We start from the raw sequence: 72,089 nt of genomic DNA on the forward strand, positions 1-72,089 counted from the left end.
GTTCTAAATTATTTGTTCTTCTCAGGTTATTTCATCCACGTGAGAGTGTTCTGGCCACCAGGTAATTGCCCTGGGAAGTTTACTAGAGAGATAATTGTGTATAGCTCTACTTTCTGTTCTTCCTCCTATTTTGATAATAGGTAACAATTCACCACTGGATATCATGTAACCTCTTTCTTTGACTTTGTCCTGTGCTCTCTCTCCTAACTATCCAAGATGAACTAATTCCATACAGAGAAGGTCTTAACTGGAAATATGCTATTTTTTAGACTGGGTATGATTTTTTAGGTAAGACAAATGTTTGTGCAAGACATTTTCATTGATGATCACAAAAGTTACACTTTCATCTTGAATATTCATGGTATTCAAGCAAACTGGGACTGGAAAAATTCCTAAAAGGGCTACTGATATTAATACATGTCATTGCTATCACAATGGCTGGAATTTTTTGGCAGGAGTCGGGGTAAGGGGGATGTTGTGTGGTTCAGCAACCACTTACCTTCCTATTTGGAAGTCATTCCCCAGGTGTGAGATCTTGGTGGAAAGAAATGCTTTTCCTCCAACTATGGAAGCCAGAGATCTAAAGCCTGCCTATCCCAGAATCTTAACCTTTAGGACTTGGGCATCGTGAACAAATGTATGACCTTCCTAGGATATGGAATGTCGACTGAGGGCTATGAAGAGTAATGATGGCGGTCTCCCACAAATGATAGTCGTTGCGTTTCCTGTTTCTTGACCCTTTGGAGGCACTTGGTCCCATCAATTCTATTTTTCAAACTTAGTCTTCCAGATTTGCCTTGATTAAGTGAATCTCATATATATATATATATATATATATATATATATATATATATATATATATATAACTCCCATTTTGTTCAAAGAGTCAGAACTCAGTTTCCATTGTTTACAACCACAAGTATTTTAATTATCTGCTCCTCCTCATCGCCACAGTGTTTTCAAAGGCCCACTCCCAAAACACAGCCCCACATTTTCATGGGTCCTCAGGGTGAATGGCTCCAAGAAGGATGCACCCTCTACAAAGAGGGATAGACTGTGCATTTCTCCTTGTGTACCATCCCAAAAGCCCGCTCCTCCTCTCGCTCTGCCTGGGACTCTGCCTCGCTTGCAGGGACACAGTAGCATGGGGACCCAGGCAGGCCCTGGATTCCCATCTCTTCTTTTTTGGTTTCTACTGAGAAACGACTTCATAATCCCAAGTCATTAGGTGGCCTCCCCTGGACGGAAGGCTTCAGGCTATAATGTAAGGGATGAGGCTAAGATTTGACCTGGGCATGTTGGGAGAGGAAAGGGAGACTGGTGTTTGAGGGAACTCTTTTCCAGGGAAGCTTATAAGAAGAACTGGGGAGACTCTACTAGTCTCTCCCATTTTAAGGTCAAAGGAGAACTCCCTCCTCCTCCTGCACAGTGATCCGTTTTGTTTTGTGTTTTGAATTCTGGTTAATATTGCTCCAAACATGTCACACTCTTGGTAGCAAAGCAGCATGGTGGTATAATATGGTTATTTTGGAATTATTTGTAGAGAGTGTTATGAACTGAATGCATCCCCTCCAAATTCATATGTTGAAAGCCTACCCCACAATGTGACGGTATTAGGAGTGGAACTTTTGGGTGGTAATTAGTTCATGAGGGTAGAGCCCTCATGATGGGATTAGTGCCCTTAGAAGAAGAGAAAGGAGAGGGCTTGCTTTTCTCTCTCTCTGCCACATGAAGATACAAGAAGATGGCTATCTGCAAAACAGGAAGTGGGTCTTCTCCAGACACCATATCTGCTGGCACATTGATCTTGGACTTGCCACACTCCAGAACTGTGAGAAATAAATGTTTGTTGTTGAAGCCATTTCACGTGTGGTGATTTGTTGTAACAGTCAGAACTGAGAGGCATAGACCTGGTTTCAAATCTTGGGTCTGTTGTTCAGCAGCTGGATGACCTTAAGCAAGCTGTTTAACTTCTCTGCATCTTAGGGATTTTCTTCTTTTTCCTCTAATGCAGGTGATAATGCTGATTTCATACAGTTACCATGATAATAGGATGATAATGCAAAGGGTTTAGCTGGTGCCTAGCAGTTAATAAGGGCCCCCAAACGTAGGATAATAGTAGTTGGTTTTTTCTTCTTTGTATCTGAGCACAATTTGCTGTGGAGATGAGGTTACCTTGGTGTGTCCTTTCTCGGTTGAGGCTGGATGGTGGGACGCCTGATGATTGGCTGATGCTTCTTCCTCCCACAAGAGTACAAGGTAGTCTTTCATGGACAAACAATGAAGTTCACACCTCCTATTCTTCCTGATAAGAATCTTTACTGCCTTTATTTATTTATTTATTAAGCTAACAGGCATTTCTGTCTTCCTATGTGCCAGGAACTCTGCTGAGCAATTTACTTGAATTAACCAATTCGATCCTTACAGCAACCCCATGACGCGTGTACTGTTATCATCTCCCTTTTTAGATAAGAAATCAGGCTTAGAAGGTTAATTTGCCCAAAGTCACACAGCTAGTATGTAGCAGAACTGAGTTCTTTAAAAATTGTGGTAAAATATACATACCATACGAATTTATCCTTTTAACCACTTTTAAGTATGTAATGCAGTGGCGTAAAAAATACATTCACAATGCTATGCAACTTATAACCACTATCCATCTCTGGGACTTTTTCATCATCCCAAGAGTTGAGCTTTTTGGGCTTCCCTGGTGGCGCAGTGGTTGGGGGTCCGCCTGCCGATGCAGGGGACGCGGGTTCGTGCCCCGGTCCGGGAGGATCCCACGTGCCGCGGAGCGGCTGGGCCCGTGGGCCATGGCCGCTGAGCCTGCGCGTCCGGAGCCTGTGCTCCGCAGGGGGAGAGGCCGCAACAGTGAGAGGCCCGCATACCGCAAAAAAAAAAAAAAGAGTTGAGCTTTTTAAGTTGAATTTGTGCAACTTCTAATTTGTGAAAGGAGCCTATTGTGAAGTGGTTATAGCATAAATTCTTCCAGGGTTCAAATCTCAGTTCTGCCACTGATGAGCTATGAGATTTGGGGGGAAGTTACTTGATTTTTCTAGTACTCCAGTACCTTCATCTGTAAATGGAGAGGATGATAATTAATGGTGCCTATCTTATAGAATGGTTATAATATTAAATGACTTAATTTGTATTAAGTACTTAGAATTTACCTGGTAAATATTATGCACACAATAAGCATTAGTTACTATTAATCCATACTGCTAATTATAGGGTGCTGTGGTACTGATGGGAGGGAAGCTGGAACACGAGAGCATTAGGAAAGATGTTGTGATGTGGAGAAGGCTTTGGACCAAAGGAAGTTTTATTCAAGCTCACTTCTTTGAGCTGGGCTTGAGGTGACACATCATTTCCTTGCATAAGGTTGATGGCGTTTCATTAGGTCTCCAAAGTCTCCTCTAATATTGAAAGGCAACATGATCTCTCTCATCACTAGATAACTGGGTGACCCAAGCAGGCAACTGAATACACATATGTGTGTCTCTACCTACAGAGCTGGGTCCCTGGCAGATGGAGAGCCTGGGATGAACTGCAGAACAGAAGCCCGTGTAGGCAACATCCTCAAAGCCCTCTCTTCCTCTGGACTCCAGGCCACAAACAGAAAGCTCACAACTTCCATGCCACCTCCCTCCTCCTTCCATACTGTCAAGGAATAAGTTTCAGAAAATGTTAAAATCTCAAACAAATGCAGAGTGAGCATGCACCAAAATTTTATTTAACTCATAATGGGAGAACCAGTGGGATGGCAGAGCTGGCTGCAGAGAGGATATGAGAACTGATATATAAAATATAGCGCTCTTAAAATAATAGAAGGATGCTAGAATTAGATTGCTAAATGCAATACTGAACTGCAAGACTGGTTAAGGTTCTACAAACAATATGTTCATACTGTTTGGGTCCGTATTCTCTGCTGATCAGAAATCATGTGCATCTCTACTGCATAAAAATATTGTAATTTGCACCCTCCAAGTTTTTTCCAAGTTACTATCTACCCTTGCAGAGCTGGGTCCCTGGTCAATATGTAAGTTCACATTTCCTTGGAGGGTCAGGCGGTTCTTAAGAGGGCTTTTAGACAACGCTCTGGCCTGATACTAGAAAGATCACAGATATCGTTGTGCCTTATTTCCAAGTTTTGGGTGACTTTTTCATAATAATAACCAAGGTAGGGATTGATGAGCACTCAGAAATTCTTTTCCACCAAGCCTTAGATAAAGCCTCAGATGCTGCTCCAGAACTGTGCTCCATGCGGCCACTACCAGCTGATGGGAACTAGTGCAAGGGATGAAACTGATTTGCCAACCAGCTTGATGACGACAGTGGCTTGGTTTAGAAGTTCCAGATAGCTTCTCCCACAGCTGGCTGAGGCTACTCCAGTGACTCAGTCAAAGCTCTGGCTTAGCCACGAGGAAAGACCTAAACAAGCATCATCTCTCATTGAAAGAAGGTGAGGGGCCAAAGGAAGTGGGAGGTCAAAGGAAACTATTTTTTTTCATCCTAGATGAATGTTCACTTGCTCTTCCTAAAGTCAGGATTTCATAGATGAGCTACATGGGTTCAGAGCCATTTATGTCAGGCTGATGGGATGTTTTGATTGTTCCTAGTGCAGAGAGTTGTGCGTTAATGGGTGAGGAGCTTGGAACGGGATGGGAGATTTGCTCTTAGTTACACTGGGTGCTGCTAATGACCTTACGGAGCGTATGGTCCATCTATCCAGTCAACGGACCTGTTGTAATCAAGAGAAATGGGAAGATTAGGCCCCTGAGGAGAAGCAATCATCCTTCATTCATTCAAAGGCATCCCCTGGCACCTACTATGTGCCAAGCTTTATTGAAGTCCATTGGAAGCTGTCAATGAGTCTCTCCCCTAGAAAGACCATGAGATGCTACCATATAACAAGTTTCCTTTGTGAGCTACACCAAGGCCCACGTGCTTCTGGTCTATTTACAGCTAGAGGGAAGACTTAAGTACTGCGTCAGTGTCCTTCGTTGAAGTGTTCTTTCTTATAATTACACAGTGTTTAAATTGTCAACAAAAACTCCTGCTTGAAAATTATACTTGACATTTATATTTCTGTGCAAAATTGGGAAGAAGGTGGTTCAGCAATGTTTCAAATAAGGTAAGAGAACACTAATTCAGTGTCATCATAGGTCTCTCACTTCTGTCCTGAGTGAAATGATAAAAAGGGATAGGAAATTTCCCCTCTCAGGACAGCTGTGAATGGTCAGGTGAAGAAAAGCACAAGGAGGCAGAGGCTGGAAGCTGAGCAGGTGATACCTGGCATTGTGATTTTTACACAGTAAAGGGGAAGTAGAAGATGTGGCCCATCTCTGTGTCTTGGTGTCCTGTGACTTCTGCTTCACTGTTCATTAAGAGTGAAATTCCTACCTTGTTGGGAGATGGCAGACAACCCCACTTTGGTAGACCATGAAGCAACTGCACTGGGTGAGAAACTATGGGAGGGTGGGGTGGGTCCAAAGCAAAGAAGACAGCCCCTGCCCTCCCAGAACTCACCATGTAGGAGACAGGAACATACCAAGACTATCAGTCTTCTGAGGGACAACGTCCGCAAGGACATTGAAACTAGAGGGTGTCAACAGGAGAAACATCCTAAGAGTGTAGGTAAGAAGATTAATTATACCATACAAATACTAATCAAAAAAAAGTTGGCATAGCTATACCCATGCCAGACAAAGTAGACTCTGAGGGAAAGAGTGTTTCATACATTTTATATCCTGCACATCCCAACTGGAGCCGAAATGTTTCTGCTCTGTGACTCCTGGCCACTCTGCCTTCTCTGATCTGCCCTGGGGTGTGAATGTCAAGCCAGATTGTGGCTGTCCGCTTTGTCCATCTGTCCTACACCATTAGAAGGAGGGAGTTCTGCCTCAACCCTAAACCTTAGGTTTTCACTTTCATCTCTCACCCACTGCATTACCAACTCCTTCCCCAGCTCAACAAGTTTGTCTTGAGTTCCCACGCTGCTCCAGGTACACCTGGGAACAAGATAGATGGATCCCTGCTCTCCTGGGAATTGACAGTATAATGAAGAACACAAACATGCAGCGACTAAAGAGTCTGAAGTAAACGTGTGGTCATTGCTATTACTTTTGAGTGCACAGGGAGCTCTACTGACCTATGACAAGGGGTTCCTGATTTTAGCTGTTTCCCACCAGGGCTCCAACCACCAAGTCAATTAGTACACAATTTTACTAATTGTCCACTAGACAGACACAGTCCCAAGGATGTATGGCTTGCTAAGGGGAGTGAAGGCTAGGTTTCGGGTCTCTCTTACTGCCTTAGCAGGATGTGTTGTGAAATGCACAACCTGTGCAACCGTGCATGTCAGCCTTGCTGAGGTTTATGATCTCCAAGGACAGTTTCTATCATCCCTCCTTAAAATATGCACCTTGCAAGGACAGAGTTAGCATCAGACCCAAGGGGATGAGCAAGTAGCAATCAGAGAACAAAAGGTAGTAATCCAGCTTCAATTCCATTTCCCTGGCGAAGCCTTCGGTTTTAGGGGCACCAGAAATGATTCTGGATCCAGAACAGGTACCGAAAAACCACAGAGACTCTGATAGGACTCCCAGAAGGCAGGGCAAGTTTGGGGTTTCAAAGTCCAAACCAACAAGCAGGTGTGTTGTTATTACCTCTTACTTTGTGATCCTTGACATCTTGGAGGAGGCAGCCTGGAAAGCATTTCTAGGGGAAGAATATGAGGAGACTGGGATGGGAAAGCAAGGAGATGATGGGTGGAGCAGAGGCTGGAGGTGGTGGGAGGGAATGGGGCAAACTATATAGGGGAAGGGGCGCAACAAAAAAAAGAAGAGAGTGTAAGCGGGGGGGGGGGGATGGAGGTCGGTTGTAGAGCAGGGGGATGAGGAATCTTGGCTGGATAACATTCTATCTTTTTCAGGTTGAAGTCAGTACAATCCAGAATGCTGAAGGGGCTGAAGTTCTAGAGTGGTAATGGAGGACCTCTCTGAGGAGGTAACATTTAGGCTAAGAGCAAAGGTTGAGAGGAATTAGTGGACATAATAATTTCGAATAGAGGTTTTTTAAACTGAGTATTATTTCATGTATGAGAAACATACACACATACACACACACACACACACACACACACCTTAAGCACATGGCTCAAAGAGTTCTGAGAAATGAATAGAGCTGTGTAGCCCACGCTGGTGGGAGTAGAGATCAAGTTTCACTTTTTCCATATAGACATCCAAGTGTTCCTGAACCATTTGTTGAAAAGACTTTACCTTCCCCACTGAGTTGCTGTCATACTTTGTAAAAAATTTACTGGTCACACAGATATGGGTCTATTTCTGGATTCTCCTCTATTCCATTGATATATTTGTCTATCTTATGCCAATACCATGTGCTTTTTCTTTTTTCCCCCTCTTTTTCTGTCTTTTATTTTTGACCTCCTTTTTTCAACTTGACCATATTCTACTTCAATTCCTTTGGTGGTTACTCAAAATTTTAACAGGTACATTTAAGGGTTGTTTTTTTTTTTTTTTAAGTTTACTTATTTATTTTTGGCTGCATTGGGTCTTTGTTGCTGTGTGCAGTCTTTCTCTAGTTGTGGTGAGTGGGGGCTACTCTTCGTTGTGGTGTGTGGGCTTCTCACTGCCGTGGCTTCTCTTGTTGCGGAGCACAGGCTCTAGGTGTGTGGGCTTCAGCAGTTGTGGCACGTGGGCTTAGTAGTTGTCGCTTGCAGGCTCTAGAGCACATGCTCAGCAGTTGTGGCACACGGGCTTAGTTGCTCCACAGCATGTGGAATCTTCCTGGACCAGGGATTGAACCCGTGTTCCCTGCATTGGCAGGCGGATTGTTAACCACTGTACCACCAGGGAAACCCCTGGTGTTATTTTTTAAACCAGATAATCAGACTATAATCAATGCATATTTAAAATTTTTAAATAATTACACAACTTACAATCAACGTACACGTAGACTGTCCAATCAATTTTTGCTGATTTCTGTCCTCACTAATTCTTCTTACATGACACAACCTTTGTCTTTATTTTCCTAGTTCCATTCTTTAATACTTTTTTCAGGGAGGGTCTGTGAAGAATAATAGCTCTTGATCTCTGGGTTTCTGAAAATGAATTTCAATCCAGAGTTCTATGCTCAAATGAGCTATCATCACGAGTGATTCCATTTCTAAGCATGAGTTCAAGGTTTAGTTCCCAAAACATTTATCTTATAGACAGCCTCACATGAGTCACACAGCTGTTTTATTTTTATTTTTTTAAGACGATTTTTTAGAAAGAAGTTTTAGGTTCACAGCAAAGTTCAGGGGAGAGTACAGAGATTGGTAATATAACCACTGTCCCCACACATACATAGCCTCCCCCACTATCCATATCCCCCACCACAGTGGTACATCTGTCACAAATGATGGACCTATATTGACACGTCATAATCACCCGAAGTACAAAATTTGCCTCAGGTTTTACTGACGTCATACATTCTACGGGTTTGGATAAATGTGTAATGACATGTATCCACCACTGTAGTATCGTACAGATAGTTTCACAGCCCTAAAAATCCTCTGTGCCCTGCCTATTCATCCACCCTTCCTCCCTCCCCTGGCAACCACTGATCTTTTGACTGTCTCGATAGTTTTGCCTTTCCCAGAATGTCACAGAATTGGAATCATCCAGTATGTAGCCTTTTCAGATTGATTTCTTTCACACAGTAACGTACATTTATGTTTCCTCCCTATCTTTTCATGACCTGATAGCTCATTTCTTCTTAGCACTGAATAACATTCCATTGCCTGGATGGACCAGTTTATTTATCCCTTCACCTACTGAAGGACATGTTGGTTGCTGCCAACTTTGGGGAATTATGAATAAAGCTGCTGTAAACATCTGTGTGCAGGTTTTTGTGTGGACATATTTTCAACACCCTTGGGTAAACATCAAGGAGTGTGATTGCTGGATCAGATGATAAGGATGTATTTTAGTTTTTAAGAAACTGCCAAATTGTTTTCCAAAGTGGCTGTACCATTTTGCATTCCCAGGCCACATGGTTTTGATTTCTGCTTGTTACTGGGTCTAAGTTCCCCTGGTGGCCATGGGAACATTTTGTCTTTTGTTTCCAGGTTTGGCTATGTGTTTTTAAACTTGGGGCATAGTCTGCATCTGTTTAGTCCTCCATCTTGGGCCAACTTGTTTACACTCAGGAACAAGCACGACCGAGACAGAGGACAAAGCAAGTGTACCAACCCTACTGAGGAGAGAGATTTGGAGAGAAGGCCGTCTGATTGTATGGTCATAAGAGACTGAGAGCTAACAAGGTGAGATTACAAAGGCAGGTCTGAACCACACAGGGCCAGGGTAAGGAGTTTTGAATTTATTCCCAGTGTGGTGGAAAACCATAGAAACATTTTAAGTAGAGAAAGTGACATGATTGATTTCGAGATTTAAAAAGTAAATTGGCATTTATTGCTGGCTTTCTCATTCTTTACTTATCTAGCTTCTGAGAGCTCCTGATTTTACTTTCATATACATATGGCTGTTTCCACAGCCTCCAAGCATTTACATTTTGAGAATGCTTTCCAAAATATAAATAAAAGTTTCCAACATTAGTCTGCAGAAAAGAAGAAATCATGGTAAAGAACTGGACTAACACTGGGTTATAAATTGCATGACTCAAAGGAAGCAAAAATGTAATTTGCATTAGTTTTAGCCAAATCTTAGTAAATTAAAATATATCAAGTAATTATTTAATAAATGCACTGTAAGAAAAAGAGTGAGATGGAGTAGGGAAACTATAGATTAAAAGACACTTAAATATCAATGAGTGATTATGTGGAGAACTTATCTGGATCTTGATTTAAGCAAACTGTAAAAAAAAAATATGACATTTGTTAGATAGTTGAATTGGATATTTTATGATATTAAGAAAATGTTACTTTACATGTGATAATAGTTATTTTAAAAGCCCTTATCTTTTAGACATATGTACTAAAATATTTTCAGATGAAATGGTATGATGTGATATTTCATTCAAAATAATATAGAGTGGGGTAAGTGGAAGTATAAATGTAACAAGATGGCTGTGAGTAAGTTGTTGAAGCTGGAAAATGGGTACATGGAAACTTATGATACTATTCAGTCTACTTTTGTATAGATTTGAAATTCCACAATAAAAATCTTTGATAGAAATTTGCCATTTTTAAACATTCAGTAAGAAATATGAATGTAATCAATACAGATTTTCTAGATAAAAATCTGTGATCCTTCTCCTTTCCAATCATTCTTTTCTTGATTTTATGTATTATCTATCTATCTATCTATCTATCTACCTGTCTATCTATCATCTATCTGTTTGCCTGCCAACGTACCCTTACGTTGTCAATAACAATTGTTCCAAAGTCTGACTCAGAGTTGCCGTCTCAATTTGGGTTCCCTCAGAAGCAGACCCTGAGATGAGCGTTCAAGAGCAAGCAGTTTATTTTGGAAATGCAGGAAATGTGCAAACAACATGGATAAGTCTCAAAACATTATGCTGAGCAAAAGAACCTGGGCACAAAAAAATATGTACTATAAGATTCCATTTATATGAAATTTCAGAACCGGCAAAACTACCATAATGTGGCAGAAACAGATCAGTGGTTGCCCAAGACAGGAGACCAGGAATTGACCAGGGAGGAATGAGGGAATTTCTAGGGTGGATGGAAGCAGTCTGCATCTCCATTGTGGTGATGGTTACCCAGGTGAATACTTTTGTCAAAAGTCATCAAACCATAGATTTAAAATGGGTGCATCTTATCACATACACAGTATACCTCAATGTTGACGAAAAACAGAAATTCCTCTTACCAGTTGACAGAGTGTCAAAATAAAAGAGACATATAAAATGACCTGACCTTTTAAAAGAGTTACTTTTAAAATCTTCAGCTTGAAGCCAATCTCTTCCTCGACCCCTTCTCAGGGGAGTTCAGTGAAGAAAGAGCTTTCCATCCTTCCTCCACCTCTTCATTTTCTTCCTAAGGAAGAAAGTATTTATTCCTCATCAAGGAAATGAAGAGTGAATTTATATTCGATTTTTTACATTCAGAGTTGATTGAATACGAATTAGAATTTTTGGAATAAGACAGTACTAATTCTAACACTTTTAAGTATTAAAGTCAATAAGCTTCCAACACGCATAATTCACACTCACAAGATGGCTTTTCTTAGCTTCATAATTATTACTTCCTCACACCTTTGGAATCACTGGCATCTATTTCGTGTCTTTCTCCTTTTTTGTAATCTCTTCATCTGGGAGAAGTAAGCTCAGGGAGACTTCAGGCATTTCTTAGTTTTGCTCTTCTGCTCCCAGGTATAAACACTTGGAAACATACAGTTTCTGATTTGAAAATTACTGACTGCCAATCCATGGATGCTGGAGGGTGTTTTGAAACCCTCCGCTGCCACCCAGTTGTCTCTGCCTCATCATGAGGACAGATGTTTCAGCCTCACTTTCTTTCACCAGCAAGCCTTCTGGCCCAGTGGTTTCCTACTTGATTCCTGCTGGAAGCTCTAGGGCTTCTGCTACTTTTGCTACAGAGGATAGAAGCCACCTCAGAATTGTACATTTGGCCATATGGATTGTAATGTCTAAAAATCCAGATGCCAGCTTTCCCAGAATCAAGGGCATAGAGGCCATAATCTGTTGAACAGTTCTGAAATCAGCTACAGTCTTACCACCATCTTGTGCAATAACTACCATCCTGAGTAATAACTGGCCAGCCAGCAACCTAACATTCTGGGATTATTTGCTTCCCTTCAAATTTCTCTCCAGCAATATCGGCACTGCAGTTTATCCCACAGAGTTGATTTCTCCTGGCTAATTCGGAGAAACATGTTTTTTTCCCTTTCCAAAGCTTATTATCCAATTTATAGCGGTAGGAGGTATTCACAGGGATTCAAGAAAAGATTCCCAACCCTCTCACACTGTTGGTGGGAATGTAAATTGATACAGCCACTATTGAGAACAGTGTGGAGGCTCCTTAAAAAACTACGAATAGAATTACCATATGACCCAGCAATCCCACTCCTGGGCATATATCCAGAAAACATGAAAACTCTAATTTGAAAAGATACATGCACCCCAATGCATGTATGGCAGTGCTATTTACAATAGCCAAGATAGAGAAGCAACCTAAATGTCCATCGACAAATGAATGGATAAAGAAGATGTGGTACATGTATACAACGGAATACTACCCAGCCATAAAAAAGAATGAGCTAATGCCATTTGCAGCAACATGGATGGACCTAGAGCAGGGGTCCCCAACCCCTAGGCCGAGGACCGGTACTGGTCCGCGGCCTGTTAGGAACAGGGCTGCACAGCAGGAGGTGAGCGGCAGGCGAGCGAGCGAAGCTTCATCTGCTCCCCATCTTTCCCGATCACTCACATTACTGCCTGAACCATCCCGCCCCCATCCCTGGAAAAACTGTCTTCCACGAAACCAGTCCCTGGTACCAAAAAGGTTTGGGACCGCTGGCCTAGATATTATCATACTAAGTGGAGTAAGTCAGACAGAGAAAGACAAATAACATACGATAACACTTACATGTGGAATCTAAAAAAACGATACAAATGAACTTACTTACAAAACAGAAATAGACTCACAGACATAGGAAAAATACTTATGGCTACCAAAGGGGAAAGGGGTGGGGGAAGGATAAATTAGGAGTTAGGGATTAGCAGATGCATACTACTATACGTAAAACAGATAACCAACAAGAACCTACTGTATAGCACAGGGAACTACATTCAGTATCTTGTAATAACCTATAATGAAAAAGAATAGAAAAAAGAATATATGTATTGATATATATAAAATATATATAATTGAATCACTTTTCTCTACTCCTGAAACTAACACAACGTTGTAGATCAACTATACTTCAATTAAAAAAAAAAAAAAAAAAGATTCCTGGGACTTCTCTGGTGGTCCAGTGGGTAAGACTCCACGCTCCCAATGCAGGGGGCCTGGGTTCGATCCCTGGTCGGGGAACTAGATCCTGCATGCATGCCGCAACTAAGAGTCTGCATGATGCAATTAAAGATCCTGCGTGCCACAACTAAAACCCGGAGCAGCCTAAATAAAAAGTAAAAAAGATTCCCGAACTCACTAGCAGCGGGGGCGGGGGCGGAATGCAGATGAAAGAAACAAAGTGCCACACCTCGATACAGATAAGATTGGTAAACGTTTTAAAGTTGGTATTTTCATTAGGTATTGCTGCATAACAAAGTGCCTCCCTTAAGATTCTTGGAATCTCTCTTACGTAACAAAGATCTAGGAGACATACCTTTAAATCTGACATCTCAAAATCAGAAAATGGTCTACAGCTGCATCCTTGACTTTGACGACTTACCTGAAAATTATTCTAAGACCAAATTTTGGCAACACTCCAGATTTGATCTTTGTGTTTTCTTACTTTGAGGACCTTTTGCTTGCTAGAAAGACCACCCTTGTCCCTCACATTTCCTCTAAATTCTGCTACAAAACTAAACAGTTCCTTCTGTAGTTCATCTGGCTTTTTAAAACCATTTTTACCTATTTTACCATAGGCAGCCAGAAACCATTTGTTGCTTTTAACTTTCTACCTGGGAATTTCCCCAGCCAGATCTTACCAGATGGCGTGGGCCCTGGAGTTAATTTCTGGGAAGAATCAGCCTCAGATGCTTTGTATCTTCTGTTTGACAGAGAGAGTAGAATCTGGTGCCTGGAATAAATCAGAAGGGAGAAGTAAATCCCAAACTAAAAATTTTATAATTCTAACCTCCTGGGGAAGGTACTGAAATTCTACTCCATTACTCTTGAAACTTCAACTCAAGACTTTGAGTTTGTGAATATATGCCTGCAGATAGAATTATCTTGCAAAACAGTGAAGTATGCAAAATCTTTGAGGAGCCAATATTTATTAAATAAATTCACAGAGAGTCACTAAAAACATTTATGTGAGGCTAGGTAAACAGAAAAAAAATTTGTTTTCCATTCAATTCACTATTATCTTTAGGTACCTACTTCTTTACAAAGCCCTACATGAGGAACTTGGTTTGGAACCAAAGAACAGTGAGGCATAATCCCTGCTTTGAAATTAAGTAATATATCACAGAATGTGATCTAAATGAATATGTGATAACACAGGTATACTCCAAGTGAGCACTCATCAAATAACTGCTTTTCCAGTTTTTGTTACCATAGGTAGACATTGAAATCTTTCTTAATACGGGATCACTAACATAGAGAATACCCTATTTATGAAATTAATCGTTTATGTTGAAAACAGATTATTAATGTGAATTTAACCCGCACCATCTGGAAAAAGTAAATTTAGAAAAAAGGAAGTATTAAAAAAATATCAGGTAGTACAATATAATTCTGAGATTCTGTTTGGGAAAAATTAGGGTCTTATGGGGCTAGGTTATTTTATGCGTTTCCCAATTCTAGTCTTTTGCTTTCCCCTGTAGTGTGACATGAGAGAAAGATTGTGGGCTTTGAGTTCAGTAAATCTGGGTTCATATACTGCTCTATCACTTAAAAGCTGTGTGACATCAGGTGAGTTACAGAATGTCTTTGTACCTCAGTTTCTTCATGGATAAAATGGAGGCAATAAATTATATCTCCAGCCCACGAGTCAGTGCCTGGCTGAGTGTCAGAACTCAACATTCAACAAACAAACAATCGAATAATATCAGAAATATTCCTGGCACTTGGCTGACATTTAATGACAAATCTTTGCATGGCTATTGCAGTGGTATGAGTAACTGCTTCTACCTTGCTTCATTTTCCTCCAGGTAACATCTGGGTCCTCCATTATCAGCTCCCTTCTTGGTTAAATACCTGCTAGGGTTTCTGATGATCAAGTGTGTGTTTGTGCTTTATACTCCTGAGGTAGCTCAGGTTTTCTGCTACCGTGGACTCCAGAATCTGGTCTTTGGCTCAAACAGCACACTTGTTATTCTCCATTTTTAAGTTGTTGCCATTCCAATGAGGTTAAATGAGAATCTGAGGTGGGAGCAGCGAAGGTTCAAGGACCGATCCACTTGACATGGGTGTCATATGTGGTAAAGTGACATCAGGGACAATGATCAGAGCAGAGGTCGGAGGCGGGGACATGGGTGTGAGAGCCTGCCATGAGTGGGAGAGGAGGAAGACAAGTCGCTGGGAATCACAGTCTGCCAGTATTTGTCAGGTTGTCATTTTCATCACCTGGATGGTCTTGTTTGATGCTGCTGCAATTTTGCAAGAACACACGATTACCCCTGCTACTCACGGGCACACAGGCTTTTCTCCCATCCAGACAATGCGGATGGAAGAGAAATTAGCAAGGGATACCATCCAGATTAAATACGCCTTAAGGAGAACAGCGTGATTTTGTACAAGCATGTCCACGGACTCCTACTTTACAATGAATGTCTGAAACCAGTGCACCTTTTTTCCTGGGGCAAGTGAAAACACAGGGCCACATGGAAAGCAAGCTAAATACGTTGCAAGGAAACTCCAGGATATAAAATTGAGCTGCTGGCTTGGAAAGTAGTATCCTCTCTGTGTAAATAGTTTCTTTGTCCAAAGAGGGCTAAACAGGGCCCATTTGTGGGTTAATGACTTTCACAATGATTAAAATTAGAACTTACTGTGTAGTGAGAAGCTTATAGCTCTATAAAAACTTACAGAGACACCAAATAATTTTAGTAAACTGCTTATGGAAGGCTGTGCCTACAGGGAGAGAGGAGGTCAGACCACAGACTCTCTGTTAAGAAGCTGCCAACACACCTTGGACTCAAATGATAAGGCACCTGTGTGTTCTCTGAAGCCAGGAATGGGAAAATGTAAGAGTGTTTCAGTAAGCAAGTGGAGAAACTGGTATCTTCATAAAAGACATTAAACACTGGAAGTTCTCTGGAGATTTTCTTGCAATTACTATTATAGCTATATCTTCTCTCCCTCCCCAAATAGCCCACTTTGATAAAGTTCGTCAACCAACTTGAATGTCAGCGAATGGCTGGTTGTATATGAGTGAAATGATGATTATGTTTTAAATTGAATTTTGTATCCATTAGCCAGTGGTATTCAGTTTTCTTCCCCAAGATCTGGGAGGGCAAGAAGTTTTCGTCGCCTGGTTTGGTGGCTTTGTCTCTGTGGCATTAACTGCTGAAGGGTCTGCTTCTAGCACAGACAGCTCCCTTAATGGCTGGAGCACAAACATCCCCGATCCCACTGGTGGCATCCTCTTCTTAAATTGGGTGCATGCTTCCTCAGAGACATGATCAAATGGTTGTATTTTATAGTACGATTAGAAATAAACCTGAGCATTGTTGAGACTGAATACACAAATGGACAATGGCCAGACCCCATATAAAAACAGAATTTTGATTCATAACCTGCAGCAACGGCCCAAGAAATCAAACCTTTATAATAAACAACTCAGGAAGCCAGCCTGCTACAAGCCAGACTTGGCAGGAAGTCAGATGGTTATCTCCAGGGACAATCCAGGAAGCTAAAAGGTAACTTTGTAACAATCAGCCCCAAGTGGTCAGGACTTGGTTAATAGCTGACAACTTCCTTAATTTTTCTCCCTATTTCCAATTTGGGACCAACTAGAGAAAGTAAAATACAAGACCCTAACCAATGACTTAGGATACTCTGCTGCAACTTGGCCGCCTATAACTTTCCCATGCCAACAGCCTCCAATCCAGGCACGCCTAACCCTTCCCTTTTTCCCACTGTAAAGCTTTCCCATTCTCTGCCTGCCCGAGTCTCTGCTAAGGCACAAGTGATGGTGGCTGACTCCCTAGCTATACAGCAAACTCAGAATAAAGTCTTTGTTTTTTCTCATTTGGTTGGTCATTACTTCCATAGCAGTGTGGTTTAAACATGCTCTGTAGGCCAACTGGTTCCCAAATCCATTCACTTAAGAAACATTTATCAAAGCCTTTAATATCAGCCATATCCCTTGCTAGATGCAGGAGCAAATAAAAAACGGTAAGATATAGTTCCTGCCCTAGAGGATAGTTAGTAGCTTGACAACTAAGGGATGAACATCAAAGACTCAGCAACCAAGCCGATGGGCATTGCTGTGCTGGGCAGTGTTCTCCAAAAAGTGGTCTGCTAACTTCTGGTTACATGAGATAACTTCCAGGAAGTGGAAAGGGGTGAACGTCTTGAATAGTTGCAAACTCGAATGCAGATTAGAAAAAGCAGGGTTTCAAGCCGTACCAAGCCCATGTTTTCAGATATTACTGCTTTAGGATGAGTCTGTATCTGTCAAAATCTAGTCAGGAGATACAAGCCACCCTTATTTTAACAGGGGAAATCTAATATAAATAATTGTTAATGGGGTGTTAAAAAGCTACAAAGGCAAAAAGAGAACGCTTAAGGTTATCATGCAGGAAGCTGCCACTCTTAGGGAAGAGGCTGAAATTGTTCAGTGTTAGAAGCTTGGAGGGCCCTGGAGAGCTGAAATTCAAGACCTCTGACAAGAAGTTGCTGCTCAGGGTCTTGCCTGGCGGTCCGGTGGTTAAGACTTCGCCTTCCAGTTCATGGGGTGTGGGTTTGATCCCTAGTGGGGAGCTGAGATCCCACATGCCTCGGGGCCAAAAGCCAAAACATAAAACAAAAGCAATATTGTAATAAATTCAATAAAGACTTCAAAAATGGTCCCCATTAAAAAAAAAAAAACCTTAAAAACGCTGCTGCTCAGTTAAAGCCAGTGTCTCTGAGCTGAGTGGGGCTCCCCGTGGGCCAGGGTACCAGGCAGACATCTGAGGAGCACCAAGTGTTACCAGCAGCTGTGACTGGAATGCCAGCCTTTGCTGGGGTGAAGAGGTATTGTTTGGGGGGGGGGGGCAAAGGAAGAGGAAGCAGACAGGAAGGGCCAAGAAATGGGGTTTGCCTAGTGCCAGCCCAGCATCAGAAGCTGAGTATAGAAGAGTCTTTGAATCTGAGAAACAACAGGTTAGTATCTGCAACAGTCTGTCCCTTGGGCCATTCAGCATACACCTGCACGTGAACACATGCACGTACACGCACGCTTCTAAACGTGATTAAACTTCCCAGCAGAAAAACTCCATTTCTACCTAACAAATCGCAAACATCCTTTGTACAAAAGATGTTCTCACTCGTTCTCCAAAATCCCAGCAGACGCTGTATCTGTTTCTGGGAAACAGTCACACTCTTCATCTTATCTCCTGTCAGTTACACCTGGACTTTAGTCATAGACCCATCTGAATAGTCTATTATCTCAAGGCTAGGAGCAAAGTTAACCCTCTTTAAAAAAGTGTACACAATAATAAGAGGAAGGAGGAGAGAGAAGTTAGTACACACACACACACCAAGGAAGAAAAGATGTGAAGCTGCTCCGTAATTTGTTCCTGTAATTGGTCGCAAGGCTGTAAGGGTGGCAAGTTAATAAACTTCATTCTTTCCCTACACACTCCATGCTTCCTCTTTCCTCAGCCAGCATCTCAACTGCTCAGGGCTGACACCTGCTAGGGTGATCCAAGACTTCATAGCCTAAAGGGCTGAAATCCTTCCCACCTCTGAGGCTGTAGCTTTCCATTAAAATCTGTCATTGGACATGGAAGTGCTAAAAAGATGCCCTGGAGAATGCTCTGGGTTTGACATCCTTCTTCATCACCCATTGTGTAGGAACAACACAAATGTCCCTTTGTTCCCAAGATCACATGCACCAGCCAGGGGAGTAAACTTCTTTGCCCACTGATTTACTGGTAAAATGACCAGATTGTTTCTATTTCTGTCTTAATGGGACCACTGCTATCCACCCTGGGGGGAGCACACCTTCCTTGGGAACCCAGATCTCCAAACAATGGAGGTCAAGATTGAGGGACAGGAGGCAAAATGCCTAAGTGGGCTACTGTGTGTAACAGTGAGAGGAGCCATTCCCTCTGCCTCTGTTGATTCCAGACCATACATTCTGACCATGATGAGAGCAACAGCCCCATCTGAGTGGCCAGTGGTTCAAAACATAAATTACATTTTGTAAGACGGAGTGTTGTACCCCACCTAGGGCCATGACTGAATCTTCAGTAGACCATTCCACCATCCTATTACACCCACTGCTCCTGGGTATTGGGGTATGTGCTAAGACCAGTGAATTCTAGAGGCACAAGCCCACTGCTCCACTTCTTCTATTGGGAAATGGGTTCAGCTATTGGAAGCAAGGCTGTGCAGAGTATCACGAGGGATTCCATAAATCCATGGATTGTGGTGCCGGCAAAGCACTGTGAAACACTGCGAGCTTCTGCCCCACGATGTAGGGAGCCAGAAGGTGCACTGTCCTCACCTTCACAATGAATTAGAGTCAGATTAACTTCAAAGTCACAACCTTTTCACAACTCACCAGAGAATTGAGGTCACAGAGCAATCTGAATCTAAGGAGATTCAGAAAGAGGGGAGAAATGCACCTCATTTAATTGCTGGAAACATAATTAGATGAAATCAGTATTTCTTAGATGTCCTAGGTACATATCTCCAGACGGATAGACACACCTACACACTTAATTCCATGGGCTTCTGTATTTACTACTTAGAATAAGGTTCAGATTATGAGATGGTCTGCTTGGTGGTAAATTTACTGGGCTGAACTATCAAAAATTGATAATTGTTTTTGACCCATAAAAGGCAATTTCTTATGGTTCAACCTAATACATCACCATATTCTAAATTAATGGCTGTTTTTTAAAAGTTACTAATTGAACAAAAGCTCCAATACTGAATTAGACTAAAATTATTATTTAAAAGTATAAGAGAATGAAAAAGTATATGAAAACAGGTATTTATTACAGAACAATTTTTTTTCTTAATTAATTAAAGGCTTTAAACAAAAAAACAGAATTCCACACACTGACATTGACTTGGTAGCATGGAAATATTTCAGCCTGGAGAGACATGTTTGTTCTTGATGAATTTACATATAATAATTTCTCATGACATTTGATTCCGAAATATATGTATGAACTGACTTGACATGATTATAAACATAAGGGCAATTTAAACACTGGTATTAGTTTACATGAGTCAATTCAAGGTCAGTGACTGGAGAAGTATATTTTAAAAAAATCTGAGATAAAAAATTCTTTAGGAAGCAACCACGTACCTATGTACAGTTGAAGATCAAGGGTTAAAAATCCACTCTTGATGAATACCATTAAGCAAAGGATGTATAACATCCATCACACACCTGTTCCAAAAACAGCATGTTTCCAAAATTATACATTTCTTTACAAATAAACATTACAGCATTACTAACTATAGAGGAACCAAAAGAGTGAGTTCCAAAACGTGCTAATTCTCACAAGGCATCCCTGAGCCATATCTTAAGGCATCCATTTTAATCTTGGGGCTTTAAGAACATCTTCTTTGTTTTAATTGGTTTTATGTCTCCATTTTCATCTTCTTCATAATTGGCACGGTCTCTTTTTTTGGCAAACTTTTTCCCAATTGTCCCCACCAAGGTCTCGTATCTGTTAAGATGATATACAGAACAAGTTTAGTTTCAAATAAAAAAGGTAGGAATCAAGACTTGTCAAGAATATCAAACCAAGTACGTAACAAAGAATAAGAAAAATCAAAACTTTGATTAAAAGAAACCATCTGATTTAAAATTTATGAACTTCTCTATGAATGATTAAATTCTTCACTGTTTTTGTTTTTGCATTATCCTAAATAAATTGAGATGTATATTTAAAAATACGTATTAGAAGCAACACTAGAAATAAGCCCTCAATTTGCCAGCCTGTGACAGGTATAAATCCACCCCAGGCCATGTTAGAAGACGACTAAGCCAAGATGACTTCCTGCTGGGGTACTCCCTTCAAAGGTACGGTAGACTGGTCACCATGCGGAAAGAGTGCACATGTGAGAGCCAGTGAATGCTGGGCTCAGATTATAAAGCTGGTCCAAGGTAACAGTTACCTTCTAGCCATTTCTTCATCTGACACATCGAGCTCCACTGTTTCCTCTTCAACTTCTTCTGCTTTGTTCTTAGCATTCATCTGAAGCATTAATTTCTGAAAAATACAACCAAGGGGACTAGCAGGGCTGGAAAATGCTTGTTAAAGGAACTGGTGTCAAACGTCTTTGAAGGTGGAGACACAGAAGCCACAGAATCTACAGGACTAATCAAAATTGATAAAGGATCCTCTATAATACTTTATTCTACAAGATGCTAATAGAAGCCAGCTCTGAATTAAAAAAATAATAAGACAAAGCTCCACTAGATTAGACTTACCATTAATGAGTTTAAATGTATTTTAGATCATAAATTTATTAGTTACTTGTATCTAAAGCAGGCACACGGCTGACACACTCTAGTGACTGTGGGAAAGAAGAAGTAAACTTTCAGATACCCTTTGAACTTCCCAACTTTGAGCCAAATGGGAGAAACACTACAGTCAAGAGTAATTTTAAATGCAGTTTTTGGTGGTGGCTGGGGAAGGGGAGCAGCAAACTGCTGGAAGAACTGGAAGGCTGGCTCTGGTATAATTGGGAGACCTTCCTCACCCCTGAACATGCGGGTGGATAATGCACTGATTTCCACATGATGTCCACGCTCCTTCATTTCTTTTTCTCACATTAACCTTTTCTTGATAGTTATCCTCTGACAGACTTAAAAAAAAAAGTACACTACCTTCTTTATCACTAGAAACACATAGATCTTAAAAAATGTGTTCTAAGTTCATCCTGCTTATAATAAAGTAAGTACTCTCAAGTTGGTATCATTCTTTTTATAACCAGGTACATTGAACTTTTCTCACAATTTATGACAGCTCAGATCTGCAAGCCAAACAGTTCAAAACCTTTTCCCAGAGAGAATATATTCAGTGTTACAGCGTGCCAGTAATTAAAGTCATTTTCTAATAACTTCCCACATCAAATTTGGAGGGCCAGATCAACTCCTTTTCCCACTGTATCAGACATACTTTGGAGTCCCTGCCCGCCCAGTACCCTAGTCTCTGGGCATTATCCACTCATAACCTTTGCTGTCTTTTTTTCCCTTTTACCCCATTGTCCTCTTTGTCTACCTAATCTAAAGCTTTAAGCAGGCCAAAACAAGGAAATATATTAAAAACAAACACTTTGTGTTGATTCTGTGTAAAGTAAATTTAACACCTTAATTATCATATCCTCTCAAAAAGGAAAAGAAAGAAAATCAACCTACAATCTTTAAATAAACTCTGGCATTTAGTTTGGTTAACTGTGGTTCCTATAAGCATCCTGAGAGAACTGGTTTTCAACCAGTATGATTTTGCTTGCCAAGGGACCTATGGCAATGTCTGGACACATTTTTGGGGGCCACAACTGGGGTGTATATATGTATCTAGTGGGTAGAGGGTAGACACTAGGGATGCTGCTCGACATCCTACAGTGCACAGGAAAGCCCCCACCATAAAGAATAATCTGGCCTCAAATGTCAATAGTGCCAGGGCTAAGAAACCATGGCTTCAAGTGATAGTTACAAAACTAAAGCTTTATACCACAAACCTCCATTTGGTTGGTCAAGTACCTGACAGGATGGCTTTCAATATATAAGCCAGAGTTCTAGTAATTATTTGTTAAACGAAGGTCTGTGCTTCTCTACAAACCCGAGGCAGGAAAATTAAAATGAATGTCTCAGTTATAAGCTGGATATTTCGTTTTCAGACAAACTTTCCAAAGATTCATTTAAAAATCTATTTACAAGCTTGGATTAAAACCTGTCCATTAAAAAGTCAAATTACTCAAATTTTAAACAACATTTTTTTCCAGTAGAAAAGATACATTTATAGATGCCAGAAAATAATTTTTTGTAATAGCATCATATGAATAAAATCCTGACATTCCTACAAAAGAACTGAGGTAAAATTCTAACATTTAACAGTGGCACTGTCTGGGACTGTATACTGCTATATTAAATTATCTACTCAATTCTATCATAAAACTAGACTGCAAGGCCTATAATTTCTTTAAATAGCTATGGCAGTATTTCAAGACTTGTTATTTTCTACATAATGAGGAGAAATGGTATCTGGTGGGGGAAAAACCTAAACCCAATTATAAGCAGAAAGAATTCAATTGGAAAAATCTTAAATGTGAAGCAATTATATTTAATACCTCAACCTCAGGATTAAATCCTCTGAATGACATTCTTCCGTAGAGAAGATCTTCACATAACAAGAAACTCTGCTCTTCTATTATGAAACTCCTAGATGAGAAAATAAACCTGTATTAATACCATGATTACTTGTAACAAAGCACAGCAAATAAAAGTCAAAATTTCAAATGAAAAATAGATCTTATGGTTCTCAGCGGAATCAAGTAAAAATACAGTAATATTTCTGACCTAGGATTAGAAATAAAAACTGATTAATGTGGTCAACAAAAGCATTAGGAGGCAAGAGCGGCAGGGCACGTGAATTTTCCAAAAGCGAAGCAAAGGTTCCTTGACGTTTATACCCCCCACCAAGTTTTTATTAAATCTGCAGAAATTAGTGTCCTAGGTAGCTTTGAAAGAGTGTTTTAATTGGAGCTCTTAGCTATAAATAACGACTGGCCCTGGATGACTTAAGCAGAGAAGTAATTTATTATAAGGATATTGGTATCTCACAGAATCAATGGGAGAGCTGGATGAGCAGAACTGGAAAATGGGCAGAAACAGGGTAGCTAGGTGGTTGACTCCAAACCAAACTCACGCTACAAAACCACCCTGGTAAAAATGACACTGCTGCTGAGAGGGCATCCAGGAGGCACTGTTGCCCTGGAAATGTGATGCAAGTGTGAATGTTTCAGTCTCCAAAAGGGATTCTCCCGTGAGTCACCAGTTTATGAACCCAATACCAGTTAAGCATATCCGACTACAGCCCGGCAATCGACAATAAAGCAAGCCAGGAAAGCAAATACTTGGCCTTTATGGCAGATTGTTCCTTGTCAAGCAATATTGCCCTGCTTCTTGTCAAGATGCGCTCATTCATTCACTCACTCGGCAAACACTTGTTAAACCAAATTGTGTGCCAGGCACTGTTCTAGAGATGGGGAGACAGCCATTGCTGAGAGGCTCTGCTCTCATGGAGGTTACATTCTAGAGGGGGGCCAGATAACAAATGGATAAACATGAAGGTTATTCCGTTCCTGGCCACAAAGGAGCAACTGGTACCAAACCAGCCCGCCGACTGTAACCAATAAATTTAGGCACGTGTTCTCCTGAATTTTTTGTTCAGCCTCTTCCATAAACTAGGGATTCCCTTTCAACCGGCCGATCTTGTTTCTTGTGAAGTACAGGTGATAAAACTTCACCAATGTCCCCAGTAAATCATCTCCCTCAGGAAAGCACCATACATATGCATTTAAGCATTCACTTAACTCAAGAGGCGGACCCAAAGGCCAGGAAAGGATTCATAGTAGGGCCACTGGCCCCTCAGAGGGCTTTCCCATGGGTTTCTATTGGCCCAATAACTGTAACATTAATATAAAAAGGAGCATAAGTGGTTTGTTATCTACAGCGTAGTTTCAATGATGAGCGACACTAATTCAGTTAGCAAATAAGGGAAATATTCATCTATTTTTGCAGATGAGAAACTATTGCTCAGAAAAAAATAAACAAACTTGCCTAAGGCCACAAATAATATGCACAGCAAAACAGAGCAAAAACTCACTGCTGAGAAACAATTCTCTAAGGGTCTCTCTCATTTTAGCACACCTTGTGAGTGAGGCACTAAATGCCCTTTTGTTCTGAAATATTTTTTAAGGATATATGCACAGTGAACAGCTTTGAAAGGCAGAGCTTTGCCTTCATTCTTCCTCTGGAGCAAAGCGCAGACTTGCTTAATGCCCAGTATAATAAAGATAATGCCTCCATTGGAGCCAAGGGCAAGTCTGTTTGTAGTCTAGTATCAAAGACTCAGGTTTCCCAAGCTCAGGACTTTGCTGTCATGCAAACCTACTGCGGGTGCCACATCATCCTCCCTGGGATTAGGGGAAATGATGCCAGTGCGATGCTCCTGCTGCTTGCTGTGCTGCGAGTCATGAAGTCCTCTGTCTCTGACTCAGGAATCTCGTACCTTCCATCAGTATCCATGAAACTGTGGCAGACTAACTTGTCAGTTTGCTAAGTAGGGTCAATCTCAAGAGCTCACAGTTCTTGAAGTTCACCAGGCCACAACGCACAAGCACGAGAAGCACAGGAGGCAAAAATACTTTTTAAACATCCTATGGCAAAGGAGTAATTAAAATGGCTATACTCACATCCTCTATACCAGGGCACATCCTTTGGAGAAAAACCATATAGCCACAACACAGCAAAAACTTGGATCTGGTAAATTCTATTCCTAGTATTCCTAAATATTTTATGTCAGGTTCCCTGGAAACAGACTCTGAGAGTTATGTGCAGAAGTTTTATTGGTGAGTGTTGCGTGGCAGATGCCCCTCTATGGAAACGAAGACTGCAAGACTAGGCTGAGGGAGAAGCTGACTTGCAACGTGGCTATGCCAAGACCTCAGCCCCTACAAGGAACTCTAGGAAGCCCTGCAGTTGTTCCAAGCTGAGACAAAGAAGCCAGACCCTCAGCCCCCTACATAGCCTGGTCACTGGCTAGGGGTGTCCAATAAGGGGAGGTATGAACACTGAACAGCCCTAACAGTCACTGAGTTATAGCCCAGGGCAGCTGAATGGCAGCCTCTAGACTCCCAGAGCGTATACACAATGGAATCTCCAGTTTCACAGATAGGAGTAACCCTCTGGAATAATTCAGATGACAATACCAAGTAGAGATTCACAGACGCAAATGAGCAAAAAGAGTGGGTGAATTTCATAATATTCAAGTATAAGGAAACACATGTACTGCTAACATTTCTTGTGTTTTATCCGGGCACTGTGGTCACTGCTTCACATACATTATCTCATTTACTTCTCATAATGTAAGTGACAGACACGATTATCACACCCAATATACAAATGACAAGACAGGTTCAATAACTTGCCCAAGATCCCAAGTAAGCAAGTAGCAGAGGTGGGCATCAAAGCCAGGTCTGCCTGTCTCCAGAGCCCAGGCACTTAATTAACCAATCCATTCCACTGTCTCCCTATTTGGGGTGTTAAAACACACGCACAACCCAGGGACATACCATCCATTTACCCCTCCAGATCTACTCCCCACTCTCCCCACCCTCCCACCGTCAATGCCTTGGGAGGCTGATCTGAATGTAATACACTGAAGGGCTCCTTTGCTGTCTGGAACGGCTGGCTCCCTTCCTATGGGATTACTTGGGCTGGCTGTGCCCTCAAATAAAGGTAGCAGCTCTTGTAAGATGCTCTCTCCACACAGCCTGTCTTTAGATTCAGTAACCATTCCCTCCCCTTGATCCTCCAGGCCTGGAGTGGAATTATTTCTACTATACAAGCCACCAAGGTGCTGCACTGCCCACAGTGGCTTCCGTACACCGGCTCACACTTCGGTGGTCTCTGTTACATGCTCCTCAAATTACCCAATTTGACAGTGTCATCTCTTCCTGCCAACATTCTAAACTGATAATTCGTTCCTACACATAAATAGGACACTGAAAGATGGCAAAAGGTTATTATTTACTGCTATGGTCTCAATGTTTATGTCCCCTCCACCCCCAAATTCGTATGTTAAAATCCTAATCCTCAAAGATAATGGTACTAGGAGGTGAGGCCTTTGGAAAGTGCATTAAGTCCTGAGCGTGGGGTTTCATGAAGGGGTTTAGGGCCTTAGGAAGGAGACCCCACAGAGCACAGAGATCCCTGGCCACTTCCACCAGGTGAGGACACAGCAAGAAGGTGCTAGCTATGAACCAGGAAGAGGGCCATCATCAAAACATGACCATGCTGATATCTTGATCTTAAAATTCCAGCCTCCAGAACTGTGAGGAATAAATTTCTGTTGTTCATGAGCTTCCCAGTCTGTGGTACTCTGTTATAGTACCTGAACAGACTGAGACACCTACCTCCCTAGGAAAGGAATCTAGAGGTCATTTTTCCGGGACTAATATGCTGTGTTGGGGGAAAAAACCCAGTACTGAAAACAGGACACAAACTGTCTTGCTTTTCAATACAAGCAAGTAACAAAACATGTGGCAAAACTTCCAGCAAGTTTAGCCAAGGCATAAAATTAAATTACAGCTCCTCACCAGTAATGGTCCCTTCCTACCAACCCCTGCTTCCCAATCCATACCATCTTCAGCATCATCTTCGCCTTCCTCACTAACATCTTGTTTCCTCTGAGAAGAGAAAAGCAAGTTGAGAAGCAAGCAGAGAAAACAAAGTACCTTCCTTCCAGCCCTCCTGGTGGGACGTACTTTCTATCTTTAGAGAAGGATGTCTAACCTTCCAGAAAAGATTCAGAAAAAGTCTGCCAAATGAACCATGGAAAACAATGTGTTAAAAAGAAAAAAAAATAAATTATAAGGTATGGAAAGGAAAGACATAAATGGGCCTGGAGATAATAAGCAGCATCTACAGTCATTTGACAAAATTTAAATAAAACTGCCATACCACAGAGGTTACCAAGGTAAGAAAAGCATAAGGAGAGATGATAAATAGCTTCTAGAAGAATTTAGAAAAATTAATTGATGATGTGAATCCGTCACTCCTTCATTCAAAATTTATCATGCATCAACCAAGCTTAGAGGTGGAAGAGAAATGATCTAGTGTGTTATCAAGCTTCAGTAATGACTAGCTGGTGACCCTGGCCTAGTTACCCTGCCTTAAGCTTCAGTTTCATCAACTATAAAATGGATGGAATGATAGTAGCCAGCTCTCAAGTTTGCTATGAGGATTAAATAATTAAGAGATGTAAAGTGCTTAGCCCAGTTCCTAAAACACACTATAGACTCAATTCATCTTAGCTAAGATGACTAGTATTAATAGCAAAAATTTTTAAAAAAGAAAATAAACAAAACATTCTTGACCTGCCTTGACAAAGCTCAGCCTAATGGAGAACTGTTACTGAAACAAAACTGGACAGGCTTGAAGAACACATCTAATCTTCAGAACTTAATATGATGCAAAGCACATTACTGATTCTCATAAAAGGTGTCCAGTTATTACCAGAGACATACAGGCTGGATTCCTTTATTCAATGTAAAAAAAAGAACGATGGTATAAATGATGGCCAAGGACCAATAAAAATGTATAAATCAAACTAGAACTTATAGACTTAATAATTAAAAAAAATTTGCAAGGCTAGTTCAAGAAACTGAATAGATACTATTTCATGGGTTTTATGTCATGCAATGATCAATCACATTTACAGGGATTTCCCTTTGAACACCCAAAGTGTCATAAAAAACCTACTCTTTCTCTTTAAGCTCGGGCAAATCCAAGTACCAGTGCTCTTCACTAATGATTTTCTTTTCTTCCTCTTCTAGTTGTTTCTTGGTTTCTGAGTCCAGTCCCCTTTGCATGAACTGTCAAAATGAAACAAAATCAGTGTCAGCAACTATTTTTCCCAGCTTACAGGTGAGGAAAACTCAACCTGCCCTCCTTCATTTCTCTGGGAATCCCGTCTCATGGGTGGGGGTGGGTGGGGTGACCAAGCAGCTTAGCCCTGCCCTTGACAACATCACTTCGGGAGGGAGCCTGCTAGAGCACATAAAAAGCAACGTGTGTACTTCCTTTAGAAGACTTTACAAGAGCTTTACCACATTTTAGTTTTTCTGATTTAATAAAACAGGCAAAAAACCCCAACTGGATTCAATAAGTATCACGTCAAATATTTCAGTTTTACATAATAGCCAGTGAGCAAGGGCTAAGACAAAAGACTGATCCACAGAGCAGGACAGGCAGGTTGAGACAGAAAGTGAGGGGGGCACAAAGGAGAGGATGCTCAGTACTATCCGAATGTCTCTCTGACCTGGGAAGCCCATCGGCCTTTGCACCTGCTGACCTGGATTTGCAATGCCCTTCTCAAGTTTGCCCACCTGGCCAACTTCTAGCCCTTCTGACATAGGTAAAGCTACTCCAACTCTGTAAAATCATCCCTGATAGCTGCAGGCAAAATCAGCATCTCTTTCCTAGAAGCTTCCCATGGCAGCTTCAACTAGTCTCAGGACATTTTAATTTCTTGAGTATCTGTTTTTTCTGAAGACCTTCAGGGCAGGGACTGTGTTTGGCTCATCTCCATGAGTACCAGCATGACGAATGATGCATTGTAAGGGCTCTGTGAACACAGATGGCCGCAAAGCTGTACCTGTAACCCCGCTGCTCTTACTTACATCTATCCTCTGAAACGCTCATCAACTCTACAGCTGCCCTTTATTCTAAAATCTGCAGAAGCTCAACTCAAAACAGGCCAGTCTTGCTGTTAGTTTCTTCCTAGCAGAAACAATAGCTATATTTCCTCAGGAGACAGACGAACAAACCAAGAAGTTAACTGCAGCAAAATGATAAAAGTATCAATATGGGAAAAAATAAATTCAGAAAACATCCAGGAGCATCCCAGAAGTTAGGTCTAGGGTTCCACTGGTTTCCATTAATCCCCATTTATTTCCCTTATCCAGGCTCCATATTGCTTTCCCCTCTACTCCAGCTCTTCCAAAAACACAAGCATTTTTAGGCATAAGGGCTTTACCAATGGCTACAAAATGAAATGACAAAACTTGAAAAACGTTCACAAATCAAATACAGTGATAACATCAAGTTCTGATAATGATGTAGAGAAACTGGATCACTCCTACACTGCTGCTGGGAAAGTAAAATGGTATAACCTCTGTGGAAAATAGCTCGACAATTTCTTACACAAGTAAACATACACTTTCCATAGAACCCAGCAACTGTCCTCTTGGGCATTTATCCCAGAGAATGAAAACTTACATTCACTCAAAAAGTTATACAAGAATATTCACAGCAGTGCTATATGCAACAGCCCCAAACTGGAAACAACCAAAATACTCTTCAAGAGGTGAATGGTTAAGTATATGGTACGTCCACAGCATAGAATATTACTCAGCAATAAAAAGGAACTACTGATTGACTCAATAACCTAGAAGGATCTGAAGTGAATTACGCTGAGTGAAAAAAGTCAATCTCAAAAGGTTACACATTAATGATTACATTTATACAACATCTTTGAAGTAACACAATTATAGGAATGGGGAACAGATCCGTGGTTGTCAGAGGTTAGGCATGATAGAAGGGAGTGGGCGTGGCTACAAAGGAGGGTCGCTCAAGGGAACTTGGTGGTGACGGAACAATTCTGTATCCTGAATGTGGTAATGGTTACATGAATCTACACACGATAAACACTCTCAAATACACCTGCCCCCACACACGAAGCAGTGCATGTAAAACAGTGAAATCTGAGCAGGCTCTGTGGATTGTACCACTGCCCATTTCCTGGCTTTGCACTGTACTCTAGTTATATAAGACAGGGAGGTGCGGTGTGCACGGCATCTCTCTACATTTTTTGCAACTTCTTGTGAATCTATCATTATTTTAAATAAACATAAAAGAAATGTTTGCGATCTATCTAAAGTGTTTTGTGGTCCTCATCCTTTCACCTCTGTGTCTGCAGCCTCACCACAGGAAAGAAGAACTGGCAATTTCTGTAATGCATACCTTGCACTTCCCACTTTCCCACTTTCTGCCTCTGCTACTCAACATCATGCTTCAATTTTCTGCCTGGCAAAATATTCCTCTGGGAAGGCCCAGAGCATGTGTCTTTTGGGCCTTCCCTGACTTTTTTGGCCAAGTTCTTCTCAGGTCTGTTCCCATAAAAGAATACCTTTCCCGACTTCTAAGACAGCCTTATGAACACTGGCTCATTATGCTTTTTCTGTGCCTCCCAAAAGACTAAGATTATGAATAGTAGACCACGTCTTTTGGTCATCTTGTATTACTGGTACTCAGGCAGTACTTGGTACCTGAGAAGAACTCAATAAATTTTCTCTGAACATGAGTCTAGACTTGTCTTATTCTTCCAGACTCCCTTTCTTGGATGGTTCTCTTTAAACCTAGATGCCTCATTTCATCACTTATACTCTTGGTGGTGAAACTCACCAGCCCTGCCCAACTGCCCTTTGACCTCCTAATTTTAGTCAGGTAGATATTATTTATGGTATACAAAATACACACACACACACATTCTGTACACATGGAAAGGACAGATCATCCTGTGAACATCAATCAGGCAACTCCCCAATTCTCCTGACTCTACAGCATCTAAGAACATACTCTAAAGATAGTGATTTAACTTTACTCACAACTGATGGCCTAGGGTAGGTCTCACAAACTCGTACAGTCCTTAGACTGGATGTATATTGTTGTAAATAAAGCTTCACTAGAACAAGGTCATATTCATTTGGTTCTCAGCCACAATGGAAGAGCTGAGTAGTTGTAACAGTGGCTGTTTGGCCCACAAGACTAAAGTCTCTTCACAGAAAAAATTCACTAATTTCTGTCTTAAGAGTCCAAAAGAGCTAAAATCACAATTAAGTACCCTCTCTACAACCATTCCATCATACTGACAGACCTTCCACCTACCTCCTTTACTTTCTACTTCTGGTCAGGATCACCCTCCAGCCCCCAATAGCTGACCAAGAAAGAGGAATTCGAGTACACTAGAAAACAAATGAGTCAATATTAAATCTTCAACCCTCTCATTCCTACTCTACAATTAGCTCTGGCTGAACAGCTATGCTAGATAAGGAAACCTAATGCAGCTGCTCCATTGCTTCTCAAAGGATACCCCACTCTGTCTGTATATATTGTGTCTCCTGCTATCCTGCCAGTAAGTTCTTTCTCATCAATGGCTGAAGTTGCTAACCCACAAAGAACCTGGGTAATTTTTTTTCTCTCTCCTTTGCTTCCAATGTCCAGTTGTGTCTTCCCCAATCACTCAAGTAGGGGTGGATAATTTTTTAAAGTTAACTTCTTCCTTCCTAATTCCAGAGTCAGATAGGTGGTCTGAGCCCTAATTACCCAGCACATCTTCACTTGACTTATTCCAAGAGCTAAAACAACTGCTAAAACCTTTTTAGTGTCTGCTTTGCCAGTCCACTTCTCTGAAACTTACAAGTTATAAACCATAAGCAAAAATAAAAACTCTGTTCAGTAAAGATTCAAATTTTGCTAATATGCTTGAAAGAAGTACTTTAGAAATGATAAATGATGCTATGATTTACCCTGCACCCTCACTCTCCCTATTCATCCCTAGTTACACCCTAGCTCAACTCCATTCATGTCTTGCACATGCAACATTTACTCTCCAATCTTTCCAAACATTATTCATGCCTTGCTTCCCTTCACTGGAAATTCCATTATTCTGTAAACATGACAGCTAACAGTCTGCATCTATGAGTGGTGTTCAGCGACAAGCAGTACAGATAGTAATTAAGAGCAAGGGCTTTGAAGCCAGACTGCCTGAGTTTAAGTCCTGCCAATACTCTTTATTAGCTGTATACCTTTGGGCAAGTTACCTACTTCTCGTTTCAGGTGCCTCAGCTGTAAAAGAGGGATAATAATCATGCCCACCTCAAAGGGTTATTATGTGGATTTCACACGTTCTAATATGCAAAGCACTGAATGTCTACCACATAGTATGTTTGCCACTACTATTAAGTTTTAAGGCTTGGGTGTTTCTCTTGTTTTAATTCCTGTATTCATTTCATACACCCTTGTCTTTCCTCACACAACTCTGAAATTATTTGGTTAAACTGATTCAATTTCAAATCTGAAAATCACTTTTCTTTCAAGTTGGGTGACATAATTCACTTTCATCTCAACTGTTAAAATTCTCTCCATTCCCACCATCACCTGAAACCCCTCACCCAGATCATTAGTTCTAGTTGGTCGTTATGACTGCAGTTTGGTCCCTTGTCGGGTCTTTCTTTCACCAATGTATTCTCCACCGGACAGTTAAAAGTAACGGTGAAAAGTAAAAAGCACAGCGCATGATACTTTCCCCGGTGCTCAACTGCTTCCCAATGCTCACAAGATAAAGAAAAAAATCCTTAACCTGGCCTAAAATTCCTTGCATCTTGTGATTACTGTTGCCTTTTCCAGGGCCATTTCTTGCTACTTGCCTTCCAGACATACTGAATGACCTCTAGTTCTTGGACATAACGGATTTTGGGGGTTTTGCCTCTCAAACTTCTGAACTCGCTTTCCCCACAGTCTATGCCGCTATGCATCCAACCCTCCCACCTACCCTTCAGTCTCTACTAGACGCCACTTCCCTCAGAAGACCAAGTAAGTTCCAAGGGCTTCCGGCGACTCTAGCATCACTGCACTTAGTACATTGTATCCTAACTGCCTGCTTAGGCGTCTCTCCTATCCGGCAGCGGGCTTTAAAAGAGAATTCGACGGATTTATAATCCGGTTCCCAGTGCCTAACGGAGAGCAGGCGCTAAGTGAATGAATGACCGCGAGAGCTGGAGGTCCTCCCGGGCCTCTCGAATGTCCCCATACGCCCGCCGCCTCGGCTCTAGCCAGTTCTGGAAGACCGGGCACTCCCGCCGCCCGACCCGCATCCCTCGCGTCCCCGCACCTTCATGCGCAGCAGGTTCTTGGACAACTTAGTTTTGTGCTCGGCCGCCATACTGACCACCCCAAGGGCCGCGCTCCGCCGCTATGTCTGCCGCGCATGCGCGACGCTGCGTGCGCGTCGGCGCCTTCTTACGTATATCGCGTCATGCCGCCCCGTGGTTCCGCCCCGTGGTTCCGCCCCCGTTTTTCGCGCTTCGGCTTGGCCCGCGCTTTTCGCGCGTCGCCTCAGGGAGCGCTCGCTTAGTGAAGCAGCTCAGGGTAGAGAGGCGGCCGCCAAAGCAGGAGTGAGAGCGACTTGACGCCGGGAGGGAGACCCCAAAAAGGCCGCACCCGCAGAAGGCCGGAGTCCTGGCCGCTGTCGGTCTTCCCCGAGGGCTTCGACCGGGCCCCTCAGGCCGCGCACCGGCTGAGCGCCGCCCGCCTCACGGACCCCGTCCTGCCTTGCCGACCCAGTCGCCCTGGTGAGACCTTTGAGATAGTTGCCACAGCAGCCGTCGTCCCCCCACCCCCCGACCGTTTCTTTCACGTGTTTCTAACGTGGCTGGCGGGCTTTCTATGTTTCGTATCACTTTACGTGTCCTAAGTTCATTTTATATTCTCTATAACCCTGTGGGACAGTCATTATCCCCTTGTTACAGTTGAGTAAACTGAGGTACAGGCAGGTTCCAGAACTAGCCCAAAGCCAGAGGGAGGGAGGTGAGGGGCGAACCCAGGCGGCCTGGCCGCAGAATGGCCCCTACAAACAGTGTTAAATCCACCTGTTAACTGGTGTGTGCGTCTCTGAACCTAAGTGATCTGTTAACAAGGAAGAATAGGAAGAGGTAGATGTCAAAGACATATGAGCATGAGAACATGACCTTGTTTTACTCTGAGGAATTAAAAGAACATCGGCAAGATGATATTTTTAATGCTCCGTGTACCACCTAAAGACAGTTTTCACCCCGTTCACAGCTGCCACACTTTGGAAAACACCCAGCCTAATAGCTTTTCAGCTGATAGCGTGCACTGTATGCCGAATTTTTATGCTGGGTATCCCATGTGTATTATTTTATTTAATCCTCCTAAGAACTGTGAAGAAGGTATTTATTTGGGAACCTGAGGCCCAGAGAGGTTAAGGAACTTACCAGAGTTTACACAGCTAGTAAGTGTTAGAGCTGAGGTTGACCAGAGAGCTGACACATGGCCATGCACTGGCAAGTTTTCTGAGAAAGTCATGATAATGTGGTAAGTGGTTATAGAAACTTATTCATTCACATGTGCGTTTGAAACACTGGCCTAATCTCTGAGCTACACTAGTGTGTAAAAACACATGCCCTCCCTTTCCTGGAGCTGAGCCCTTTCCTGGTGAGTGCCATGGCAGAAAGAAAATGATGATGTGATAGAGTGACTTTTAGGGTTACATTAGTTAAGGTGATCTGGGATGGCTCTTGCCACATGATATTGCCAAGGCTTGAAAGCTGAGAAAAACCTGTTGTATGAAGGGTTGGAGGTAGAGTGTACTAAGAAGAGGGAATAACAGCTGTAAAGGTCCTGAAATGAGAACGAGATGAGTTGTCATAGAGTTTACAAAGTGGGAACAATAGAGGTGATCCCATGTTATGCGTTGAATTGTGTCCCTCCAAAATTCATCAGAATTTTGTTTCAGAATGTGGCTGTATTTGGAAACAGGACCTGTAAAGAGGTGATTAAGTTAAAGTGAGGCCCTTAGAGTGGGTCCCAATCTAATCTGACTGGTGTCCTTATAAGAAGAAATTTGAACACACAGGGAGATACCAGGAACAGGGGAAAGACACAGTGAGAAGGTGGCCATTTGAAAGACAAGGAGAGAGGCCTCAGAAGAAACCAAACCTGCCTTTGCCTTCGTCTTGAACTTCCAGCCTCCAGAACTGTGAGAAAATAAAGTTTTGTGGTTTAAGCCGCCTGGTCATACTGTTTTGTTATGGGAGCCCTAGCAAACTAATATGACACAAAATTAGGTATTGATTACAATTATAATAAGAGCCCTACATGAAAAGTATGGGGCTCAGGAGAGGGTATAGCAAGGGCATCTAAACCATTCTGGCCTGGAAAAGGGAAGGACTCTTAAAAGTGGGACATTTAAGTTGAGATCTGAAAGGGGAGGAGTTAGCCTGGGGAAAGGCCTTCCAGTCATTTAGTTTTGTGCCTCCGTAACTGCCATATATCCACAGAAAACTTTTCATCCTGCAAAACTGAAACTCTACCCCTTGAACGATAACTCCTCATTCCCTCCTCCCCTGGTAACCACTATACCACTTCCTGCCTCTGTGAATTTGACTTATGTTCAGGATTAAAGAGGTTCTGTGGGAGCAAAGGTGAAGAAGTGATCCATTCTGTAGTCTGCATCAGGGAAACAGAGCTGACTATGAATATGATCTTGAAGGATAGGCACATGTCTTACCAGCTTAAGAGGAAAACAATTCTTGGCAGAAGTAAGAGCATATGTACACCAGCTAAGGATGCTAGAAGCTCCAGACCTTCCCTCTGGACCTCTGTTGTTACCAGTCTACTTGCACACTGGATTCTGATTCCTTTTCCTGAAACATTGGCCTCATCATGGCCACTGACCTACTCCACAATTTACAATGACCGTTATTGTCTGAGGGATGAAGGTCAAATTCTTCAGACTTCAAAATTCTACATTTTTATTTGACATAGAAAATACTTACAATTAAAGCTAATCCCCAAAGTCTCTTTCTACCCATCAAAATGTAATAAATGAGAAGTGATTTAAAAGTAATAATGTAATTTTAACTTTGAATTAAACTCCCAGACAGGGAAGATAACTCCTTGATCTCTCTATGCTATTGAATTGTAGAATACAGAGGACTGGTTTCACACTCAATAATGTGTTAACCTGTTTTAGTTACACAGCCAAGCAAACATCATTTTGGGGGAAGAGATCTTTTCATAGGTCTTCACACAATTCTGAATCCTTTCATAATGGAATTTGTTGGAAGTGTGAAAACCTCCAATTCATTCCATTTACAATTCCATTCCATTTACATCAAGAACACATCCCCTGAGTCCCTTCACTCTTGGAGTTGATCATGTCTAAGGCTGTGCAGCCCAGTACAGTAAGCCTAGTCATATGCTGCTACTGAGCACTTGAAAGGTGGCTAATGTGACTGAGTAATGGAATATTTAAATTTAGTTAAATTAAAAAACTATAGCAGTGTAAAATATTTTCCTTTTATACACATTTCATTGTTGTGGAAGGACTGCATTTCACTTTAGCCTTTGCAAATTTATTTTCTGCATTGAGATGGGCTGTAAGTGTAAAATATATACCACATTTCAAAGCCGTGAAAGAAGTAAAATATTTATACTTTTCATATTGACTGCATGTTGAAATATTGTTTGCATGTATTGGTCTAAATAAAACCTAGCATTACAGTTAATTTCATGTTTCTTTTTTAATGAGGCTGCTAGAAAATTTAAAATTATATATATATCTTGCATTTCATCTCTTTCTCCTCCTTTCTTCTCTTTCTCCTCCCTTCCCGTCCCCCTTTCCCCTTTCCTCTTTCTTTTTCACTTTTTCTGTTAGCTTTTGTTCTTTTGTTTTTTGCAAGTACAGAAATTGACAATGGCTTATTGAATAAAATGGGGATTTATTAGAAGGACATTTCTAGTAGTTCATAATAAGGTTTGAGAACAAGGACAAGTTTAAAAGCACAGAAACCAGGGCAGCCCAGGTATATAGGAAGCAGGAACTTAGTGTCACTGCAGGAATGATGAGCATCAGGTGATTGCTCTTCGGGCACTCAATTTTTCAAAGTCAAGGACAGAATCTCATTGGGTCTTAGCTAAGAGAGGGCAAGACCTGATTTATAGTCCCTTTAAGACTATACAAAATGGGGGAGGGTAATTCTTTAAAGGGAAATTGGGTGCTATAACCAAAGAAGAGATAATCATTTTACAAACCAAAACAGCAAAGGCAAGGTTAAGTATCTATTTAAGGCAGGAAGGAGGAGAGTTCTGTTGACACAGCCATGGAGGACAAATAAGGAGCATCAGTTGGGAAACTGACGTACAATATCAGATCTCCCTTTCTCACAAAATGTGTTCCCTCTTACTACTAAATCTTACTACTTTATGACTAACAATCATAGATGCCTATTTTTTCTGCCTTCTGCCTTTTTCATTCTTTAACAAATATTTTTAAGCAACTCTTATGTTCCTGGCCCTTTGGTAGGTGGTGGGGAAAATACCCCTTCCCTGATCGTATGCCACAGACAATGATATAGGTCTTAAATGCTGTCAGGGATAAGACTTATGGCAGGAAACCTAATCTGGATTTGAGGAGCTTGGAGAACCTTCCTTGGGGAAGTGACACCTAAGCTGAGACCTCAAGTTGAATTAAGTGTATATCAGACAAAAAAGGGAAAGGGGCAGGAGTAATGAAGGAGAATTTAATTCAGATGGAAGGGTGTTTGAATGATGGCTATTGTGTAAGTGACAAGTCTGGAGAGGCAACCTAGGGCCAGAAAGTTGCTGTGAAGCTATTGAACTGTTTTACCAAGAGAATGTCATCATTTAAAAACTGTAGAATATGGGGACTTCCCTGGTGGTGCAGTGGTTAAGAATCCGCCTGCCAATGCAGGGGACACGGGTTCGAGCCCTGGTTTAGGAAGATCCCACATGCCGCGGAGCAACTAAGCCCATGCGCTACAACTACGGAGGCTGCGCTCTAGAGCCCATGAGCCACAACTACTGAGCCCGCGTGCCAAAACTACTGAAGCCTGCGTGCCTAGAGTCTGTGCTCTGCAACAAGAGGAGCCACCTCAGTGAGAATCCTGTGTACCACAGTGAAGAGTAGCCCTCACTCGCCATGACTAGAAAAAGCCTGTGTGCATCAACAAAGACCCAATGCAGCCAAAAATAAAATAAATTTAAAAAACCAAAAAAATGGCACAACAGAATTGTGTTAATCTTAAGATCACTCTGGCCAACAACCAAAAACTATTAGAACTAATAGATGAATTCAGTAGAGTTGTGGGATACAAAATTAATATGCAGAAATTTGTTATATTTTTATACACTAATAAACTGAGAAAGAGAAACATAGAAAATAGTCCCATTTATAATTGCATCAAAAGAAAAAAATACCTAGCAATAAATTAAACCAAAGATGTGAAGGACCTGTACTTTTGAAAACTATAACACATAGACGACAGAATTTGAAAACTATACAAATAAATGGAAAGATACACAGTGCTCATGGACTGGAATAATCAATATCCTTAAAATGTCTGTGCTACACAAATCAATCTACAGATTCAATGCAATTCCTTTCAAAATATGCATAGCATTTTTCACAGAACTAGAACAATGCTAACATTTGTATGGGACCACAAAAGACCCCAAATAGCAAAAGCAATCTTGAGAAGAAAAGACAAAGCTGAAAGTATCACATGCTCAGCATGTGTAGCATGCTACAAAGTTCTAGTAATCAAAAGTACAGTACTGGCACAAAAGCGTACACATAGAAAAGTGGGTCAGAATAGAGTCCAGAAATAAACCCCTGCTCACATGGTCAATTGATCTATGACAAAGGAGACAAAAATATACAATGGGGAAAGGATAGTCTCTTCCATAAATGGTGTTGGGAAAACAGGGCAGCTACATGCAAAAGAATTAAACTGGACCACTTCTTGCATCATATACAAAAATAAACTCAAAATGGATTAAAGACTTAAATGTAAGACCTGTAACCATAAAGCTCCTAGAAGAAAACTAGGCAGTAACCTTTTTGACATTGGTCTTAGCAATCTCCTCAGGCAAGGGAAACAGAAGCAAAAATAAATGGGATGATATCAAACTAAAAACCTTTTGCACAGTGAAGGAAATCAACAGATTGAAAAGGCAACCAAGGAATGGGAGAAGATATTTGCAAATGATACATCTGACAAAGGGTTAATGTCCAAGATATTTAAAGAACTCATACAACACAATATCCAAAAATAGACATTTTTCCAAAGAAGATATGCAGATGGTCAAAACAGGTGGAGTGGTGCTAAACACCACTCATCATCAGGTAATGCAAATCAAAACCACAATGAGATAGCTCACACCTGTCAGATTGGCTGTTATCAAAAAGACAAGAAACAAGTGTTGGTGAGGATGTGGAGAAAAGGGAACCCTCGTGCACTGTTGGTGGGAATGTAACTTGGTGCAGCCACTATGGAAAACTGTGGAGGTTCCTCAAAAAACTAAAAATAGAACTACGATGTGATCCAGCAACTCCACTTGCAGGTATTTTTCGGGAGAAAATACAAATTTGAAAAGATATTTGTGTCCTTATGTTCATTGCAGCATTGTTGACAGTAGCCAACATATAAGACCAACCTAAGTGTCCACTGAAGAGGAATGGATAAAGATGTGGTCCCTTCTTTCCTTCCTTCCTTCCTTCCTTCCTCCCTCCCTCCCTCCTTTCCTTCCTTCCTTCCTCCCCCCCCCCATATATAGTAAAGAATGAAGTCTTGTCATTTGCAGCCACATGGAAGGACCTCGTGGGTATTATGCCAAGTGAAATAAGTCAGACAGAGAAAAATAAATACCATGCCGTTTCACTTATTTGTGGAATCTAAAAAACAAAATGAACAAATGAAACAAAACAGAAACAGAGTTATAGATAGGACAAACTGGTAGTTGCTGGAGGAGGAGGGTGTCGGGGGATGGACTAAACAGGTGAAGGAGGATTAATAGGTACAAACTGCCAGCTATAAAATAAATAAGCCATGGGGATGTAATGTACACATAGGGAATATTGTCAATAATATGGTAACAGCTGTATGGTGATGGATGGTAACTGGTCTTATTGTGGTTATTTCATAATGAATAAAAATGTTGAATCATGTTGTACACCTGAAACTAATATTATATTTAATGCTAATTATAATTAAATAAAAAGTGTTTAGAGACTGAATTTAAAAAAATTACTCTGACTGAAAGTGGAGTAGGAAAATGGAGGAAGAAAAAAACAAGGTAGGGAGAAAGTCTGGCCCTCAAGTAATCTCAAACATTCTTTTAGATTACTCTTCCTAATTTCTTTTAATTTCCTATTTTAACTAGTTCATCCTATCACCTATGAGATAAAATCCAGGCTGATGGTCAAGGCTTTCTACACCTGCCCTCTAGCCTTATCTCCTAGCTTTTTAGCCCTGTTTTGTATGCCTCAATTTAACCTCCTCTAGCCAAACTAATCTACTTGTGCCTCCAAACATTCCATATTTACCCTGCATGTAAATATTCATACTGCCTTCTATTTCTGGAGTGATGCCTGGAATAATGTTTTCTTTTTTCAACTTTTCAAATCCTTCCTATCTCTCAGAACTCAGTTCAAATTTCATCTTCTTCTTACATCAACCAAAAATGATGATTTCCTTTTCTTTCCTGAATGCTGATAGGGCTGTTTTAGTGTTTCAGTGTTTAATTATACACTGCTTTTTATTGTCACCTAACATGATTGCAGGTGTAGGAGGGCAGTTCTGAGTTTTATAGTTACCTGAATCTTTCACAGCTTCAAGCGGTTCTTAGTATACTCAAATACTTATGGAATGAATACATGAAAAACTGCTCTTTAAAATGGGTGAGATAGCATCTTTTAAAATACACATTCTTTAATAACTGGTAAGCCCCAGAATACCTAACCAATTCTGTATAGTGGAATTGACAAAGTTTTATTTTACAAAAGAAAAAAAAATAAAAGGAATGAAAGGCCAAGGACGTGGTAATGAAACCATCTTATTTTCCTGTACTAATTCTATTCAAAATATTCTGTTCAGTTAAAAGATATGATATCTTGGGAGTCTCTGTGGAAGTTTCTAAAGAAGCCAGTTGCTATGGGGATTGTGAAGAGAAAAAATTTAAAAATATGATTAATTTATGCAAATGAAGCTACCATGTCTAAACCTGGAAGACATTTTTGAAGGATGGAGGGGGTTCTCAGAAAAAGAATGTGGAAATGAATTGTTAGGGGAACATGTTATGGTTGTGGAAGTCAAGACACAGCTAAGATGGATGTTTATTTTCTTCTAGGGGAAATTGTGTGTTTACTAATAATAAGGAGGAACAAAAGAAAAGTTAAATCAGAGGCCTGGAGAGACTGAATGGTTTTCTTTTTACCTGCGACAAGTTCTTACTGACAAAGAAAACTTATAGAAGTCAAACCCAGTAGTTGAAAAGGAGGCTGCTGGGACTTTGAACCAAGCCAAATCAGTGTCTTTCACTGTTTCATATCCCTCTACCACTCTTAAGAATATGAGTCCCACATTACAAAAATAAAAAGCCATTCTTTTTCTTACAAGGACAGTTACATGTTTGTAGCTATTCTGTTATTTTATTTATTATTTGTAGTAAGTTTTGCAGACGTTAAAATGCATTTAGCCTTTTGGAGAAATTTTTCCTGTTACAACTTTACAAAAGAAACAAACAAAAAAACTTGCTCTCCTAGATTACTGCCTGTTTGCTCTGAGCATGCCTGAAAAAGTAGTGACAGATGCATTCAGCCTTGAACCCTCACCAGATGGTGTAGGTTGTTGGAGAGTGAAATTTTAATTCTGATGCTGGTTCTGAGTCCTTCTCTGGTGTTCTTGCCACAGTTGGAAATTCCTGGCTAGAAGACATGGACAAGCCAGGGCAGGGTTATTCGTGACAAAAGTGAACAACTAAAAGAAAGAAATGAGGGTTTTCTTTTTCATTCCCTGTAAGGTATAGAACGAAAAGAGAACTAGCAATGATATTTTGTGATAAAGAGGAAAAGAATTGAATTAGATATTAGATTCCTTTGATTAAAAAATTCTTTAGTTTTCAAATTAAGCATATTACAAAGGTAATATATTTTATTGTAACCAATACAAAAATATAGAAATGTACTAAGAGAAATGAAAGTCTTACCTGTTTCATTCTCCCAACTCCTGTTCCTCAGAGGCAACTTCTAATAAATCCTTTGGCTTTAAAAGTTTGCAACAGAAAAATAGTCTCTAAATAAACTTTACATCTGTTGAGTTGTTTTAAGAAAGACATCTGTTTCTGATAGTAAGAAGGCATTGCAAAGTGTTATAATCTCTTTACCTTCTCAAATAGTGTTTGTTTCATTGTTTTGTTCTGTTTTTCTGTTTCATGAGAAGGTTTCTCCATGACTTACTACCACCATTGGGTGGCAGCCTAAATTGCAGCCCCTTAAGAAGTCAATTCATCCTTGGCATTGGGTTCTGTGAAATTCATCTGAGAAATGACAACTTTGTACAGATGCTTTTAAAGGAAGAGTTGAATAAATTTTTCCTCTTGTTCTGATAGAGAGAGAGAGAGCGAAAGAGAGAGAGAGAGAATGAGAGAATGAGAATGCAGCTGAGCAAAGGAAATATCTAGATGCCTGGGAGAAAATCCTCTCTTCCATTAAGCCATTTGCTCCTGCCCATCTACTCTCAACAGCTCGAGAGCCACTGAACCCTCTTAACTCTGTGACGATCAAATGAGATAACATGTGAAAACACCTTACCAAATGTACAAAGCTGTGCAGATGTGAAAGGTGGTTATTATTACAGAATGGATGCAAGTTGCTTTTATATCCACATTTATTGGCATGGTTTCTTTTTAAATGGAGTCATCTGTGTGAATTAACAAACACAAAACCAGATCTGTAAAAACTATTGCACATGTTTATTTTCTTTAACGTCACTTAAACCCAAATATAGGTAAAATTTCATCATACTTCTGGGCTGGCAGGAATTAAATCTAAATATTTATGTAGTGCTCCCTTGTCCCAAACATTGTGCAAAGATTCAGGATCTTAAATGGTGCCAAACCATAGTGAAGATCATAGCTCTTGTCATTGATCATTGGCTCTCACTGGATAATATGGAGATGACCATTGTCCAGCTAGCTTGGTCCTACTATCCTCTGCTCCTCCACTGTTTCTAGTTCATGCTTGGTGTTAGGAATCTTTGAAAGGGCTGGGGGGCCAACCATTCAGCCTCTCTGGCTGCACCACACAGACACCCTCTTGTCTTGTCAGGTTCTGCGTCTCACTGCACCTTCTGAATCCTGACCTCTTTCCAATATTGAGAAAACGATTCCCTTTTGCTGCCCTAGAAGGTACTCTGGCTATCCCATCTGCCTTCAGCCCACATGGACCTACCTCTTCAGTGAGTGTAGACATTGCCAAGAGTCAGGAAGAGCTGTAGAATCCAAGCAGCTTGTGTTCTGTGCCCTTTAAGATATTAAGGGTTTGTCTGCCTTCTTTAAACTATTGAGGTGTACATAGAGCAAAATACAAATCAAAGAGTCAAAAAATTATTCTACTCCAGTGGCATAAGGGCAGAGTTTTGGTGAGTACCCTCCAGATTGTATGTCTTTTTATCTGGGTAAATAAAGCACACAACATTATATTCTTGATTTTTTTGGCTGTACATAGACTAAAGAACTGTTTTTCTATTTTCAACCAGCTGCTATAATTTCAACATAAGAGAAAAAGGAAAACACTTCTTCATTAACTCTAAAAAGCAATAATTAAAATAGTTTATAATTTACACCTATTGATAAATACCCCCATAACATTAGTGAACACTGCTTCTCTGGACTGGTTATTGTATTTGGATTTTTATAGCAACATTCAAACTACAAGGAAGCTAAGTAGTTTTTTGTTTGTGCTGTTTAGGGGATGGGTGTTGGGAACCACTGATTTTGTTGATTAAACTAATCAGAAATTAATTGCTGTAAGTTAAATGCATAGCTGTTTGGAATTTAATAGCTAAATTTTAAGGATAGAAAATGTTAAAATTTTTGAATATGGAAAATTTCAGAAATATTTAAAAGTACAGAGAAGAGAATAGTCTAACACTCATATACTCACCAACCAGCTTAATTATTAACTCATGGCCAATCTTGTTTTATTTTTATCCCCTCATTTTCCTTCTCTCTATCCCTTTTCCAGTTATTTTGAAGCCAATCCTAGGCATCATATAATTTATCTGTAAATATTTCAGTAGATATCTAAATGGTAAAGGACTTAAAAAAAACAACATAATCTCAACGCAGTCATTGCTCTTAAAAGTTAAACAGTGATGAAAGAACATTTTGTGTCCTTATCTTGTCTCTTTATTTAAAATTTAATATTACATTTATGTCAAAGTGTAAATCTTCACACACTAACATATACTGAAGGATATCCTGGAAATGTTGTTAAGTGAAAGCGCAAATATTAGAATAATTTTTTTTAAAAAAAGCACATTTATTTATTTATTTATTTATTTATTTTTGGCTGTGTTGGGTCTTCGTTTCTGTGAGAGGGCTTTCTCTAGTTGCGGCAAGCAGGGGCCACTCTTCATCGCGGTGCGCAGGCCTCTCACTGTCACGGCCTCTCTTGTTCTGGAGCACAGGCTCCAGACGCGCAAGCTCAGTAGTTGTGGCTCACGGGCCCAGTTGCTCCGCGGCATGTGGGATCTTTCCAGACCAGGGCTCGAACCCGTTTCCCCTGCATTGGCAGGCAGATTCTCAACCACTGCACCACCAGGGAAGCCCTAGAATAATTTTTATAACATGGTTCAATTTCTCTTTTAAAAGATTATAAATAACTACATCTATTTTTGTTTAAACATATAAAGGGATAGACACATATAAAACGAAGAACAAAACTGGTTCTCAAACCAAGAGCAGTTGTGACTTTTAAAGTAAGAATAATCACAGTTGGTAGTAGAGATGGGTATAGGACTTTCACTTTGAACCTATTCTTTAGTGTTTTTTATTTATAAAATATATGTATATTACTTTTGGAATTAAGTTTTCAAAAAAGAATTCATGAAAGGGAGAACTTAAATTATGTCAGTATGAGAAATGAGGGACATTCTCAGATCAGGATGTCCTGTCCAAATATTGTCCCTCAGTTGGATAATCTCACTCCTGGGTTAATAAGAGTAGCAGCTAGCATGTACAGAGTGTTGGCTATGTGCCAGACACTTTGACAAATGCTTTCAATCTCATTATTTGTTTCTCATCATAACCCGTTGAGGCGGGTGTTCCCATTTCACATAGGAAGAAACATGATCTAGAGCAGTTAAATAGCTTGCTAGAGTTTGGAAGAGGCTGACCAGGCTTGGAAGTGAGGTGCTGGGACTCCCCTGCCCATGTACTTCCCTGATCATTCCACTTCACTTAGAGCTGAAGGTGTCACTGTTATAGAATGAGTTTTGTTATTTCAGCTTATACTTGTTTAACTCTTTTGTTGTTTAGTGTCCATATTAGCTTAATTTTTATTTTACTATATTTTATTTTACTATAAACTCAATAGCTCAGGCAAGACCAAGTAGTAATGCCTTTCATTTCCCCCCTTATCTGTAGAATCTGGCCTGAAGGACTAAGGGGAGAAACAACCTCAAAAGAACTTCATGCTTTTCTGATATGAGAAACATTTAAATAATAGGCAGGTGGTTCTTGTCAAAAGTGGCTTTCTGTGCAGTTATCCAGCAGCCTAACTTTTCTTTCTTGCTGAAAATTGTTATAAAGCTCTTCTTCATTTATCTGTTCCATAAACAGGACAAAGGGATTACAAATGTATGGGAATAGAAGTGCTCAGCACTTTTATTTGGGAAACATTTCAAATCGTAGATGTAGACAAGCTATAACTATCCTTTACAAAAATTGTATGGTTTAGTCCTTGCATACTGTAGCAAATTTATTTTTCACAACTTGACCTTAGCATTCACAATGCTTTGGGCTTTTTCAGGTCTTTTGTTGTTGTTCAGGAATAACAAATTAACTTTATTATGTAACATAAAAAATGCAATAGGAAAGCAAAATAACCTATATAACTAAATACCTACATACACACATACTATGATACATAAATTATTTATGTATTCTAAACATTATTATATCCCTTACCTACTAGGGATAATTGAGATATGACTGAGTATCCAAAAGAAAACTGTCTCTAACTAAGGAAAATTGATCCTTAACAAAAATTGGCTGAAATTATTCAAGTAATTTTTTTAAAAAATGAGTGTTTTGAAATTTTCTATCCTTTGCACTCCTTTTTTCTATCCATCCTGTCAGGGAGCCATAGGAGCTTAAAAGATTTTTGAGAAAATGCCCGTCTTCCAGAACTTAGACCACTTGATGTCCCTCTTTACACACAGTGAAAAAGTACAGCGAGCATGAACTACTTCACACACTGCAGGAAGATACTGTCCAATCCTGCTTGTATTATTAAAATAAGATTTGAGACTTTAACCATTTAGATTTAAATTTTTGCTCTTCAGGTAATCTGAATGGTAGGTCACTCTAGTGGGTAGTTCACAGTGTTTGGTGAAATAAATTTAATATTAATTCTTCTCCAAATGTATAGCTTTACTCTGTGTCTCTGTATGGATACTCCAAAGAGGCATTTTGAGAATCTTACAAGTACTTTTTTTTAAACATCTTTATTGGAGTATAATTGCTTTATAATGGTGTGTTAGTTTCTGCTTTATAGCAACGTGAATCCGCTACACATATACATAAAAATATGGAACGCTTCACGAATTTGCATGTCATCCTTGCACAGGGACCATGCTAATCTCCACATCATTCCAATTTTAGTATATATGCTGCCGAAACCAGCACACAAGTACTTATAATTATGTTTGGTGAGATGTTTTAAAATCAATTATAACTCCTTTAGGAGGTCCTGGGGGACTTTTAGCTCTGAAGGGGGAAGAATTTTCCGCTGCCTAATGTCAGGAAATGTACATGCTTTGGAAGCTCTTTAGTTAGTTCAGAAACCATATTGTAGGAAACCCAGTTCTGTAACTTGCCCTCTAGGTAGGTCTCACATCAGTGCCTGGGGAAATTCATGAATTTAGGACTGATAAACTGAAACCTTATTCCTCCAAGGAGATGTATTTTTCCTGTGACTTACATACCATGATTGTTTTTTTAGTTAATTCTTCCTCTGGATTATCTTGCAGTTGTTGCTAGAAAGTAAGTGTCCAGATATGGGTGTTTGGTTGTGTGATAAATGTAACTTTAATATAAAGCATTTGGCAGAGGAAGATTCTGTAAGGTCATGGTTTTCATGATATTTTAAGTGTTAGGGCTGGAAATTTTCTTAAAGATCTCTACTCAACTCTTTAACTCATTAGGAAACTGTGGCTCCAGCAAAGTTAAGCAGCTAGTGGCAATTCCAGGACTAGAGAGATCATATTGAACCATGGTTAGGTGTTTTGGCTCTGAAGTCCCACAGTCCTCCCCTGCCACTTATTAGCTGTGTGACCTTGTGCAAGTCATATCACCTCTCTGTGCTTCAGTTTCCACATCTGAAAATAGGATAGTCATAGTACATAGTTTGCAGGGATATCATAAGGATTAAATAAATGAATATGAGTTAAACATTTACCACAGTGCCTGGTATACATTGAGTGCTGAATAAATGCTGTCAGAACTAGAATTCATGTTTCTTACCTCTCAGTTGATTGCTTTATAGTTGTGCTACATTGTTTCTCCTGACATCCCTTAAATATATTTGATATAGCATTAAAAATGTTTCATTAGTGTTATTTCTCATTAGAATTGATAAAATATTTTAGAAAAGAACACATATTTAACAAGTATCATGACTATTTTTTTTCCATGTGAGAGATGGCCATGTAATAAATGAAGAATTTGGAATGAAATGAAAAAATTAAATGATGTATGTCTGAGTATATTCAGATAGTATTTTATCATTCCTTTTATTTGAATTTTATTTTATTTATTTTTCTATACAGCAGTTTCTTATTATTTATCCATTTTATACATATTAGTATATAGATGTCAATCCCAATCTCCCAATTCATCACACACACCCCCAACCCCCACTGCCGCTTTCACGCCTTGGTGTCCATATGTTTGTTTTCTATATCTGTGTCTCAATTTCTGCCCTGCAAACCAGTTCATCTGTACCATTTTTCTAGGTTCCACATATATGCATTAAAATACGATATTTGTTTTTCTCTTTTTGACTTACTTCACTCTGTATGACAGTATCTAGATTCATCGACATCTCTACAAATGACCCAACTTTGTTCCTTTTTCTGACCGAGTAATATTCCATTGTATATATGTACCACATCTTTTTTTTTTTTTTTTTTTTTGTGGTACACGGGCCTCTCACTGTTGTGGCCCCGCTTGTTGCAGAGCACAGACTCTGGACGTGCAGGCTCAGCGGCCATGGCTTACGGGCCCAGCCGCTCTGCGGCATGTGGGATCTTCCCAGACTGGGGCACGAACTCGTGTCCCCTGCATCGGCAGGTGGACTCTCAACCACTGCGCCACCAAGGAAGCCCACCTCTAACAGTTTTATAGTGTCTGGTCTTACATTTAGGTCTCTAACCCATTTTGAGTTTATTTTTGTGTATGGTGTTAGGAAGTATTCTAATTTCCTTCTTTTACATGTAGCTGTCCAGTTTTCCCAGCACCACTTATTGAAGAGACTGTCTTTTCTCCATTGTATATACTTGCCTCCTTTGTCATAGATTAGTTGACCATAGGTGCGTGGGTTTCTCTCTGGGCTTTCTATCCTGTTCCATTGATCTATATTTCTCTTTTTGTACCAGTACTGTATTGTCTTGATTACTGTAGCTTTGTAGTATAGTCTGAAGTCAGGGAGTCTGATTTCTCCAGCTCCGTTTTTTCCCCTCAAGACCGCTTTGGCTATTCGGGATCTTTTGTGATTCCATACAAATTTTAAGATTTTTTGTTTGAGTTCCATAAAAAATGCCATGGGTAATTTGATAGGGATTGCATTGAATCTGTAGATTGCTTTGGGTAGTATAGTCATTTTCACAATATTGATTCTTCCAATCCAAGAACATGGTATATCTCTCCATCTGTTGGCATCATCTTTAATTTCTTTCATCATTGTCTTATAGTTTTCTGCATACAGGTCTTTTGTCTCTCTAGGTAGGTTTATTCCTAGGTATTTTATTCTTTTTGTTGCAGTGGTAAATGGGAATGTTTCCTTAATTTCTCTTTTAGATTTTTCATCATTAGTGTATAGGAATGCAAGAGATTTCTGTGCATTAATTTTGTATCCTGCAACTTTACCAAATTCATTGATTAGCTCTAGTAGTTTTCTGGTGCCATCTTTAGGATTCTCCATGTATAGTATCATGTAATCTGCAAACAGTGACAGTTTTACTTCTTTTCCAATTTGTATTCCTTTTATTTCTTTTTCTTCTCTGATTGCTGTGGCTAAAACTTCCAAAACTATGTTGAATAATAGTGGTGAGAGTGGGCAACCTTGTCTTGATTGTGATCTTAGTGGAAATGGTTTCAGTTTTTCACCATTTAGGATGATATTGGCTGTGGGTTTTTCATATATGGCCTTTCTTATGTTGAGGAAAGTTCACTCTATGCCTAGTTTCTGGAGGGTTTTTATCATAAATGGGTGTTGAATTTTGTCAAAAGCTTTCTCGGCATCTATTGAGATGATCATATGGTTTTTCTCCTTCAATTTGTTAATATGGTGTATCACGTTGATTGACATGCGTATGTTGAAGAATCCTTGCATTCCTGGGATAAACCCCACTTGATCATGGTGTATGATCCTTTTAATGTGCTGTTGGATTCTGTTTGCTAGTATTTTGTTGAGGATTTTTGCATCTGTGTTCATCAGCAATAATTGGCCTGTAGTTTTCTTTCTTTGTGACATCTTTGTCTGGTTTTGGTATCAGGGTGATGGTGGCCTCGTAGAATGAGTTTGGGAGTGTTCCTCCCTCTGCTATGTTTTGGAAGAGTTTGAGAAGGATAGGTGTTAGCTCTTCTCTAAAGAAGACAGAATTCACCCATGAGTCCATCTCGTCCTGGGCTTTTGTTTGTTGGAAAATTTTTTTTTTTTTTTTTTTGTGATATGCGGGCCTCTCACTGCCGTGGCCTCTCCCGTTGCGGAGCACAGGCTCCGGACACGCAGGCCCAGCGGCCATGGCTCACGGACCCAGCCGCTCCGCGGCACGTGGGATCCTCCCGGACCGGGGCACGAACCCGCGTCCCCCGCACCGGCAGGCGGGCTCTCAACCACTGCGCCACCAGGGAAGTCCCTGTTGGAAAATTTTTAATCACAGTTTCAATTTCAGTGCTTGTGATTGGACTGTTCATATTTTCTATTTCTTCCTGGTTCAGTCTCGGAAGGTTGTGCATTTCTAAGAATTTGTTCATTTCTTCCAGTTTGTCCGTTTTATTGGCATAGAGTTGCTTGTAGTAATCTCTCATGATCCTTTGTATTACTGCAGTGTCAGTTGTTACTTCTCCTTTTTCATTTCTAATTCTATTGATTTGAGTCTTCTCCCTTTTCTTTTTGATGAATCTGGCTAATGGTTTATCAATTTTATTTATCTTCTCAAAGAACCAGCTTTTACTTTTATTGATCTTTGCTATCATTTCCTTCATTTCTTTTTCATTTATTTCTGCTCTGATCTTTATGATTTTTTTTCCTTCTGCTAACTTTGGGTTTTTTTTGTTCTTCTTTCTCTGATTGCTTTAAGTGTAAGTTTAGGTTGTTTATTTGAGATGTTTCTTTTTTCTTGAGGTAGGATTTTATTGCTACAAATTTCTTTCTTAGAATTGCTTTTGCTGCATCCCATAGGTTTTGTGTCATCTTGTTTTCATTGTCATTTGTTTCTAGGTATTTTTTGATTTCCCCTTTGATTTCTTCGGTGAACTCTTGGTTATTAAGTAGTGTATTGTTTAGCCTCCATGTGTTTGTATTTTTTTACAGATTTTTTTCCTGTAATGGATATCTAGTCTCATAGTGTTGTGGTTGGATAAGATACTTGATATGATTTCAGTTTTCTTAAATTTAGGAAGGCTTGATTTGTGACCCAAGGTGTGTTCTATCCTGGAGAATGTTCCATGAGCACTTGAGAAGAAAGTGTATTCTGTTGTTTTTGGATGAAATGTCCTATAAATATCAATTAATTCCATCTTGTTTAATGTATCATTTAAAGCTTGTGTTTCCTTATTTATTTTCGTTTTGGATGATTTGTCCACTGGTGAAAGTGGGATGTTAAAGTCCCCTCCTATGATTGTGTTACTGTCGATTTCCCCTTTTATGGCTGTTAGCATTTGCCTTATGTATTGAGCTGCTCCTATGTTGGTGGGATAAATATTTACAATTGTTATATCTTCTTCTTGGATCGATCCCTTGATCATTATGTAGTGTCCTTCTTTGCCTCTTGTAATAGTCTTTATGTTAAAGTCTATTTTGTCTGATATGAGAATTGCTACTCTAGTTTTCTTTTGATTTCCATTCACATGGAATATCTTTTTCCATCCCCTCACTTTCAGTCTGTATGTGTCCCTAGGTCTGAAGTGGGTCTCTTGTAGACAGCATATATGCGGGTCTTGTTTTTGTATCCGTTCAGGCAGTCTGTGTCTTTTGGTTGGAGCATTTAATCCATTTACATTTAAGGTAATTATCGATATGTATGTTTCTATTAGCATTTTCTTAATTGTTTTGGGTTTGTTATTTTAGGTCTTTTCCTTCTCTTATGTTTCCTGCCTAGAGAAGTTCCTTTCGCATTTGTTGTAAAGCTGGTTTGGTAGTGCTAAATTCTCTTAGCTTGTCTGTAAGGGTTTTAATTTCTCCATAGACTCTGAATGAGATCCTTGCTGGGTAGAGTAATCTTGGTTGTGGCTTTTCCGTTTCATCACTTTGAATATGTCCTGCCACTCCCTTGTGGCTTGCAGAGTTTCTGTTGAAAGATCAGCCATTAACCTCATGGGGATTCCCTTGTGTGTTATTGTTTTTCCCTTGCTGCTTTTAATATTTTTTCTTTGTATTTAATTTTTTTTTTTTTTTTGGTATGCAGGCTTCTCACTGCTGTGGCCTCTCCCGTTGCGGAGCAGGGGCTCTGGTCGCGCAGGCTCAGCAGCCATGGCTCACGGGCCCAGCCGCTCCACGGCATGTGGGATCCTCCCAGACCGGGGCACGAACCCGTGTCCCCTGCATTGGCAGGCGGACTCTCAACCACTGAGCCATCAGGGAAGCCCCTGTATTTAATTTTTGATATTTTGATTAATATGTGTCTTGGCGTGTTTCTCCTTGGATTTATCCTGTATGCACTCTCTGTTCTTCCTAGACTTGATTAACTATTTCCTTCCCCATATTAGGGAATTTTTCAACTATAATCTCTTGAAATATTTTCTCAGTCCCTTTCTTTTTCTCTTCTTCCTCTTGTCCCGTATAATTTGCATCTTGGTGCGTTTAATGTTGTCCCAGAGGTCTCTGAGTCTGTCCTCAATTCTTTTCATTCTTTTTTCTTTATTGTGCTCTGCAGTAGTTATTTCCACTCTTTTATCTTCCAAGTTGTCCCTGCATCATGGGACCCTGGCAGTGGCGGGCTTCACAGGCTCCCGGAAGGGGCGGTGTGGATAGTGACCTCTGCTTGAACACATACTTCTTGCTGGCTGCAGCAGCAGCCTTAGCATCTCATGCCTGTCTCTGGTGTCCTTGCCGATAGACTCGGGTAGCGCCCATCTCTGGAACTCCTTTAAGTGGCGCTCTTAATCCCCTCTCCTCGCGCACTAGGAAAGAAAGAGGCAAGAAAGAGTCTCTTGCCTCTTTGGCAGCTCCAGACTTTTTCCTGGACTCCCTCCCGGCTAGCTGTGGCGCTCTAGTCCCTTCAGGCTGTGTTCACGCTGCCAACTCCCGTCCTCTCCCTGCGATCCGACCTCTGAAGCCCAAGCCTCAGCCCCCAGTCCGCACCCGTTCTGGCGGGTGAGCTGACAAGCCTCTCGGGCTGGTGAGTGCCGGTCGGCACCGATCCTCTGCAGGAATCTCTCTGCTTTGCCCTCCGCACCCTGTTGCTGCGCTCTCCTCTGCGACTCTGAAGCTTCCCCCTCCGCCATCCGCAGTCTCTGACCGGGAAGGGGCTTGTAGTGTGTGGAAACCTTTCCTCCTTCACAGCTCCCTCCCACTGGTGCAGGTCCCATCCCTATTCTTTTGTCTCTGTTTTTTCTTTTGCCCTACCCAGGTACGTGGGGAGTTTCTTGCCTTTTGGGAAGTCTGAGGTCTTCTGCCAGCGTTCAGTAGGTGTTCTGTAGGAGCTGTTCCACATGTAGATGTATTTCTGATGTATTTGTGGGGAGGAAGGTGATCTCCATGTCTTACTGTTGTGCCATCTTGAAGCTCCGCCCCCCGGGTAGTTCTTGATGTTGTTGAATTACTTGGTGAACTCAATGGAGCTATTCTACTTCTGTACGTCCTGTTTTGCGATATAGTAAAAGTCATTGTTTAAGCCGGTTTTACTCAGCGTTTAATATTTTCAATGGAAACATGCTAATTGATACAATGTAAAGTCATGTAATTATAATTCTGGTTTCTGTATATTCTTTAATTGTAGTTGCCAGAATGAGCTGAAGTCTGAAAATTGCTCAGCAGGACCAGGCATAGCGTGGGCCTCTTCTCCTGTGGTTTCACTTGCCAATGACCACTATCTTGATAATTGTAAGTATTTAAACTTATACTAACCAGTTATATTTCTTTATATCTTGAGTTAATGTTTTAGGTACAATTATGTAAATATTAAATTATAAAATAATTAATCTCATAGGGTCCCATTTTGCTGCAATTTCATTTCCTCTCTTAAGTTCTTTGGATACCATCATTATGGGGCCAACCTGAATGGGGGATTACTTCAGATAGTATAAGGAATGCTATAGATCTTTTGTTACATTAGCACAGCCATCGCATTTGAATTGACATAGTGTTGTTGTAACGGAAATGTGCCTTAAAATGTGTCTTAGGTCTTAAAAATGTGTCTTAGGTGTCTTAAAATTAACTTTCCTCCTTTTTTTAAAAAGTCATGAGGACAGAATCATGCACTAGCAGCTGTAGATTAAGAAGACTGAACATATGTGACTTGGGATTCGTGTTGTGATAAATGAAACAAAAAATTAACTTGACATAAATTTCAGGTATATTTAATTATTCTACTGGATGATTACTAGACATAGGTGTTAATTCATTCATGTAAATCACCAGGGTTACAATTTATAGGAGCCTTATAAAATAAATACAGTTGGATAATGATCAAGTCTATAAGGAGGCCTTACCACCTTTAGGAAATCTTTGCGGAGCACAGGCTCTGGACGTGCAGGCTCAGCGACCATGGCTTACGGGTCCAGGCGCTGTGCAGCATGTGGGATCTTCCCGGACCGGGTCACGAACCTTTGTCCCCTGCATCGGCAGGCGGATTCTCAATCACTGTGCCACCAGGGAAGCCCTGGCTACTATCTGTTTACATGCTCTTACTGTGTATAGTTACTGACCGAGTAGTATCCCCCTTTCATAGTAAAGGAGGAGTAACCTTTCTTTTAAGGAGGTTCCATGAAGAGATTTGTCATTAGCAACCAGACCACGAATTTAGAGGATGGGGGTCTCAGTTAAGGGTGACAGTGTACCCTTAGGTATTTTATCAGTCATCTAGGCAAAGTAAACTGTGAGTGAGCTGCAGAGATGGGGCCTGTTCAGAGAGACCCTTAGGAACGTACTCACATGGGACCCAGGCCCTTGGCATTGCAGTATAGTGATTTCTTCTTTTCTTGGTGTTCAGTAGACTAATAGATTGTGATCACTGTTCTTAATCAAAGAACAACACCCCTATTCCCCTTTCTGGTAGATAGGCTGCTATATATTTAGAATGAGGAGGAAGAAAAGAAATATCTGCATAAAGCTTAAGAAATACCTGCTTAAAGCCTGTTAATTGAGAACACCTGCTTGCCAGCACTTTTAGTAGGTATGTCTGTAGAGAGAGACTGGGAAGAAACTGTTCTTTCCTGTTCCATATAAGGCAAAACAAAGGTGTGAAGGATGTCACTGTGGGTTTTCGATTTCTGTCCATAGACAAGTCAAAACCTTTTTCAGGATTCTGTCTACTTTCTGGGAAAACTTCCTCCAATTCAGTCCCTACAGAAACTCACCTGTAGGGGTGAAATGTCTTTTCATTTTCCCCTTCACTCCCTGATTGAGCAATACCAGCTTTGGATGATTAAAATTCTTTCACTTTCAGGCAGACTTCTGGAAGTACTATGAGTAATATTGAGATATTGTTTGGCATTTCATTTGATAGGAAATAAAAAACATGTGAGTCTTAATCTTCTGGCATCCTGAAATTTCCACCCCATCTTGATATAAAGATTTAAAGTACAGTTTATGCTGGAGATGAGAGGTTTCCATAACCTGGGAGAATATTAGGACAGGCCCTAAAAATTCTGTCTTTAATGGCGTCCATGAAGCCCACAGCCTCAGATTAGTGTTGCATCACTAGCTCCTTTGGGGAATAAGAATGTGAATATTTCTTGGGACCAAGGGGTTTATGTAGCTATTATGCTGGACTCCATAAGCTTGACTGCTTTTTATGCATCTTACACAAAGTGAAATAGTAAAGTCTTTTTGAAAATTTTAGTGTGTCTCATTTGTATTAAGGAGTGCCAAGAAAACTCTGTGTGTGTGTGTGTCTGTGTGTGTGTGTGTGTGTCTGTGAAAAATCACAGGGCAGAGCAGTGATCACTTGTTAGCCCCTCTATCCTTTGGGAGAAACTTTTTCAAATGCTAAAAGCTTTCAAGTTCAGTGTTTCATTTCAATAAGGGAGGTGAAGTTCCAATGTAGGGTCACATAAAGCCCCATCTAATTATATAATAGATCACATTCATTTCCATATTTAAGAGTATTCTTACATGTTTTGCAAGTGTTCTTGTCCAGTTTCTATCCTATAATGTAAGCCTTTTTGTGAACAAATCTTCTGTATTCTAATTCTTTTGTATTTTGCACATGACACACTGCAAACTGCAGGGATTCAGTAAATCCTTATAACTTGCCAGTTTTAACTTGTAGATAAGATAGTCCTTTAAAGGTTACAATAAAACTTTAGCAATTAGCAGCAGGAACCTCCTTAACCTCTTTTTTTTAAAGGAATACATTTGGGGAAGGATGTGTAAACATTTCAGTTGTCTTAGTAGCATTCTGCCTGTGATTTCCACTTCTTAAAGTAATAGACTTATATAATTTGAGCACTTTAGCTACTGTCATCATCTAATCTATTAAGTATATAGTTGTCTGATATACATTTTCTTTTATACATGCCTGTTGACTATACCTTACTTCCTGTTTTGTTTTTCAGGATCTTTTCATTGTTAGTTCAAATGCCAGTTTTCTTGCCCAGTCAAGTAAGATGTAAAGTACAGGAGGGAGGCTGGGTCTTTGGGGTATCAAGACTGCTTTTTCCCCTGGGCTCATTTGACCCATTATTTGCCTACTATCTGCTAGAGTGCACAACTGACCAACAATTGGCATTTAATGGCAGCAGTGAAGCCTGTAGTCTCAGAGAGACGCAGGTACCCAAGGCTACAGCTGAAGGAAGAAACAAACACACCAAAATAGATGTATCTGCCTTGGTTAATAAAGATCACAGATGGAAATACATTTTTTTCCCCCTGCGGACATGCTGGGATTTTAGAACTGATGCTATTAATCAGTCTGTCCTAAAACAGAAAGAGTTGCAAATATGTAATATATAGAGTATCCGTGGAATAGAAAACAAACCTTTAACTAAGCCTGTTTTTTTTTTGAAGTTGGAAAATGCTGCCAGCCTGTTTTTGATGTCATTGAAAATGTTTAGAAGCTTTCATGAAGAGTTGATTAATATATCAAAATCAAAAAAGGCAGTTTTCACTGTTGGTGGGAATGTACATTGATACAGCCACTATGGAGAACAGTAGGGAGGTTCCTTAAAAAACTAAAAATAGAACTACCATACGACCCAGCAATCCCACTACTGGGCATATACCCTGAGAAAACCATAATTCAAAAAGAGTCATGTACCACAGTGTTCATTGCAGCTCTATTTACAATAGCCAGGACATGGAAGCAACCTAAGTGTCCATCGATAGATGAATGGATAAAGATGTGGCACATATATACAATGGAATATTACTCAGCCATAAAAAGAAACGAAACTGAGTTATTTGTAGTGAGGTGGATGGACCTAGAGACTGTCATACAGAGTGAAGTAAGTCAGAAAGAGAAAAACAAATACCGTATGCTAACACATATATATGGAATCTAAGAAAAATAAAATGGTCATGAAGAACCTAGGGGCAAGACGGGAATAAAGACACAGACCTACTAGAGAATGGACTTGAGGATATGGGGAGGGGGAAGGGTAAGCTGGGACAAAGTGAGAGAGTGGCATGGAGATATATGCACTACCAAACGTAAAATAGAGAGCTAGTGGGAATCAGCTGCATAGCACAGGGAGATCAGCTTGGTGCTTTGTGACCACCTAGAGGGGTGGGGTAGGGAGGGTGGGAGGGAGGAGGTATGGGGGTATATGTATACGTATAGTTGGTTCACTTTGTTTTAAAGCAGAAACCAACACAACATGGTGAAGCAATTATACTCCAATAAAGATGTTAAGAAAAAGGCAATTTTGAGTCTAATTTTGATTGTTTACTGTGTAATACAGGATTCTTGGCTTTGAAATTCTGCCATGCAGGGTGAAAAATGACTGTCAGTGTGAAACAAAGTAGTCTATTGAAAAGAACATTGTGTCTAGTAGGGAACAGCTGATACCAGCCCAATGAGTGATATCTGGAACTGTAATTCCGGAAGGAGAGAGAGCCCAGATTTGGCCAAGGGTGGGGGTGGGGGTTCTTTTGCCCCACCCGCCTCTGAAGCAGGAATCCCAAGGTGGGGAGTTGGTTGGGAGGCACTCTTGTCTGGAGGCTGGAGGAAGCAGGATAGTTTGGGAGCTTGATTAGCTGCACAGACTAGAGTATCCCCACGAAGGTGGAAGTGATATCCTGAGGGAAGTGTTGGCATAGCTTCTGTAGAAGGGCCTTGGAGTTTTACTATGCTCCAAAAAGCTTTTCTGAGGGCTGCTTGATTTTCTAAATATGAATGAATTGAAGTAGTTATATTTTTGTTCTCAGCTTTTGGAAGAAGGGGCCATAGTTCAAGAAAACTTGCTGTACTAGGAAAGAAACGAGTGAACGCTAACCAAGAGTTTCTGCCTATTTGGGTAAAAGATGAGTATTCAAGGAGAGAAAAATTCCTGCCCTAGAGTGATTTTACAAATTCCCTTTTCCAGGAAAGTCCTAATTTCAAATATTTTCCCCATTATTTCAATCATTGACATCTCCCAGAAACTCAGCATTCTGGTAGCTAACAGCACTATGTCTGCTGGACTGTCTTTCAAACCCAGAAGCAACAGAAAAGTCTGTTTAGAACCACAGTTCTTGGTTTGGGGTTCAGAAAATAATGTCACTGTATGTAGAAGGAGGTGATTGAACAAAAATACACAAAATCAACTAAATTTCATACCTCGTTGGGGAGATACTAAAGTATATGGTCCAGGTTGTCGTGTAGCCTCTGCTTGAATATCTTCCCTGATAGACTGGGGAGAAGGCATCTACTTATTAGTAAGCTTTGTATCTTTAGTCAAACCTGTTTCATCTGGATCAACAGAGAATGTCCTTTTGTTTGTCGTGATGGTCCTTTTCAGATAGGCAGATGGTTTTTTTATCCCTGTAATTCTTTTCTCTCCCAGGCCAAACTTCACCAAGCCTTATGTTCATAACAATATTTTCACCATTCTAGTGGCCTTAACACTCTACTTTGGCTGTGGTTTTCCTAGTCTAGTTTCTGTAGAATAGAACTGCATCCCCCCGCCCTTTAAAAAGTCTTGAATAATACAGTTTAATATCATTTTAGTTCATTTGACGGCCACATCTTAATGTTGTTTTATATTAAGCTTGTGGTCAATTGATGCCTCTTGGTCTGTTTCAAATAAATGAGTATTTCCCCCATCTCTTCCTTCCCGCACCATCTACCTGCATTTGACTCTTAAAATTGGCATATGGGTCTTTACCTTTATACCTAAGACATATGTCTTTGGAATTCTGACCTGCCATTCAAATCTGTCAAACTCTTGTAAAATCTTGATTCTTCATCTAATGTACTGGCTTTCCTGTAAGCTGCACATTTAAGTAGTTTTTTCCATGTTTTTGTAAGTGTTATCATAGTACTGTAACAAAAGCATGCACTTTGCAGTGAGACAATCTTGGTTTTTAATCCCAGCTTCCTGTACTTGCTGTCTAATGTTGGCATGTTACTGAAACTCCCCAAGCCCAGTTTCCTCATATCAAAATGAAGGTGATAACAATTTCTACCTTTTAGGTTTGTTGTGAGCATTCACAATAATATAAGTACCTGTTGCTGAGTAGGTGATGGTTTTGGTAATAATAATAATAATAATAATAATAAATGTTTTTGTGACATGGACTCATAATCACTTCTCTTATTTTCTTTCTCCTTATCTGAGTCAAATTTAATATTTTGGATAGGGCTAAGAACAGAGCCATAGAGCCTCTAGAGACCATTCTCTAGGTTGACATCCATTAATTAGACAAATATTATTGAGAAATAAGTATTTATTGAGCACAGCTATACTTCAGTACTATTCTAGTGATTAGGGGTATAGTGGTAAAAAAAAAAAAGACAGCAGAATCCCAGCCCTCATGGAGCTGACATTCAAAAGGGCAGGGATACCATATAACGTAGGGACATCATTTACATAGAATTTGTTGGCTCTGCAAAAGGAGGAGACATACATACATACATACATAAATATATACATACATACATACAGACACACACACACATCTCATAGTGTATATAATACAATGTCAGATGGTAGTAAGAGCTAGAATGCATAATGTGACATTAGCTAATTGCAAGAACTATGTAGACAAATAAAACAAGGTACTCAGTATGATAGGGGGCAAATGCTATCTTAGATGATTAGAGAAGACCTCTCTAAGGAGGAGACATTGGGGAGAGTCCTGCTGGAGGGAGGATGAGAGCTATGCAACTCTCTGAAGGGAAAGGCTCTAGTCAGAAGGACACTGTTATAAATTCAAGCATTTTTGGTATGAATGGTCAACCAGACATTTATTTTCTTAAAAACAATGTCTTACTTACCCATCAGATGCCAGGAGTATTAAGAGTCTTTGTAAATATGCTTGCCCTAATTGATATAAACCACACATGGATCTGAGCTTGTTTGGGGGTTTTGGGAAGGCACAGGATTTATATTCCCTTGTTCATATGAAGGTTTTTCTCTCTCTGGTGTTTCTCTCTGAGAAGATGTATGACTTCATGGAATGTAAAGCAAAGGGGACCCCACCCGCCAGCCTCATCTGAGTCAACCCTGGTAACCCAAAGAGTTATAGGAACCTCAGCCAGGTAGTTCTCACATCTCTCATGGTGTAGATGGCATCCCCACTTTCACCAGCCCTTAAACCTATAAGGAAGAGGAATGCAGGATCTTTATTACTTTTCCCCTGTGAATTCGTCCTGAATCCTAGTGATTACCACTCCTTTTCTAAAGGCTCACAAATTGTCTTTATAATCATTTTAGAGTATTACCGAGTTTCGAAGCCAAGCTTGTGGATCTGTACATCATGGAATACACCGTTCTTCTCATGTTGAAAAATTGGAATACTGTTTTTCTAGCTCCATTGCCCTGGTACCTTTTCTAGTCTCTATGATCCCTTAAAGATTACTGATAGTGACGCTTAGATTATATCTGCAAAGTCTCTCCATACTCTGGGATGTAATTTGCTTAGGCCTGGAGGCTTGAACTCATTTAAAACAGCAAGATTGTCTCTTGCTATCACCTTACTTATCTCATACTTCAATTCCTTCTAAACTAAACTACATTTATTCAACCCTCCTGAGTTTAAAGATCATTCTCCTTGATAAAGAAGATGGAAATACAACAGAAGTTGAGATATATGACTTTCTCTTTGTTGTTTGTTAATGTTGTATCATGTGCCCCAAGCAGTGAATGTGTTTTTTAGGTTCATCCTTTTTACTTTGATTGTAGCTGATAAGGGGTGTGTGTGTGTGTTTCTGAGTTTGTGGATGAAAGGCTTAAGCATATTTCATATAAGCATATCACTACAATGCATTGAGGGATTAACTCTCCTATCATGTTCTTTCAGTTCAACACTCCTATGCACATTTTCTCTTGTTTTAGCATTTAGTTATGCGCGAAGGCTCTGGAACCACACAGTCCAAGGGCAGATCCTGGTTGTTCCACTTCCTGTAGCAGTGAGACCATGGGCAGGTTAGTTAACCTCTCCAAACCTGATTTACCTCACCTGTAAAATGGAGGTAATAATGCTTACCTCCTAGGACTTCAGAGTCAATGATTTAATACACTTAAAGTGCTTAGAATAGTGTTTGGTACATAGTAAGTGCTTATCACAACCAGCACCACCATAATCATTTCTAATGCATTCTTGTGATCTTTCAAATATATTTAAAGAGTCTGACCTCATCCGAGAGCTTCCTGGTCAGCCACAGTTTGCCCATTCAATCCAATTTTTGTATCTTGTGTTTCTGTGTATCCAGTACCAAACAGTGAGAATTCATAGGAATAATAATGATGTGAGGCTCTCAAAGACCATGAATCATCAAATAAAGATTAAATTACATTTAGTGTGCTTATGGCAGCAGCAAAATAAATGGATGAATTTTTTTAAAGACTGTCGTTTGAATCTGGTTTGAAATTTTTAAAAAGGGACTTTCTTCCTCATCAGGGAATTCAAGTAACCAGTACACCCATTTCCAAGCCTTCTGGCTTAGTTTGAATGCTAAAGGAAAACTTATCTTAGTCCCAGATGAAGCCAAACAGATCCACAACACCTCATGGGAATCCTAAAATATTGTTTCATAACAATATGAAAAGGTAAACTTTCAATCACCAGGGGAATCCGGAGCTATCAGATCTTGGGACAATACTAGGGACTTTGGTGGAAGCTTTGATAGATTTGAGTGGTTGCTGTATGCAAGGGACTCTCCATTGCCCTACCTTTATGTTTTCATGACGGATTTCCTTTGTCATAACAATCATAACATTCCTGGCATTTTCTGATAGGGAAAGAACTAAACTTACTTAACTCAGACCTTTCTTTCTTGGAGGTCTCCATTCTACAGGGTACTGACACATGTTAGAAACTTACAGAAGCAGCTCCTGCCTGAATGGGGAGGGTTCTACAGTAGTGTAGTGATGCCTGTGATTGGTGGGTAAATCTGCCTAGTGGAGAAGTAGTGTTAGCAAGTCCATTTGTGCCCAAACATCAAGCCAAATTCTCAGATCAGTTTTATCGGTAATAATAATAAAGCTGATGTTTTGGTCTCTATTTGTCTGTCTTCCTTGTCTTATTTCTCAATATATTCTTTTTATTTTTACTCAAACAGAAAGTCTCAATATATTCTTAACTTGAGAACTTGATGTTATTTATTGATCCTCTCTTACCTCCAATGATGGAAACAATAAGACTGAAGATAAGCAATATCCTTTATCTCCTTTCTTCAAATGTAACCAAGATATGAACCAAGACTGTCTTTTAGCAGCTTGTGCAAAAATAACCTGATTGAATTTTTCTTGGGAAAACCTGCCCTTATTCCTACCTTTCATCAGGGTCAAACAGACAGACAAGTAAACCTAGAAACCTGTGATGAAAAAGGAGCTATTGGCAGCACCTAGGCAGAGGGAAAAGCTATACTGAGCTGATTGGAAAATGACTTTCAGAGCTGGGGTGGGAGGCTATTTTTTTTTAGAATAGGAGGTAGTGGGGTGTCAGTGTCTCGGGGAAAAGGTAAAGTTTGAGCAGCATGAAGGGGAGAGGTCATGTAGCTGCACAAAAACTAAGATTAGAAGTTTCTTAAAATTGTTGTCTGTACAAAGATCCATGCAGTGCCTAGATGCATTTTTAATCTCTCCTAACAAGTTCATACCAAGCTTCATCCTTATTGAACTAGAGAGAGTTAAAGAGTAGACTAGAGAGTGGAAATAGGCAAAAGATGGCCTGGATGTACAGGAAATGGGATGGATGTGAAGAAACCAAGAAGTGGGACCAGTTTTGAAAACTAGTTGATGAGCACAATTCAAACAGATTGACCAGAAGAGCAAACCCTAGCAGTGCTATATAGGACCTTCCAGGAGTGGAAGGAAATTAGCAGAGGAAAAAATTAGAGTTCTCAAGGTGGAGAACCAAGGAGAACTCCAGTGAACCACAAAGTTAATTCCAGGAAAGCCCACAGATAGTGAGAATTCTTTGGAATTCAAATGGGAGATTGGTTTTCCTAGAGGCCAGATACCAGAGTTGAATCTAAATCCAAAATTCACGCACTATTTATTGATCAGTTGCTATATGCCCATCACCGTGCCGGAAACTGGTAAAAAAAATGGTGAGGCAACATGACCTAACTGTTGCTGTCTTGGAGCTTACAATCTGGTGAGAGGTAGGGTCAATTAAGAAGTTGCAAGTGCCACGTGGTACAGGGTGCCATGGCAACACAGAGGCCATGGCAACACAGAGGCTGTACCTGATCCAGTAGCTGGGAGGTAGGTCAGGAAAATCTTTCTGGAGAAAGTTCCTTCTAAGCTGAGACCAAAAGACAAGTCAGAATTCCGTGATCAAGGAAGAGCATTCCAGGCAAAATGAGTAGGAAGTGGCAAGGCTTGGGGGATGGGCGAGAAAGAGCTTCACAGTTAGGCACTCAGAAAGCTGCAAGTGGGTCAACATCATGCTCCAGGTACTTTTTGTAGGTAGTCACTTTGCCTGAGGTTTGAGTCTGCAGAAAAAATAAAAATGGGCCTTGGCAAGGTCTCCAGGTGGAGAATGTCTTTTGATGTCTGTTTGTTGGGATGCAAGGGATAGAGGAATAAAAAGTGGCATTGATGGGGGCTCCAGGCGAGTGGAGTGGGTGTTGTGAGAGTCTCTGGATGCTGAGGCAATGGGCAGAGGGACAGCATGCCACTTTGTCCAGAAGAAAAGGATATAATACTGCATAGGAAATTGAACCTTGTGCATGGCCAGGAAAAATACACAATTTAGTTTTATATGTTACATTTTAATAATAGTCATTTATAACTGCATAATGAAATTTGCAAACAAAAGTTCATTTCCAGAAGAATAATCTCTAACTGATATGCAGTGCCTCAGTAGGATTTGGCCAGGTTTTAATTTTAGTGTGAATAAATAATGTAAGATACTAGGCTGGTGAGATAAAAGGAAATCTCTGTACTTTCATCTCTCCATGATGGAAATAATAACTACTTTATTTCAAAACAAGTTTCCATTTAGTTTCTGTGAAATATTATTATCCCCTTTTTGCAGATGCTGTAGCTCATTTGGAAACTTAATTTTGATAATATATAAACATTTCTGAAACTTGCTCTACAGGAATGACAGTTATATTTGGAAGGAGGAATGCTGTTGAGCTGTAACTGTATTATTTGGGTCTACTCTAAATAATAGTAAAAATAAATAAAAGAGAATTAGTCAAAGTGTAATCTTGTTTCATGGCTATTCATGACCTGGCATGGACTTAACTTTACCCTAGAGTATAGGTCAAGGTTACTTCCTCCAGAGTGGTTCAGTGGACATTTTTCCTTCATGACTAGTTATGCTTCACTTGAGGTTATATATTGTCTTTTCCCCATTTAAAGAGGTGATATTATTTAAATAATTAATGTACTCATTCATTAAACACAATGAGCACTAACTGTGTACCAGACACTGGGCCAGGTACTGGGGTTTGTGTGGTGAATCAGGCAGCTGTGACCTTTCTTTTGAGGTGCTTACAGGTTAGAGGTATTTGAGGAATTCCAGAGGTACTTAGTGGGGAGAGATTCTTCCACCCAAGTTTTCCCCTAGATCCTGTAAAAATAAAGATCACATATTTTAATTAGTATTTTAACTCAGGACCTGACCGTTATCTGTGAATCATTCCAGATGGATAAACTGAGGCACAGATTACTCAGGCTCAATTGTAATAAAGTGTGATTGTAATAAAGTGGTGATTTCAGTTGAGAGGTTGGTCCCGTGATGAGTTCCTCACTCCCTAGGCCCCATAAGCTCACTTTTCTACGATTGCAGTGTACTGTTCACTCTGTTTTTCTTCCCTCAGTGCAGAAAGGCAGACTTTCTGCATTGCTGATGCAGACTTTCTGGTGATGCTATTTTTCAGATGAAGAAAACAAGGCAGGGGAAGTTTACCCAAGGCCACTTATCACTTTTATGGAGGAGCCAGAATCACAACTCCTACCTTTTGAGTTTCCAGGCTGTTGCCTAGCTACCAAACCTCCCTGCCTCTTCCACTGCACAGCAGCGGAGCAGGCACTTAATAATCATAATTGATGGTGCTGGCTAAAAGGGAGAGCTCAGAGTGATTCTGGGAGTTTGTTTTCACATACCAGTGAATTTTATTCTTCTTGTGGTCAATAACCTCTACCCATTTGTTTTAGATAGCATCCTTGTCTTAGTCCACAGTATAGCCTTCTTATGTACATTGATGACTTCTCTCTCTTTCTCAACTATTCTCTGGGGGAATTCAGTTGCTGTCTATAGGTATTACATATTAATAAACAAAAACAGAACAATGTCTGCCCTGGGGCTTCCCAGAGAAGTCTCACTATAGCAGTCTATGTGATCCGAGTGATAGAAAACTCAATACAAACTTGCTTAAACAGAAAGAATTAGTTGACTCATATTAAAAAAAAAGGGTAAACTGGCTTTAGGAATGGCTTGTCTAGGGACCAAACAGTGTGACAGAGATCAGTCTCTTGGGTACCTTTGGCCACTTAGAGAAGCAAGTTGACCACATACTCATACCATACACATACCATACAGGAAGAGGGATTTGCTCTTGAGGAGCCCCAGCTAAGGCATCACTGTGACTCAGTTGCTCTGATTGGATTATATGCCCACAGTCCAAGAGACACCCTACCCAGGGTGGTGGGAGGGATGGGATATGTGGATTGGCTCAGGTTAATTACTGTCTATCCCTAGAACTGGGGATGAGGGTGCAGTCAGCCTCATGGAGACCAGATTGGTCAACAGTGGGAGCGGTGAAGTCCTTAAAGGAAATTAGGATATTACTGCTGTAAGGAGGGGGTAATGAGTACTGGGAAGGTAACCAAAAGTGCTCATTACCAGGGAGAAAGTTCCTGACTTTTGTTTTGAGCATGTGTGTGAGGTGCTTTTAAGGCATTCAAGAGTTGATGGATGCATGGGCCTAATCTCAGAGCAGAGTTCTAGGCTGGATACACCTTGGGAGTAATTTGCATAAAAGTGGTCATTGAAACTAAGGGAGTGGATACAGTCAACTAGGGAGAAGAATACACACTGAGAATAGAAGAGGACGAAGGACCAAGTATTGAAGGGTTCTAGCATTGAGTTGGAATTCTTCAAGTTAAAAGAGAGTTAACCTGAAAATAGAAGAAGGAATAGCCAGAAAGGTAGGAAGAAATCCTGGACTCATTTAATGAGCAATAAAATGTAACAACAATAGCTGCTTCCTTGGAATCCATAGTCCAGAAATAAGACTTGAGTTCAAAACTGATGGTAATGTAGATAATTTCAGTTCCACAAGTTAAGTGTTATATTGAAGGTATGAACCCCCAGCGCCTCCAATGGGAGCACAAAGAAGAGCATGGCTAATTGTTCTTGAGGGAGAAAGGGATCATGTGAGAAGTCTTGAAAGGTGAAAAAGGTGTTGCCAGTTGGAGAAGGAAAAAGCTCCAGGTCCAAGCTGAACTTACATAGGAGATTTAGGAAGGAATCAGAACTAAGAGAGGGTAACCTAAACTATGAGACTTTAGGAAATAGGCAAGGACTGAGTAGGGTTATGTTGGCTAAGGGAGAAAAGCTGGAGGTGTCATATAGGTCATGTTTGTGGATGGCTATTTATCTTAGGGCTTGACTGTATCACTCCATCACTTCAAAAAGTAACTTGACTGGCCTTTATCTTTGATTGGCTGGTTGGTTGACATATTATCTCTGTGTGTGTGAGTGTGTGTGTGTGTGTGTGTGTGTGTGTGTGTGTGTTGCATTGGAAAGATAGACTCTAAATTAAAAGGTTTTTATTAGTTTGATATTGACTTGTTGCTTACTGTTACTTCCAAAACAAGGACAGGAAGAACTATGGTTACATTTCAACAAAGGTGATTTAAGTTAGACATTAGGAAGTGTTTTCTTATTGGTGACATTTATTTTGTCTGCATCAGCCTTCCAAGTTATAGGCTCAGTCAGACAATGATAACAGTCAAAGAAAGGAAGACTGTACAACTAACAAGCAAACAAAACCCAGAAATAACAGAAATCTATAAAGTTTATTGGGGATGGGGGAGTTGAGGAAATTACATCTGGAGTGATCACCACAACAATTTCAATTACCTAGGGACCTGTTTCTAAAGGAGTTATGATTTAGGGATCTGGGTTTTAGGATAGGGCATAATTTCCAGGCATTTCTGGTAGAGGATAGCTGTGATAGGCAGATAAAAATATCCCCTAAAAATGTCTACATCCTAATTTTTGGAACCAATGAGTATATAGTTGCATGGCAAGGAAGAATTTAGGTTGTAGATGAATTTAAGGTTGTTAATCAGCTGACTTTAGTGTAGGGAAATTATTCTGGATTATCCTGGTAAGCCTCACTTTAAATCATAAGGGTACTTTGAAGTAGAAGAAGAAGACAGAAGAGGGAGTCAGAGAAAGATTTGAAGATGCTGTGCTGCTGGTTTTGAAGATGGAGGTAAGGGCCATGAACCAAGGAATGCAGGCAGCCTCTAGAAGCTGGAAAAGTCAAGGAAGCAGATTATCTTCTAGAGCCTCCAGAAAGGAAGGCTACAGCTCTGCTGACACCTTGGTTGTAGCCCAGTATGAATCCTTTTGGACTTCTGACCTACAGAACTATAAGATAATAAATTTGTGTTGTTTTAAGCCACTAACTTTGTGGTAATATGTTATATCAGCCACAGAAAATGAAACAGTGGCTGAGATGGTCTTATGAATGATAGACATAGAGTCAGTTTTCTTCTGGCATAGACAGAAGGTGGATGTAGGGGAGGCCACAGACTCAAGGTGTTGTTATTACCTCTCTTTTGTTAATTTTTAAAACCTTTAATTTTGGGTTAATTTCAGACTTTTAGAAAAGTCTGAATTAGTACAAAGAAGTACTGAAATAGTACAAAGAGTTCACGTTGGTCTCCTAAATGTAAACATTTTAACACATTTGTTTTATCCTATATATATTAAATATTCTATCTATAATTTCATTCTCTATGTGTGTATATATAGTATATATGTCTGTTTATATATTATATATGTATGTATTATTTTCTTCTTGAATTGTTTGCGAGTAAGTTGTAGATATGATGCCCCATTCCCCAAATACTTTATTGTGTGTTTCCTAAAAAACATAGCCATATACAATGGACAAAATCAGGAAGTTAAAATGACACAACACTATTAGCCAACTTGAAAGCCTATTTAAATGTTGCCAATTGCACATTAATGTCCTTTACAGCGAAGAGAATATTTTTTTCTGATCCAGGGTCTAACCCAGATCGCATATTGCATTTGGATCTCACATATCCTTTATCTCCTTTAATCTGGAGCAGTAATTCAGCCTGTCTCTATCTTTCATGATCTCCACATTTTTAGAGTACAGACCAGTCATTTTGTAGAATGTCCCTCAGTTTGGTTTTGTGTAATGCTTCTGGATGATTAGGACTCATACGCATTTTGGGCAGGAATACAAGAAATGGTACTGTGTCGTTCTCTGTGCATGATATCAGGAGGTACTTGGTTAAGATGTTTGCCAGGCTACTTCACTGTAAAGTTACTATCATTCTCTTTATATTTAGTAAGTGTCTTGTGGGGAGATATTTTGAGACAGTATATATCTTGTTTCTCATAACAGTTTCACTCACTAATTTTAGCATTCATGAATCTTGCATGAAACAAGTAATTCTATGGGGGTTGCCATTTAATGATTTTCTGATTCTTTAAAATTTAAAGTTATGTCTCTAAGAGGTAAGGATTTTAAAAACATAACCCTAACCCTAACCCTAACCCATCTCACCCCAAAACAAATTAACAATAATTCCTTAATTGTCCCAAATATAATTTTAAAAATATTTTATTTTGAGATAATTTTAGATTTATGGAAGAATTTCAAAAGCAGTATAGAGAGTTATTGTATACCAGTGATTTTGTGTTGAATATATAGATCATATTGGAAAAATTGACATCTTAATAACACTGAGTCTTCCAATCCATGAATGTGATTATTTGGTTCTTCTTTGTTTCTTCCTTCAGTATTTTATAAATTTCACCGTACAGATCTTTTACACATATGAAACTAAATTTCATTTTTGGTGTACTATTGTAAATTGAATTTTTAAGAAATTTTAATTCTTATTTGTCATAGAAAAATTGACTTTATATCCGGTAAACTTGCCAAACTCACATACTAGTTTTAAGATGTATTTTTTTGATATATATTTTGGAATTTTCTATGTAGATAATCATGTCATCTGTGAATGGAGACCATTTTCTTTCTTCCTCTCCAATCTGTAAACCTTTGATTTCCTTTTTTTAAAAACTTTTAAAAATTGAGATATAGTTGATGTATAATGTTTTATAAGTTACAGGTGTATAACATAGTGATTCACAATTTTTAAAGGTTATACTATGTTTATAGTTATTGTAAAATAATATGTCTATTTTCCCTGTGTTGTATAATATATACTTATAGCTTATTTATTTTATACATAATAGTTTGTATCTCTTAATCCCCTACCCCTATTTTGCCCTTCTTCCCTCTCTTCACTGGTAACCACTAGTTTGTTCTCTATATCTGTGAGTATGTTTTCCTTTTTGTCATATTCACTAGTTTGTTTTATTTTTTAGATTCTACATATAAGTGGTATCATACAGTATTTGTCTTTCTCTGTCTGACTTATTTCACTTAGCATAACACCCTCCAACTCCATCCATGTTGTTGCAGATGGCAAAATTTCCTTCTTTTTTATTGCTGAGTAGTATTCGTGTGTGTGTGTGTGTGTGTGTGTGTGTGTGTGTGTGTGTGTGTGTGTATCACTTCTCCTTAACCATTCATCTATTGATGGACACTTAGGTTGCCTCCATATCTTGGCAATTGTAAATAATGCTTCTATGAACATTGGGGTGCAGGTATCTTAGAATTAGTGTTTTTTTTTTGTTTGTTTTATATATATATATATATATATATATATATATATATATATATATATATATATATATCCAGGCCTGGAATTGCTGGGTCCTATGGTAGTTCTCGTTTTAATTTTTTGAGAAACCTCCATACTGTTTTCCATAGTGGCTGCACCAGTTTACAATCCTACCAACAGTGAATGAGGGTTTCCTTTTCTCTACATCCTCACCAATGTTTGTTATTTGTTATTTGTGGTCTTTATGATGATAGCCATTCCAGGTGTGAGGTGATTTGCAATTCCCTGATGATTAACAATGTTGAATACCTTTTCCTGTGCCTGTATGTCTTCTTTGGTAAAATGTCTATTCAGGTCTTCTGCCCATTTAAAAAATCAGATTGTTTGTTTTTTTGATGTTGAGTTGTATGAGCTATTTATATATTTTGGATATTAACCCTTTATTGGTCATATCATTAGCAAATATTTTCTCCCATTCAGTAGGTTGTGTTTTAATTTTTTTCGATGGTTTCCCTTGCTGTGCAAAAGCTTTTACGTCTAATTAGGTCCCATTTCTTTGTTTTTGCTTTTATTTCCTTTGCTTTAGGAGACAGATTAAAAAAATATATTGCTACGATTTATGCCAAAGAGTGTTCTGCCTATGTTTTCTTCTAGGAGTTTTATGGTTTCTGGTCTTACATTTAGGTCTTTAATCCATTGTGTGTTTATTTTTGTATATGGTGTTAGAGAATGTTCTAATTTCATTCTTTTACATGTAGCTAGTCAGTTTTCTCAGCACCACTTATTGAAGGGACTGTCTTTTCTCCATTGTATATTCTTGCCTTCTTTGTCATAGATTAATTGACCGTAAGTATGCGGGTTTATTTCTGGGCTGTCAATTTTGTTCCATTGATCTATGTGTATGCTTTTGTGCCAGTACCATACTGTTTTGATTATTGTAGCTTTGTAGTATAGTCTGAAGTCAGGGCACATGATACCTTCAGCTCTGTTCATCCTTCTGAAGATTGTTTTGGCTATTCAGGGTCTTTTGTGTTTCCATACAAATTTTAAAATTATGTGTTCTAGTTCTGTGAAAAATGCCCTTGGAATTTTCTATGTAGACCATCATGTCTTCAGTAAATGGAGACCATTTTCTTTCTTCCTCTACAATCTGTAAGCCTTTGACTTCCTTTTCTTGTTTTATTGTATTGCCTAGAATGTATCCAGTGTGATGCATCCAGTATGATGTTGAATATAAGTGGTGAGAGAGGTCATCCCTGCTTGTTCTTAGTGGGTACATTCAGTCTTTTACCATTAGATATGATGTTTTTTCGTCTTTTTTTCTGTTAGCATTGTGAATTACATTGATTGATTTTTTCAAATCAGCATTCCTGGGATAAACTTAACTTGGTTGTGAGATATTATTCTTTATATATAATGCTCGATCTGATTTGCTAATATTATGTTAAC

At 39.9% G+C, this 72,089-nt stretch overlaps 1 protein-coding gene and 1 non-coding gene across 3 annotated transcripts; both read right to left on the reverse strand.

Annotated features, from left to right (window-relative positions):
- Positions 1 to 8,244: 8,244 nt before the first annotated feature.
- Positions 8,245 to 33,639, reverse strand: MPHOSPH6 (M-phase phosphoprotein 6). Of its 2 annotated transcripts, XM_067018655.1 has the most exons (8): positions 33,535 to 33,639; positions 28,344 to 28,456; positions 23,147 to 23,237; positions 20,969 to 21,063; positions 20,151 to 20,517; positions 13,663 to 13,754; positions 12,777 to 12,816; positions 8,245 to 11,023 (listed from the first exon to the last, which is right to left on the reverse strand). In XM_067018655.1, exons 1-5 carry the CDS (start codon positions 33,583 to 33,585, stop codon positions 20,385 to 20,387), a joined length of 483 nt encoding a protein of 160 aa, XP_066874756.1. In that variant the 5' UTR covers positions 33,586 to 33,639; the 3' UTR covers positions 8,245 to 11,023; positions 12,777 to 12,816; positions 13,663 to 13,754; positions 20,151 to 20,384. The 2 variants fall into 2 exon arrangements, with proteins under 2 accessions (XP_066874756.1, XP_058900006.1); XM_059044023.2 differs by lacking the exon at positions 12,777 to 12,816.
- A 13,413-nt stretch (positions 33,640 to 47,052) lies between these two features.
- On the reverse strand, positions 47,053 to 47,156 carry LOC131745689 (U6 spliceosomal RNA). The gene has a single exon (XR_009332420.1). It is a non-coding gene; the product is annotated as a U6 spliceosomal RNA (small nuclear RNA).
- Positions 47,157 to 72,089: the final 24,933 nt, after the last annotated feature.

This window comes from Kogia breviceps, chromosome 18, assembly GCF_026419965.1.
Source record: "Kogia breviceps isolate mKogBre1 chromosome 18, mKogBre1 haplotype 1, whole genome shotgun sequence".
NCBI lineage: Eukaryota > Metazoa > Chordata > Mammalia > Artiodactyla > Physeteridae > Kogia > Kogia breviceps.

Excerpts from the sequence above, each read along its gene's own strand:
- MPHOSPH6 (XM_059044023.2), bottom strand. The coding sequence starts at position 33,585 with ATGGCGGCCGAGCACAAAACTAAGTTGTCCAAGAACCTGCTGCGCATG. Across the intron at positions 23,238-28,343 it reads CCCGAGCTTAAAGAGAAAGA|GAGTTTCATAATAGAAGAGC; the intron begins GTAGGTTTTTTA and ends TTTCTCATCTAG. Across the intron at positions 21,064-23,146 it reads GATTTAATCCTGAGGTTGAG|AAATTAATGCTTCAGATGAA; the intron begins GTATTAAATATA and ends TGTATTTTTCAG.